Consider the following 72,089-nt stretch of genomic DNA (forward strand, 5'->3'; position numbering starts at 1 on the left):
AGCCGTTGATGATCTTTAAAAAATTTTATTATTTTAATTCTGTTTTCTCACACAATGGGTACACACAGACAATATTAAATCTCTAGCTGAATGAGAAGAGCATATATTTTGTTTCCCTCTTTTTCTAAATTTATCACTGAATTGATGACTAGATGTTTATAATATAATTCATAACTCCTACCCTGCTCATCAGGAGTTTGAGCAGGTTGCTGTATTTGACACTCGATCCTTTTATTTATCTGATATTTTAGAAGGATATATATGTGTTTTATACAAATCTAGCTTCATCTTTGAAAACCTCTATACTTCAGTTCATTTTATTGTCTAGTGTTATGAATTTAACTTATAAAACACTTTGACAGGAACAACAGTCATTATTTTATCACAATCAACAGTTTCAGATAATAGAATACAGTAAGTCAATCCTTATTTTTTAAAACAAGATTAATCCAGTCCCCATAGCAGATACTTTCTGATAGCAAAACATTGCAAGTTCAAGTAAAATTAGTAAGGTTTCAGGAAGCATGCCATTTTCAGGATGTCAAACTGTTAAAAAAATTTTAAATACTATAATATGCAAAAAACTTGAATAATTCATTACGTATAGTGAAAGAAACAAAGCTAAAACTTATAGAACCTATATTTTGATATTATAACTTCTAAAAGGGAATACGTATAGCGGAAAAGTTAGAAAAAAAATAACGGGAAGGGATCACTCTGGGTGGGAGATGTGTGATGAAAGTAGGTAAAGGACCAATCACGATGGCCTCTCAGTATCTGTATTGCAAACCGTAATACCCAAAAGTGGAGAAAAAGAAATATGCCTGCCACAGAAGCAGGTTTGTGGAGGATGGCTACTGGGGACATTGTTGGTGGGAAATGTGTACTGGTGGAGGGACATTATATGACTGAAACCTGATCATGGTTTCATCATCATCTTTGTCATTGTCTATCTCATGGTGATTCGATTAAAAAACTCATAAAGAAAAGCAATAACTGAAAGGTGATTTTCCATCAAATACTATGTGATGGGAATCAACAGTTATATCTGGATAGTTTCACTGTGAAAAGCTTCACTGAAGAGTAGTGTTTGAGGAGATAAACATGCGTAAACATAAGATATACTTTAAATATACATAAAATAGATATTTTAATATAGGTCAACTGTAAAAAGTAAATAAAGTAATATGAGTTATTTTGTATATAATTATCCATAATTAAGTATGGCATTTCAGTTTGAAGGAACGTCATAAGTAACTTTACCAACAAAAACTGAAATGTTGGTGCATATGTGAGACACCATGCATTCATTTAGATAGTAGCCTAGAAAGAATGATTTCTCAAATAATTTTGGAAAGATTTGTAGGTGTATAGCACAGCACACGAGGATCCAAATATTGACTTTATAGACACAGGAAAAATGCTATGGTTGAGGGAAACTGATGAACGACAGTGTATAGGTGACTTGCTTGCGAGTGGAATTGGAAGCAGGGAGACATAGGAAAAAGCCTCCTAATATATAACACCAGAAAGTTTAAAGTAGGGATTGGAATTTGGCAGCAGCAATAGAAAACAAACAAAACAGAGGAAAATATCAACGGAAACGGTTTGGAAGATGAGCTCAAAGAAATGATTCAAAGATGCCTCCGAAGTGACGAATAGATATAAATGGAAGGACAAACCTTGACACTGAACTACAGAAATGAGAATGCAAGGATGAATGTGGGTGGGGTGAAGGAGGGAAAGAGAGGAAGAGTGGAGTGATGTTAACATATGCCTTGGGCATCTTGATACAAAGGTAAGAGAACTGTATACGTAATGGCTTTAAAGGTCAAGGGCAGGAGTGACAGAACAATGGTTAGGGTATGTGCCTTGTCTGCAGCCAACCCAGGTTTGATCCTAGCACCCTGTCTTGTCCCCCAAGCCCTCCAGGAGAGATCTCTGAGCACACAGAGCCAGGATTAAAGCTTGAGCACTGCCAGTGGTGCCCACCCCACCCCCAGCAAAAAAAAATAATAAAGTAAAACATACGTAAGAATCAATACTATGCTAAACATTTGTCCCAGACTATAATTAAATTGTTATTGTTTGTTTCTTCTTATATGTACCTGTTTTGTTTGGGGAGCCACACCTGGCGATGCCCAGGACTTACTCTTGGCTCTGTGATCATCTTGGCTCTGAGATCATTCCTGGTGGGCTTAGAGAACCATATGGGGTGGCCCCATGCCAAGCAAGCATTCTACCTAACTTGGGTTGGCCCCATGCAAAGCAAGCATTCTACCTGCTATACTATCACTCCCCTACAATTAAATTGTTAAAAAGAGTTTGATAAAGAGGTGGGGGCCAGAGGCGCGCAGAAAAGCCTTGGGGCACTGATGCAGGGCCCAAACAACTGGTGGTTGTTTCAGAGTTGCAACATTTGAATATCTAAAACTCTCTTATTAACAGCATTACTTTTATGTAAGTCACAGTACTTAGAGAAACTTGTTAAAAAATAATTTAAAGGAATGTATTTAAAAACAGACTGGGAAACAATGTTAGCCAGGAAGCGAGGTGTAGTCATTTGTAAAGTGTAGTGAAGAGATGCTTTTTAACATTCTATATTAAGAGCATTAAATATCCTTCAAAATATTAATATTTTTATGATTAATAAGCTGTCTCATCTTAGAGAATTAGACCAGGCCTTACAGTCTTCTGTGGTTAAGGGGAGCTGATTGATCAGAAAGAGATAACCACTAAAATTAAGGAGAAGAGAAAGCTACTAAAAACAACTCTGGGAAATAACAGAAGTTAAAGTGCAGAAACTATTTAAATAATAAAACAGTGAAGAGTAACTTCAGGAAGAGAGAATTTTAGAGTTAAGTAGCTGATCAGCTATATCAAGTTGAAGGAATGTTGCTGCATAAGGGATATGTATGATAAAGGTTACAGGTGAGGCACACTTGAAAGTTTTGTAATGCTAGGTAGAATGTTACTTCAAAATATTAAAAAGGGGGCCTGAGAAATTTTATTTTATGGATTACAACATCGAAACTCTGTGAAGTGACATAATCTTCCAAAGATCACACAGACGATAGAGCTGAAATCAAAGTTAACAGAAATTTGGGCTTAAGTTGTTTCTGATTTTGCTGTTTCCAAGTTTTTAATAAATGCTTTTCATTTAGTTTCTTATTAGTCTTGCTTTAAATAAATTAATTTCTAATAGATTTCTGGAGTTTGATTCAATGGTTCAAAATTGACACTAGTCTCTTCAAAGGAACACTCTGGAGAGTGCTGGGGGCTGGCTGGAAAACAGAAACCAGGTGAGTTAACTGGGGACTCTAGAAAATCACCTTCACGGTCAGCTGTGTCTGAAAAATTTCGTATTTAATAAAGGTAACTGTGTCTGCTAACTAAAAGCCTTATCACAGGTGTCCACACGCTAATATTTCATTGATTTTGAGAGAAGGTACATTATAGATCATTCCCACACATTCTCGATGACATTTCTTCATAGCATTACATGGAAATAGTTTTTCACAAGTAGATTGAAAAATGTCCCTTTAATCACATGCAAATTGCTCTGGAGAGAAATCTATCTTCTATTCAGTAATTTTACCTCCTTCCCGAACTCCTTAATCGAAGTGGGAAACAGGAAATGGAGGGGCATGGTAGACTTCCTTGGGGGAATATGGGTTCTTGTCTTATGCTGCATAAGATTTGTGCACCATTAAAATGATATAGGGCATGACATAAATACCACTTTACAAAAATGGTTAAAAATTAGAACCAACAAGAAAAGGAAACTTGAAATTTAAAAATTCTCAGGGATAAGTAAATTTGTGTAATTCCCCATGGTGGAAGACAAAACTGAAAAGAAGAAAGAAATTTGTCTGAAATTGTAACGAGATGGAAGCAGTAAGATGTATTGATAAATATATGAAAATTGTACATGAATATTCAAATTTTCATAGATATTTTACAGTTAAAACTGTTGTTTCCTCTTGAGATAAATAGAAGTTAAAGGCCTACCTGATAGATGATAAAATCTTAACTGCTGGATGCATAGCTTTCTGTTTTGTTTTAGAGACATGCCTTTCTTGGCTGTGAACTCAGGGATTGCTCCCAGGTTCCAAGGACGTATGTTTGCCAGGGATAGAACACACGACAGCTGTGCTCAAAGAAATCATGCTACACGTGGTACTGTCACTCCGGCCCATTTGTGCAAATCTTGAATGAAAATGAATTATGAATTGAGTACAGTGTAGTAGTGCATAGCCTAAGACAAAGTAATAAGGTTTTTAAACAAATTTATCGCAAGGAATTTATCAGAGATACAATTATTAAAAGCAAAAGCAATAGGAATAAGATCAAAGGCCATCTATTTAAAAAGATTTAAAATAAAAAAATATAAACAATTTGGGCTGGAGTGATAGCATAGCGGTAGGGCGTTTGCCTTGCACGCAGCCAGACCAGCTGAGCCGGGTTCGATTCCTCCGCCCCTCTCGAGAGCCCAGCAAGCTACCGAGAGTATCTCGCTCGCACGGCAAAGCCTGGCAAGCTACCCGTGATGTATTCAATATGCCAAACACAGTAACAACAAGTCTCAAAATGAAGACGTTACTGGGCCCAATCGAGCAAATGATGAACAACAGGAGGACAGTGAGAGTGACAAACAATTTGGATTTAAGATGACATTAATTTAAATTCAGCTTTATAACTTTTTATCTGTGTGATCTTTGGAATGTTTTATTACTTTTCAGACCATCAAGTTTTGATCCACATAATGAGGTATTTGATATCACAAGGCTTTGTGAGTGCTAAGAATAATAAATATTATATATATAATATATACATATATATATGTGGCACTCATCTCAAAATTTCACGCATAACAGCCAGTCAATATAAATTAGCTAAATATGATAATGGATTACCTATGTATGATATAAGATAATAGAATATTTTTTAGTCACATGAAGGCAATATAGAAAACAAAGTTGGGTTTAATGCTAGGTGAAATTTGCAAACAATACATAAAAGTTTCGGAATAAATATTATGTAAAATATTGGCTGGATTCAATTATGTTTATTTATTGTTACCTTATTTCGCGTACTATATTGACCTACATGATTTTACTTTGGAATCTAGGCAGAGTTATGAGGTTCTTATATGAAGATTATTTGTGAGAATATTGTAAAAATTAATTTACCAGTGATTAGTGAACTAATAAGAGAGCAAACAATATTTATCAAGGACATTGCAAAAGTTTCACACATTGACAATGATCTATTTACAATATCTTTCTGCATGCTTTTAAATTAATATGTTAACACTGTTTACATTGAACAGTTATTTTAGAAGTGAGTGACCCATGATCAGGGGCTCTTGTTTTTTGCTGAAAATTCTGTGGAATGTTAAGATTTTGCTACAAATTTCATTTTCTTCCAATACCTTTCTAAGCTACTTCTTCTAAAGAGCTTTAAAATGCTAAGATTGCTTATAAAACTTTTGTTTTTGTCTAGGTTGTGATTTGTTCCATGATCACTTCACCTGTATCACTCGTTATCCTGTCGTTCATCTATTTGCTGGAGTGGGCACCAGTAGTGTCTCCATTCATCCCTGTTGAGTGCCAGAGTAGCCCAATAACATATTGGGGGGCTTTTTCAGGGTCAGGCGAATGAGACCTATTATCGTTACTGTTCATGAAATATTGAATACATCACGGGTAGCTTGTCAGGATCTGCCGTGTGGGCAAGATACTCTCAGTAGCTTGCCGGGCTCTCTGAGAGGGAGAAACTGCATCATTCTCTTCTGGGAACTTTGTTTTATAGTCTCTGGATCTTGACCATTGATGAGATTACATGGCTCCAGGGGCAGTTTGTGGGTGTGACTGCCAAGCTACTGGAATACGGGGTATCTGGGGGGAGGGGACCCAGTCTCGATTCAAACAGGCCTGGAGATCTCAGCCACGGATCCCACATACCTGGGTTCCTCTGCCAGTTCCTTTATGCAGGCACCTCCGAGGGGCCCCAGTGAAGACAGCCTGGGGATCTGGCTTCCATAATATATAAATATATTGTATCCAAGCACAAATAAGTAAACGGTATTGGCCCTTCATGTTTTTATAAATGGGATTTTTAATTCACTATTTTTTAGCCTTGTTAGGTTTTAAAATGTGACCCCCCAAAAGGTTATGAAAACACAGAGCCCTAAGTTAAAGAATGCCTTGCAGAACTACAGCAGAAGCAAAGGTCCGTTACAAATTCCAAGAGAACCTGCCACCACAAAACTTCCTTCTAATATTTGCCTAGATTTATGATTTGGAAATTTGTTTGCCCACTGCAATTATTTCAGAAAATCAGTTTTTCATGTAATGATGATTATTTATTCTTCCAAAACTTCTCATTTAATTAGAGCTTCTCGAATAGTTCCTTGAAGTTACACAGTAACATGAAGAACATCATTTAGCTGATGAATTTTCCCCATGATTGATTAGAATAGTTTAGGGCAGAAAGATTTCCGGACTTCAATACAGTGTGACTCCATAAACCAGAATCTTCTTACATCTGGTGCTAATCTTCTGAACTTTTTGCTTACCTGTGGTGTGTGGCAACCTGTCTTCCTATGGTTTCACGGCCACTGGCAGTTTTTCTGATCCTAAGCCAAAGTTGTATACCACAAAATTATCATGCTTCCCTACCGTTTTAAAAGATGCTGTTTTCTCTATTGCAGGCCATTTTTCCCTAACTTAAAAGTTTTCTTTTTAATTGGACTTTAATGGTTCCATGTTCATACCCTCAGGGAATTTCTTCAGGTTTAAAAGACCCCATTTCCCTGAGAGTGACTTGAATCCTTTTAACTCTATAAATCTGGGTGTCGCACACATGTCTAGATTGTTCTTCACTTCTTGACACAGATGGTCAAAGGATAGACCTATTAACTAATGTTATGCCAACAAGATTTAATCAGAAATGCAGTTAGAACCAAGTTAGTTTAATTTCTTTGAAACTAGTTAATACGACTTAAATTTAAAAGCTGAAGCTAGAATAGTGTGATGGCCATAGTTTTCAGACAGGTAAAGACAGTCAGTTTTGGTTTGCATATTAAAGAAATGAAGATGTTCAAAGAACCACATCAAAGACTAGAGGGAAGGGGGAAAGAGAGAAAAAGAGAGAGGAAGGGAGGGAGATAAACACAGAGATCTTTTTTTTTTTTTTTGAGTGCTTAGGAGGTGGAGAGTGTCTCTGAAATAGTACTTAGGAACGCTGAAGGCAGTCATCCTTATACTCGGCCAACCAGATCAGCGCTTCAGTAGTAGGACTCCGGAGTGTGTCCTAACTGAATCTTGTGCTGCTGAGACCACCCCAGCTGCTTCCTGGTCCTCTCATATACACCTGGTGATGCTAGGGTGGAGGGACGGATGTGTTACCAGGCAACCAATTGGAATTGAGTGCATGCAGGCCAGGAAAGTCACTTCATCCGATTTAATTCCATAAATCTGGTTATTGAACACATACGCTACCTCCCTGATAACCAGAGGACAGAATTTGTTTTAAAAAAAATCTATGTATGTCTCTGATATTTTTTCTTTGTAGGGTCCCCACTCTCTGATACATATTTTTTTTGCCTTCAGAGATATCTCAACTCCTGAACAATACATGAATTTAGCAATTTGAAGAATGTTTTCCTTTTAAAACCAGAATACCCTCAATTAAGACAGAACCACAATGAAGCAACACCCCACGGTCTTTTCTTATTAGGAAAGGTCTGATGAGGATACAGCACCCCGTCTCTAGACAGAGACTTGGGGGTTGGCAATGCCCGCACTGTGGCAGTCAGTGGGAGGGCCTGCTGAGGCCTTTCACAAACACTGTGTGGGCAGCTGCCTTTTCCATTGCCACGTAAATCTGGCTCAGGATGATATAGACTCAGAAATAATCAGTTTCCTGGCTGCCGAAGAAAAGTGGGGTGAATATTCCCAAATAAACTTTCCCAGAGTTCAGGTTTCATATGTCAGCCTAAATGACTTCATATCCCTCCTATTACATTCCATCCTTCTTTGTCTGCTTAGAGTCCCTGAAATTATGATTTCATCCCAGGAGGCTGATTTTCCTTTGTAGTTCTTATGGTGATTAGATTAAGGACTACAACTCATTGTTGAGGCAATGGTTAGGCAAGAGATGACACCAGCACTTCAGGAGACATGCGATTCCAGGGAACAATGAGTCAAAGGAAACCTTCCACTTTGGCAGGAGTAGATGAGTTAACTCATAAATTAGGCACTTGCATCTCAAGTCTTCCACTCGTTTGTGCTGGGTATTACAAAAGGCTTGTGGCTATAGCTGGTCCTGTTAATGCCACAGTTATAGTCATGTAGGACACATTATGGTCTTGTCTTTTTTTTATTAAATCTTAGAAATTAAGACATCAGTCACCTTTAGTTTATCTTATGCATTGATATTTAGCTCCCAGTATTGACAATGATTCCAAATATTTTCTTGGAATCAAAACATCCTACAAGGCAGTGTAGTCATTGATTTCATGCTCAGAGATATAATCAGATAAGGGTTTTTTCCAAGTTCACTCATCATAATATTATTAAAACAGTATAAATTGTAATAAATTAATTCATGGAAGCTGTAATTATACTACTTTCATAATTATTGCTCTTTCTTCCAATAACACACACACATACACACACAAACACATGCACACACACAGAGAGAGTTTTTCTCTTCTCAACTCTAGCTATGATGGAAAGATCACCCTTGCCAAAGACAGTTTAAAATAGATACAGACACATGACTGTACAAGGATAATTGTGCACCTTCCACTTCTCCTGTGTATGAATTCAGACTCAATTTTGGAGTCCTTATCTTTATTTTTGTTTTTTCTTGATATTACAGGCCTGGAACAATAGCACAGTGGTAGGACGTTTGCCTTGCACGCGACTGACCCGGCCGACCCGGGTTCGATTCCTCCACCCTTCTTGGTGAGCCCGGCAGCTACCGAGAGTATCTCGCCTGCATGGCAGAGCCTGGCAAGCTACCCGTGACGTATTCGATATGCCAAACACAGTAACAACAAGTCTCACAATGGTGACGTTACTGGGCCCGTTCGGGCAAATCAATGAACAACGGGAGGACAATTATAGTGACTTGATATTACATATTGTTTGGGGTTTTTTTCTTATATAAATCAAGGATCTTCCTAGCATCTACTTTTTTAATTTGGTTTGGTTTTGGTCTGGGGTTCTGAGACACAGCTGGCAATTCTCCTCCTATGGTACTCAAGAGTTAATCCTAGTGGTGCTAGGGATTGGAGCATCTTTGCAGCGTACAAAAGATGCACTCAGCCTGCTGGTTTGTCTCTAGTCCTCTCTTCCTCAGGTTTCTTATGGGATCCTTCTTAATACTAAGCACCAAGCTCATGAATAAGTGAATGAGTAATTAAAGCATCATATATTAAGTATGATATTTTTCTTTGAAATATAAGCATAAAAGAAGAGAAACAAGGAGAGTAGAAGAGAGTCTGTATTTGGTTTGGTACCATGTCATTCTGAATCATCACACTTCTGCCCTGTTTTCCTACTGCAATCACAGAATCACTTATTGCTTCTTAGCCAGGTGTCATAGAGAGAAACTAGATAAACATTCATTTCAAATGCAGAGGATTTGCACTATTTAGTTTGGTAGTCAGTTGCATGGAAACAGGGCAAAACTCTGGAATAAACCCCAAACATCAACAGATTCAGCGCTGTGCTTGAGGAAATGCATGCTAAGAGGGGAAAAGTTCAGAGAAGGAATGTGGCTTGCTGATTAAATACCTTGACACTTCTTATATGCGACAAATTTCAAACAGAACTGGGCATGTCAGAAATAAATAACAGTTATAAGTATAATAAAGCCATGATTGAATGTTTGGGTTCTTCAAGACTATCTCAACTGAATTTTATATCCAAGGGTATCAAAAAATCTGCTGAAGAAAGAGCAAATCAAACAAAAACTTGGAAATAACAAATTTTTCTTCAATAGAACAATATGAATATTGAAAGGAAAGCTGCAAACAGGAATGCATTATAGAAACAACAAATTTACAGCATATGATAGGTGGAATGCTTTGTTATTTTATATTTTAGAATAGAAAGTTACTTATCAATCCTTCTTTTTATGGTTGAGCAAGCCCATTACACTAAAGTAGAGAAAAATATTTTTTTAACTAGACTAAATTCAATTACTCAATTTCCCTTTTGATTTTCTTTAACCCATTTTGGAATTCTTTGGATATTTTCATCAAATGTATGGCTATGAATATCTAAGTTAACCATGTTAGATTAAATGTGGCGGGACCAGTGTGGTTGACAGGGCATGTGTCTTTCACACAGCTGGCCTGGGTTTGATTCCTGGCACCCCATATATGGACCTCTGGGCACTGCCAGGGGTGATTCCTGAGCAGAAAGCCAGACATAAGCCCTGAGTTCTGCCAACTGTATCCCTGTGTCCCTAAAACTAATAAAATAAAGGTGTAAAGAGGAAGAGTAAGCAGAAAATAAATTGCTCCAAAGGGTGATAATGCTATCTTGTGTGTCAGCATCATGTGCAAATTTGAGGTAAGAATGCAAGAATGCAACGTAAGAAACTGCACAATTGAGAGTTAAAAACCCTACCAATTGTAGAGTGCTGCAATGAGCAAACAAGTGCAGATGTCACTTCGACTATACTTTTTTGCCTCTCTGGGGTATATTCCCAGAGTGGTATTGCTGGGTCAAATGGGAGATCAAATTCTAATTTTTTGAGAATCGTCCACACTGTTTTCCAAAAGGGTTGGACCAACCGGCATTCCCACCAGCAGTGAAGGAGGGTCCCTTTCTCACCACATCCACGCCAGCACCAGTTGCTTTTGTTCTTGTGGATGTGGGCCAGTCTCTGTAGTGTGAAATGATATCTCATTGTTGTTTTGATCTGCATCTCTCTGATGATTAGTGATTGCTCAAGAACAGATAACTGGTTAAAGAAACTTTGGTACATTTACACAATGGAGTACTATGTAGCTGTTAGAAAAGATGAAGTCATGAAATTTACATACAAGTGGTACTACATGGAAAGTATCATGTTAAGCGAAATGAGTTAGAAAGAGCGGGATAGACACAGAAGGATTGCATTCATCTGGGGAACATAAAGCAACAAAATGGGAGACTAACACCCAGGAATGGCTGAGATTAGTACCAGGAAGTTTGCTCCAAGACTAGGAGGCCAGCCACACATGCTAGGGGAAAAGGAAGCTCAGATAGAGAAGAGAGCACAAAATAAAGGGTGTTTTGAGGATCCTCCCAGGGTGGGAGAAGCATGCTGAAAGTAGACTATAGACCAAACATGATTGCCACTCAATGCCTCTCTTGCAAAACACAGTACCCAAAAGAAGAGAGAGAGAACAAGGGGGAATGCCCTGCCACAGAGGCAGGGTGGGATGGGAGGGAATGGAGAGTGGGAGGAATGCTGGGACCCGTGGGATGGATACTTGATCATTGTATAACTGAAATCCAAGCACAAAAATTTGTAAGTCTAAAAAAAAAATCCTACCAATTGGGAGAATTAAAAAATCCTGGCACTTCAAGGGATGGTAAAGATACACCAGTGACTACTGCCCGAGATGTGCTGAATTTGATTCAATGTCTGAAGATTTTGAAGTTTTTCTGCATGTGGATGACACTCGCCATGATGAAGATACTCCAGTCCATCCTCAGCTCAGCAGCCCTTCCCGTGGGGTCAGATCCAGATGTTTCCTTCAATCTGTCCTCTGAAAACTTTTAAGTTTATTATTCCTGAACAAGCCTGGCTCTCTGATTTTTGGTTGAGTTGATTATGGCTTAGAAAGAGCAGATATTTTTTCCAAGATTATCCAGCTGGATAATAATTAAGAGAGTATTCCAGATACTAAATTTTTATGTTTAATATGTGCACATAATATTTGTGTAGATGGATATATATATGTGTGTTATATGTATATATACATTATGGTTTACCATATTGAAATTTCTGAAAGTAAAAAGATCTTTAAAAATTTATTTAGAGGAAAAAACCATCATAGTGCTACTGATACAGGTTTTGGGAAATATTTATTTTCCCTTGCCACATATGTGTATAATTTTGAAAGGGAGAGAGATTGATATTATATAATCTTCAAAAGCAGATCAAAATGCAAGAATACAAAAGTTATCTAAATAGCCCTATCTTCATCTTTCTCTTTCCCTTACTATTTTTGTTTTTCATTTGATATCATTCTTTGTGGTTGTGGAAAAAAACGTTCTACCACATACAAAGCATGTGGTAGCTGCAATTTATTTTTTACAAGATCACTGTCGGTGATTTTTTTTAATTTTTATTAGTGAGACACCATTAGGTACAATTGTAGACTTACAAATTTTTGTGCTTGGGTTTCAGTTATACAATGATCAAATACCCATCCCTCCACCAGTGTCCATTTCCCAGCACCACGTAGCTGCAATTTTAAGTCAACTGCAGTTCACTTCTTCTCCTTCTTTCTCACCAGCTTTTTGATACCACTGCTGCAAATCCTTTGTTGGAAACTTTCTAACTCCTTTGTGTAGAATCTCATTCATCTACCATAATTTCTCAGAACAAAGTTCCATTCTAAAAAGTTATTTTGTTGATTTTTGTCAAGTATGAGTCCACACTAATAAAATTAAGTGGGCAATAATACAACAGAATAATAATCAAATCCTCATACTTTATTCTGAGCTAACAGCTTTTCTCTTCTCCAGGTTGGGGTGTGGCAAGTTGGGAGAATTGAATTATTTTCTTTTATCTTTTATCAGTATTTACTCTCCACCTTTGCTGACTGTGGTGCCTCTTAAGTTAAGGAGATAGTGAATACAAAGACAGGACTAAAGGTTGAGAGAGACTGAGAGAGACAGAGACAGAGACAGAGAGTAAGGGAAGAAGGGAGGGAGGGAGAGAGGAAAGGAGGGAGGGATCATCTGCCAACGCTTAGGGGTTTTTTCTGGCTCTGTGATCAGGAGTGACTACTGGCTACTGGTGGTGCTTACAGTGCCATTCATAGTGTCAGGGAGAGAATTAGGGTCAGTTTCCTGCAAATCCAGTGCCTTAATCTCTTCACTATCTCTCCAGCCCTGTAGCTCATATTAAAATCTATATTTCATTTAGCAGAAAATTAAGAAACAAATAAATAAGTTAAAGTTAGTTTTTTTCAAAATCTTGAGCATGATTTCAGCACCTGCTGTATCTTACAACTTCTACTATATTCTAGATTTAGTGAAAACTTCACCTGTTCTTTACCTCTGTTAACTTAAGATGTTGATACTTTCATTTCAATCTAAAACTATAATGACTTGATCAATCTTCGTAAATTTTTGTAAGGGTCTATCCCACAGTAATTCAATAAAAGAAAAGCAAAGAATATAAATGATTTTATAATTTAGGGTCTCTAGTTAACACACTATCCTTTCCAAAGTGCCAATATTCCTTCTCTGGGAGTCATGAAATTTAAATGAACTACAATAGTCTGTTGAATATATTGGAAAGCAGCAACAAACACAGGTCAAAATAAAGCTGTGGGGTGAGATGTGGATATGAAGGTTTTTGTGTTTCTGTGGGGGTCGGTGGGACTGAGCCTGAGTCCCACCGGGTGACAGGGGAAAGGAAAAGCAACAGAGAGAGCCGACTCCAGAAATTGCTGCTACCTGTCCTCTCTCAGTGGCTCCTGGGGCAGCAAGAGACCTGAAGCAGGGGCGCCGTGGTCTTATGTGAGGGAGAGAATTGGCCCTAGAGAAACTTCCTTGATCACAGGGAATCACGCCTTGAATTACTGTACTTACAGATCTTAAATGCAGGTTAGCGAAAGGGTCCTTTCACTGATGGCCAGAATCAGGACGGTGATTCCGTGGAGGAATGGCAATTTTTCACGTGAAATTACATCTGAGGGCTCTTCTGCTGGCCCCACTGAAAAAGAAAAAAAAGTCAGCATTGATAATTAAATCAGTGCGTGTGTCTGATCTATTATGTGCCATGCTATCATGAAACATTCATTGCCGTCTATAGCCTAGTCAATGATAGATTTCAATTTCAGATTATGGATATTTGGAGGAGGTGAAAGAGACTGTGACAGTGAATATCAAGTTATTAATCTTTTTCTTTTATAGCAATTAATTATGCATGATATGCACATTTCCCAGGAACCAGGAGGAAAGTGCTATCTGATATTTGACAGAAACAGTTTTCAATTAAAAACTTAATGCACCTGTTACCCTTCGGGTGAAAACTTTAGTGAAAGGTGCTATTGAGGTTTAGCAAAATTGGTCATCGAGATTTTTATGAAAACAGTGGATAGTTTTCTATAGATAGAAAATAAGAATAGTTTTCCTTTCTAACTAATTTCTCAAGACGCAGTACTTCAAGACATTCATTAGAGTCTTTAGAGACATACTTTGGAGTTCAAAATAAATAAAAAGTCGATGTCATTACAATGCTGATTATTTTATCAGCATTGCTATAAATTCTTGCCTCTTGAGGAGGATTAAAACGTTCATTCCAGATTGCTTTCTTAGGAATTCATATCAGATGCTCCCCATGGAGATGATGAAAGATGTCAAACCTCACGAAAACATCCTGGTCTTTAAAACAAAGAATCCCACACATATTTTCCTAGTAGCATGTTATATATCAAATGCTGTACCATTTTGACTGTATTTCTTTCCCATTGCTCTTCTCGTTGTTCCTAAGTCGTAAGGCCTTTTTAAAGGAAACAAGTGGTAAAGTGCGATTAAAAATTGTTTGCAACTGCAAAAAAATAAGTAAATAGATAAATAAATTAAATTAAATTAATTGTTTGCAGAAGACCACAACACCCAAACCGAGAGAGAGAACACAGGGGATTGCCCTGCCACAGAGGCAGGGGGGGATGGGGGGATGGGGGTGGGAGGGATATTATCCATGGTGGTGAAAAACGGGCACTGGTGGAGGGATGGGTATCTGATCATTGTATAATTGAAACCCAAGCACAAAAAAAATTGTAAATCTACAACTGTAAAAAAATAAATAAATAAATAAATAAATAATTGTTTGCAGAAACACCACTAGTAATGAAAATTTCATGCAGATTGTAGAAAGGGGAATTTAATGTTCACTCACTGTTTCCCAGAGTGAAGCAGGAGGACATGTCATTGCCCCGGGCTGGCTGGGGAGGCTGGAGTGAGCTGACTCCTTTCACTCTGCTGAGATCCATTTCCTGGTGTTCTCTGGACAGGCAGAGTGTGGGAAGAAGCCTAAGCAGGATGGAAAGGCCCCTCACCCGGTCACTTCACTCAAGCAGAACAAATCCCCTTCCGCTGTGCTCAGTTAGACACTGAGTATATTGATTCAATCAATTTATTCACTGGTGGTAGGAGACACTTTTGGTGCAGGAATACCACTGAGTGTCAGAGATTCTTCCTTCTAGAACTGAAATGTTCTCTATAATGTGTTTCCTTCTTTTCTGGTTCACAAAAAAAGACTACGCAAAACTCTCCTTCTCAAACTGTTTGAAAACTGCTGTTATGCAATCATTAGGTTTTATCTGTCTTTAAGCTAAATTAACGACTTTATTCAAACTTCTTTTTTTTATATAATATATGGGTTGCTGAGTCTCCTTACTTACCTGGTTTTTGTTGTTGTTTTGTTTTGTTTTCAGTTCTTCCTCTTTAATTGATCAGTGTTTCATCTTAATGATAGTTCTCTTTCCCTTATCACTAAAAACATGTCAGTGCTGGAATTATAAAGTGCCTACTATGTGAACAGACAGATATACAAATATATGTGATTTTCTAATGACTCCAAATGGGAACTTTTGACTAAGTAAATAAATCTCTATATTGATGCATAGTGTATTTCTAAGAAAAAGATTCCAGCTCCTAATGGGCCAAAATTTACACTCACCTTCAATATGCTAGAATATACACTGAACTATAATTTAAAATACACTGCATTGAATTAAAAAGTAAGCACAAATTTTCTTGTGTGATGTAAGTTCCTTTTAGAATCACACACAAGATATTCTGTGATTCAATCGTTTCAATTTGAAAGTGTTCTTTCTATGATATAATGTTCTTTATGTTCGTTTTGATTTTTGTAGGGGAGGCCAGATCTGGCGATGCTTAGTGCTGACTCCTGACTCGGTGCCCAAGGGTGACTGCGAAGGTGCTGAGGAGATTAAACGTGGTGTGAGAGATAAAGCCCCAGTCAGACATGCAAAGTAAGCTCCCTGGCCACCACACTAGCTCTTCAACTGATATAATGCTCCTGGTTTAAGCTAGATTGCAGAGCACAAGTGTGCTTGGTCCTTGCGTCATCCGTTCGGTTGCTGGCTGTTGCTCAATGATTATCACTTCTTTAAGACATCATGTTTCAACTGCAACTATCCCAATGCCTCCCATTCAATACAAATATTTTGTAAAAATCCTCATTTTTATCTAAAATCAAAACACACTCTTGTTTCATAATCACGATCACGATCACGACCACCCTGTTGTTCGTCGATTGCCTCGAGCAGATGCCAGTAACGTCTTCTTGGTCCTAGCCCTGAGATTTTTTTTATAAGTGCCATATTCAAGGCTTTTTCAGGGTTAGGAGAATGAGACCCATCATTGTTACTGGTATTTGGCATATTGGGTATACCACGGGGAGTTTGCCAGACTCTGCCGTGTGGGCAGGTTACATTTGGTAGCCTGCCAGTTTGTCCAAAGTAGGAATGAGATGATAAGATGTCACGTGCGGCCCCGCGCTTCCAGGAGCTGAGTGTGATAATCTCTGGATCCTGGCTGTTGTTGGAGTTATACGGCAGTTGGTGGGTGTAACTGTCTAGTTACTGGCAGGTCCAGTCCCAAACTGTACAAGCTTGGAGATCTCAGCCCCGGGTCCCACACACCTGGGTTCCTCTGCCAGTTCTTTTATGCGTGAGGCTCATCCAAGTGTGTGGAGAGTGGTTCCAGCATGGCCTTGGCTGGGCCCCGGTGGTCTTCAGCTGTTGGGCCCTGGTGGAGACAGTCAGGCATAGGGTAGGAGACTCTGCCTTGTTCTCTCCCAGGAGCTGAGTGTGATAATCTCTGGATCCTGGCCGTTGTTGGAGTTATACGGCAGTTGGTGGGTATAACTGTCTAGTTACTGGCAGGTCCAGTCCCAAACCGTGCAGGCTTGGAGATCTCAGCCCCGGGTCCCACACACCTGGGTTCCTCTGCCAGTTCTTTTATGCGTGAGGCTCATCCAAGTGTGTGGAGAGTGGTCCCAGCATGGCCTTGGCTGGGCCCCGGAGGTCTTCAGCTGTTGGGCCCTGGTGGAGACAGTCAGGCACAGGGTAGGAGACTCTGCCTTGTTCTCTCCCGGGAGCTGAGTGTTTCATAATACTCTATTTAAATATAATACTTATTTTATAATACTCTGGTTTTAGTACAAAGAAGAAGTTAAAATGATGACAGCTTGATATCAAATGATGTGCTTCAATATGCAAATAATTAACATAATGACACTAGGCATGTAATTAGATTCTTTAGGTGGTATTTTTTCTCATATAGTGAATATGTTCATATTTAAGAGAAGTGCTAAAACCAGGAAATGTTTCTCCACACAATATGTATAGGAATAATGAAAAGTTTTCTTTTGTATGAAGTTTATAACAAAATTAATTGTTAGGATTAGTGATGATAGACTGATGGATTAAATTGCATCATTTCAAGTAAATATAACTCTCTACGGGAATCTTCATATGAACCTGTGAATGTGGTGTTCCAGCACATTTTCAAAGGTGACTACTCTGCTTACAATACACAACATCTTTCCCTTCCTCTCAACTTCATCAACAACATGAATTTGTTTCTCTGTGATTATTAGAATAATTGAAAATGTGCTTCTCACTTCTAAAATGTATCTTCTGAGCTATTCTGCTTTTGTTATAATTTATTGGTTTAAATGAGCCAAGGCCAAATCTGTCCTCAGGGAGTCTTCAATCAAACAACTTGATAGAAAAACCTGTTGGCATAAAGAATTTATGGGTGTATATGAATCCCAACTAACAGGTTCATCTATATGGTTTTGATTTTTACCTTTGACTTCTATGTAAGAGAAAATTCAGTTGAAGATTTGTAATGAGACACAATGATAAAACAAGAGGTCCATTCGCTTATTTCATATTTATCCATTAATAAGTCACTATTAATATTTTCTCTTCCATTTCTTTCCCAAACACAAAATATCTTCTTAAAGGTTTATACGTGATATTCATATTTAATAATAGGAAACATGGAAATAAGCAAGAACCACAAAGAAAAGTTTGTGTGAGGATTAGCAGGAGATACAGATTCTATGTTTGATCAATTCGACAACTACTGCTGGATCTTAATCAATACTCAATATTGCCATACTCAGTTTTCCCAGGTAAAAATGGAAATGGTGGAATCACATGTTCCCTTATATTATTGTCAAAGGTCTATGGGGAGGTAAATATCAAAGGTTTATGGGGAAGCTGATATCTTTAAGGTGGTATAATATTAGAAATATATTCAGACCAAGTCATAATGCACTAATCAAAATGAAGTGGAATATAGAATTTTTAGTTTGAAGGAACTTTAAAATGTATTTTTATAATTCTCATCTAGAATGCAATGCATATGACTCTACACACACAAACACACACACATATATATATATATTTGCTGTTAGTGATTGAGTCTTAAATATTTACCACAAAGGAGCTAGATTGATAAAACAGCAAGACAAAGTCACTTGTCTTGCATGCAGGTAACACTGATTGAGACTTGTGTCTACAAAACACCACCAGGAGTGATCTCTGAGTCAGGTTTGACTTGAAGGAATGAGACCATGTGTTTTGAGAAGTCACAAACAGATTTTAGAATATTAAGATATTAGTAATCATGATCACTAATCATAGATTAAAGAAATAAGACAAAATAAATTTATTTGATGTGAAAATATCTATGGAGAATTTTAAATGGAACCATTAAATATATAATTCTGTAACATTCAAGAAAGAATATGAAAAAAAACACAAAATAACATAATAAGATAGTGTTATGTGTACCAGATGTATGCCAAATACCTGCTCGGTTACTATATAGGGGGGAGTAAGCAGTAATTTAAAAATAAACACTCATTCAAGTTGCTTGTATATCTCATGTTGTCCAAGTCATCACTCCTAGCAACATTATTATTCTAATATCATAAATTAATAGGTAGTGTCAAAACCTGTGTAATTGAAATTGGGTGGGAATGTCACATTAGGATAGCAGCTCTGGATGCCAAATGCATCATCAGTCAATGCTGTGGAAGCAAAAAGGTTGACACTGTCTTCAGATAATTGCATCAATTGTTAATATCAACCTAATTAGAAGTAAACAAGATGGAAGGCAATCAAGAGATGCTGAATGACTGGGGTGCCGAAGTGAAGAATGGTAAAACCCCATAAGCACAAATTGGCATATATTACATCTACAATGTGATTAGTTAAAATATGCAAATTATAGAGAAGCCACAGCAAGCAATAAATTATAGAAACAATTTGGGTCGCTGGATGAAGAAAATAATAATGATCCCTACTGTGTGTGTACTCACCTTTGGGATGTGCTTGCCATCTTAGAAAGAACACTGATTTTACATAGTCACTGGTTAGGAATATTGATATCTCCACATACTACTTGGGTGATCTTGGAAAACTGATCTACCATAGTAAGGCACTCTTTCTTAAGTTTGCTAGTGGTTGTAATTGTAACTACTTTTTATAGTGATTCCAATGAATAATGGCATATGTCAAAGCACTTTGTCATCTATAAGGTGACACTCAGATGGAGGTTAACTTCTTAATAACAAGTGTTTCGTGTGATTCACTCATCGAGTGCTTTACTTTACCTTAACCAGAGTAAATATTTGTTAGGGCTATGACGAGTTAACAGAATTGATCTTGTCAAGTGTTACTGCAATACATGCTCATGAATTTAGCCATTATGAAACATTCATGCCGACTGCTTTGTCTTCCTTACACCCAGAAGAGATTCTGAAAATTATAAATTATTCTTTACAAAATACCGAATGACCTATATAATATAAAAATTAAGTAGCTGCCACCCCAATATGGAGACAATCTATAGGTCAGTCAATTCTGTGTTCATAAGTATTATGCCTTGTACAAACAGAATACCATAGCAGGGAGTTATTTTGGAAGTGTCTTTCATTTATATGTCTTCATTTCTCTTATGGTTTTGGATTAATCCATTCAAAATCAAGACTAAATAAGTAATAGATGGCTTAAAAAACATGTTTTGTTTTTTCCAAGAATACATTTTTAAAATTTCCACAAAAACCTGTGTTCTAATACTGTCATTACCTTATTTTGTTACTCCACTTTTTTTAAAAAAAAAGAATAATAATTTACTTGTATTCTTATTTTATTCATTGTTTAATTATATAGGTGTTATAATTATTTATGCAAGAATAATTCCTTTGGTATTCTAACAAATAACATGTCTTAAGTGAATTTTCTTGCTATAAGAATTATAATATTACTACACTTGAGAATTTTACTTTTATAAGTTATGAGAGATACAGTCTGGTTCCAAATTGTAAAACACTTTACCTCAAGAAGCATGCCACAAAAATATTATAAAACTTTAGTATATTATTAATAACATATCTCCTTTGCAATTTGCTTGATGCTCTTCAAAATGTTCTTGTGAATATGATTATTTCATCTGATCATTATAGAAAGTGGGTGTTTGCTACCTGGCAAGATACAATTCAGAAGAAGACATTTTCCCTAATGCAATGATACTGACAAGTAGTGGTCTGAATTGCAGGAAGGGATAAAAAAATGTGGCTCCTGTTAAAAAAATTTAGAAGTTAGGTGAAATAGTTTGTGGGAGGATTAATTTGTATTGGCATGGGGGGGGGGGGATAACAGGGACGCTCAATAACAGTCACCTTAGAATATATAATAGGAAACCCAGCAGGCTATAATATCCAATTATAAGATAGGAAGAAGAGAAAAGAACTGAAGAGGAATAGACAAATAGAAACAAACAATAGCAATATTGTATTTATAATTTTTCAATTTGAAAGCAGTTTATTAACTGATGAGGTTACAAAACTATGGTAGTTCATTAGTTCCTTTTTCCAATCACATGTTTGATAGGGTCTTCCCCGTTGCTGCATCTCCACCTTCCACAAATGGGTGGTCTTATTCTTCATCCCACCCTACTAAGGAGATCATTTGAGGGACCAGAGGAAGTTGATTGCCTCTTTGAAAGGTTTTCCAGCGGTAGAGAGGTCATGAATAAGAGCCTCCGTGCAGACCATGACGCATTTATTGACCAAGAGTTTGAACAAGCAATCTGTTCAGGAAGTATGTTTCTTGTGGATTTAGTTATCACTATAACTGTACTCAGTTCATTCAAATCTTCAGTTTTGAATACCCCCTGCCCTAGAGGCTTCCACAACACCCCCATGCCAATCAAAGCCTTGCTGAGTGGGACCATTCAAGATCTGGTGAAGGCAGACAAACTGCAGCACGGTTCGGATCATGGGGTTCAGGTCATTGATCCCTCTGACCCTGGTGACAAAAGCCAATTCGGGTTCTGCAGGACTCTTGTTCTTCCTTTCTATGCCCCCCAGGGTTCAAGTGGAGGCAGAAATTCAGCAGTTATTTTTAATCTAATTTATAAAATTTTGGGTGGAGTGATAGCACAGCGGTAGGGCGTTTGCCTTGCACGCAGCCAACATGGCCGACCCGAGTTTGATTCCTCCTCCCCTCCTGGAGAGCCCGGCAAGCTACCGAGAGTATCTCGCCTGCACGGCAGGGCCTGGCAAACTCCCCATGATGTATTCGATATGCCAAACACAGTAACAACAAAGTCTCCAATGGAGACGTTACTGGGCCTGCTCGAGCAAATCGATGATCAACGGGAGGGCCTTTACTTTACTTACTTTTACTTTATAAAATTTTAGTTTATATGATAGTAAATAGTTTTGGGGGGTACAATTTTGCACCTATTCAAATTATGTTGCCTCACCATAACCAGCACCCTGATACCCTCAGCTCTTGACATCATTTTAGAGCAAAAATTGAGTCTAATTCCATTGAGAATTTTATGCTCTAAAAAGACCCAAAGTTAATATTCCCCCCCAAAAGGGTTATAAAAATAAAAACTCTCAAGACAAACTAAGAACACACACCAAAGTAGTTTTCAGTTTTTCTAAGGCTGGAAGATGGCTGCTCTGAATGCCTTTAAGTCATAACTTAGCATGAGATATTATTAAAAGTACCTGTTAATGAATGTCGTTGGCTAACATATCTCCATTACCTTTGAATTCCATCTGAGCTATAAAATTAGTCCTGATATCAAAACCTGTTTTTACTTAAAACCAGTTTTTATTATGAAATTACATGGCTCTCCAGGGAAGTCAGAGGAACCAAGAAGAGTAAAAATATAATCTCTAGAGAGAATGCACAGAAAAGATGCTGAGTTCCTAACATCTAGGAGCAAAGGAAAGTTTACTTTGACATCTTCCATTCCCTTGTCACGCTATTCTATATATCACAGATTAGTGGGAATACCAGGGGACACAGCTACAATAATCCAACTTAAAAATGTATCTGTGTCAGAGACAGGTGGTGAGGTAGGACAGAACCTGAGGACAGCTATTGGCAGAGGGATTTGGATACTAGTGGTGAGATGGAAATTTAAATTGGAACATTTTATGCCTGAGACTATATAGTTAATAGATCACAGTGCCTAAATAAAATAAGAATACAATAAAAAGAATTGGCATTTCAAGAAACAAGGGGAAAGGTGAAAAAGAACAGGAAAAAGGAGAAAGAGTAAGGGGGAAGGATGGACGGAGGGAGAGAGAGAGAGAGAGAGAGAGAGAGAGAGAGAGAGAGAGAGAGAGAAAGAGGAGAGAGAGAGAGAGAAGGAGAGACAGTGAGTGAGAGTGAGAGCAAGCTTGCAAGCAGTAAACACAGAACAGTGCAGTGTCTCAAATGTAAGAGATACTGAGATATAATGCAGTCAGGAAGGTACATGCCTCTCAGCCAGCTTTCCTGCCTTCAACGCCCACCATTGTCTATGCTCTTTCGAACCCCACCAAGAGTGATCCCTGAGTGTAGAGCCAGGGGTAAGCCAGGTGTGTTTGTAAAACAAACAACAAAGGAGCCAATAAGAAATATATATGACTAAGCATTCCATAGGACAACTCAGAAATAGCTAAGGGATTTATGTTCTTTTTTGACATTTTCCACTTTAATATCTTTCCTCTGAAAATGTTGAATTACATAAAGAATATTTAAATTATTTGAGGTATTTTATACCCTCTTTTTAGAATTAGCTTTGTATTCAAAACTAGATGAGCCATCTTTTTAATGGCTTACAGGATACAGGGAAAATGTTCATCATGTTCAATAACTGAAGTATTATTGCTTCATGAGCAAACTTATGAAGCTCATTTCTAGAGTAGGAAGATTTTTTATTTGTATTTAGCTTAGATTATTTCGCCTCTTCAAAATAATGACTGTACAGAGCAAATACAGGTACCCAAAAAGCCTGATTTTTTTTTTCAATCTCAAAATAAAATTTAGAGTAGGAGAGGAAAGTTTATTGTTAACATCTCTAATTAAATTGAATTTACTATAGTGATTAAAGTTAATTTATTGCTACATTTTGAATTAGTGCCCTAATAAAGTCATTTTTAAAATATTTGATTTTCTGCAACATTAGCATCATAGAAATGCTAGCATTTTCTCAAGCATTGCTATATCTATCATTAATCTTTTTAAATTGTCACTGAATGTTTTATGAAAACCACATATATTTCATGTAAACTATATATATTACAGATATATTTATGTTTTAAATATGCCTTTTCCTATAACCCTGTACTAAGGCTTTTGTGTTTTTTAACTACCATTGAGTAGTCTATCCGGCCAGAAGAGAAGAGGGCGACTCGTAATTTTGTTAAGGTCCTTATTGTGGAAGAATCCAAAGCTTCTTCAAAAAATGGGGGGAAAGTTGCATTTCACTTGGTTTTGGAATCTAGAGAACTATTCACAATCTCAGTCATATCTTCTTTTGTAATTACTAACAGCACTTTTAGAGAAATAAAAGTCTATTCCTTTGATTTTAGGTCATTCAGTAATTGTCACACAGTACTTGAGAAAGAGACAGAGCACTTAAGAATGGCCTCTTTCCTATGGTGACTAGACAGCCACAGTGAGATCAGTTGCCTCTGTACCTGTCATCCTGGCTTCTTTAAAATTTTTGTAAGTAAACAAATTTTAAGTCTTATGGCTTACATTCTTGAAAAATAAATATTTTTTGCTATTGAAAACACAATATTCACAAAATTTACTTGATAATAACAATAAATGTGTTACGAAAAGGATGCTTTTTGAAGAAGCTGAGAAAACCCTGAAGAAATTTTGGAAGAATGACAATCTCCAGTTAACTATCAACTCAGTATTACCAAGTTTAATGGTCCCAAGAATGCAGGTTTATGATATCCTTTGAAAATCTAATCATATGTTATAAGTCCTTTAGGAAAAATCACTAATATTTAAAATTTTAGAATTAACTATTTTTGACTGTAGCTATTTTTTCTGATAATTTAGTGAATTATAGTACCCAGAGTACCTTGAATAGTGACTTGCATGTGATAAGCACTTTATTGTTATTTATTATTTATAAGTTCAAAATTAATGGTCTTGATCACTTGACTTCCCATTAATCATCGATTTGCTCGAGCAGATGCCAGTAACATCTCCATTTGTCCCTGTCATGTGCTAGTGTAGCCCAATGGCATCTGTTCGCTCTAGAAATATGAAGAGCCTCAAACCAATCACTCATGATCTTGATGAAGAAGTCTGACCATCTGGTAGGTGGGCGGCCACGCGGTCTTTTGACATCCTGTGGAATCCAGTCAGTAACAGCTCTAGTCCAGCAGTCATCTTTAAATCTCATTACGTGACCAGCCCATCTGATTTTTGACACCTTGGCAAATGAGACAGCGTCCCTGATTCTTGATCGTCGACGAATGTCGGAACTCCGGATTCTTTCTCTCATTTGAGTGAAACGTGATATTCCAAGCACAGCTCTTTCTATTCTTCTTTGGGAGACCTGAATAGCATTCTCATCCTGTTAGTGAAGGGACCAGGTCTCTGAGGCATATGTTAAAACAGGAAGAACAGTGGAATCAAAGAGATGTGCCCGGAGGTTCTTCATCCTCTTAGCTATTTCTAAGACACTCTTGAAGGTGTTCCAAGCCGCTCTCTTCCTCCTGCGCAGTTCGGGTGCCAGGTCATTTGTCATGTTAACTTCTCGACCTAGGTACACATAGCTGTTGCATTCAAAGATGGTTGTTCCATTGAGAGCAAATGGGGCGTCAGGAACGAGACTGTTTCTCATAAACATTGTCTTCATAAGATTCAGCTGTAGTCCTACCTTTCCACACTCACGGTTGAAGTCGACCAGCATTTGTGCCACTTGGCTGATGTTTGGCATTATTAAAACAATGTCATCAGCAAAGCAGAGGTGGTGTAGTTGCCGACCATCTATCTTCACTCCCATTCCTTCCCATTCCAGTCATCGCATGTTGTTCTTGAGGGTAGCACTGAAGAGTTTCAGTGAAATGGTATCACCCTGCCGCACCCCTCTCTTGACATCAACGATCACTTCTTTGTAGAATGGTGAGATCCTGGTAGTGAATCCGCAATACATCTCATGGACGATCTTGATGTATTGAGCTTGAATGCCCTGATTGGCTAGGGCTTCAATGACCGCTTCTGTCTCAACAGAATCAAAGGCCTTCTTTAAATCAATGAGCATTAGACAGAGCGGCATCTTGAACTCCCGAGAAACCTCAATGAGCTTGGTTATCGTGTGGATATGGTCGATGGTGCGGAATCCTTTGCGGAACCTGGCTTGCTCGCATGGTTGTCCTTCATCTAGTGTTCTGCCAATCCTATTTAGGATGACTCAAGTGAACAACTTGTAGATGACAGACAATAGACTGATCAGGCGATAGTTGCCAATGTCATGGATGTCTCCCTTCTTGAACAGTAGTACGGTCCTGCTGGTTTTCCATTGGGATGGAACCTTGCATTCAGACAGGTAGCGAGTGAAGGGCCGAGCCAGTGTATTGATGAGTACTGACGGCAGGTTCTTCAGGTGTTCAGGTCTGACCTTGTCTGGGCTGGGTGCTGTTTGTTTCTTTAGCGACGAAATGGCGTGTCGGATTTTGGAAGGGAGAACGTTGGGAACGACATACCCATCCTGTGGAATTTGGTATGTCGGCAACTGGACATGGCTATCGAAGAGATTTGAGTAGAAGTCATGGATAATCTTCTCCCTTGCCGTTCTGGAGGATGTGATGGGTCCATCAGGACATCGGAGGGCAGTCATCTTGGTTTTGTAGTTGACAAAGGACAGGCGGGCGTTACGAATACTTTTCCCAGCTTCTGCCGCATCTACCAGTACTTCTGCTCTTCTCTCTTTGAGGTCTCCCTTGATTGCATCTCAGCACTGCTTTGCGAGCTCGGACGTTAGCTTGCGGTTGCCTGAGGCATGCGCCAAACCACGCTGGCGAATTAGCTCAAGAGTTTTCGAAGACAGGCATTTTTTTGTGGCTATCTCTCTTTTGGCATTCCTCGCACATTCATGGAGGTGCTAAACCAGTCGATCGTATTCCTCGTCAATGTTGTCAACAATGGCATATTCCCATGTTGCTGCAATAGTGCCAAAGAATTCCCAGTTGGTGGTCGTTCTGGGAGTTCTCTTTTTGGACTTTGCAGCCCTTTCTCCCCGCTCTGTGAAGTAGAATTTTGCATGAAGGAGACGGTGGTTCAATCCCGTTCGAAATTTTGGGACAACAGCGACATCAGTCAGGCAAAACCGTCGATTGATTATGATGTGGTCTATTTCATTGTGGAATCGTCCACCGGGAGACTTCCATGTCCAACGTTTAGATTCTGCCTTCTGGAACTGTAAGTTACCATGGATGGTCCCAGTCGACATGATGAACTCAAGATAGTCTCTCACCCTGTTCGTTCCATTCTAGGCCATGGGTCCCGATGTGAAGTTCTTCAGCTGATCTTCTCGGTCCTATCTTGGCATTAAAATCACCCACAATGATCTTGTAGAAGGTGTGGTCTTCTCATTATGATGAAAAACAAATGCTTCATATTGAGATATATGATTTGGACCCAAATAAGGTCATATTTTCTTAGACACTTTTCATTCATAAGCCTTGCATTGCAGTTTAAAAAACATAAATTGGCGATTATTTTAATAAGAGTATTAATGAGTCCCATTTTACTTAATTTTGAATTGTTTATGAAATTGTTGAAGTCACATTTAAGGTCTAAGACAGCTTACTTGCATATAAAATAAGCTTATTGAATTAGATTAGATTAACTGTGATATCTCTCAGATCTACATTAGCTATGATATGTTTAATTTAGTAAAGAGAGGTTGCTAAAATATCAGTGCTGGGACAAATGGAGACATTACTGGTGCCTGCTCAAGTAAATCAATGAACAACGGGATGACAGTGATACAGTGATGTTTTGTTTCATAATTTCAGGGAGAGTTTTCTAGTGAAAACTGAAAGATAAAGAAACTTCCATTCTAAGGAAACTTCAGATGTACATGTGTATCATTGTAAACTTCCTATAAGCTAATATTCCCTCAGGTGTATCCTGAGCCTTTGATTTATAGAGATTTCATTTTCTGATGTCATCCAAGATCAGGCACCTGCCCAAAAGGTAAGTAATTTTGGGTATTACCCAAAGATGCCCCTTTTCTCTGAGTTTTGAGTCTCTGTGGTATTTATACCATCCCTAGTGACTTTGAATTTCTCTGGACATAAATAGACTTTTGATAGGTGCTGGTGACATATTCAAGGGGACCTTAATGATAAATACAAGCTGGTAGCTTCCCCAATTCAGAGTTTCTCCCAACATTTTCAGCACACTCATAGTTGCAGTTAAAGAAAATTCTATTTTCCATTATGATCCCACCTAATGTGTCTGTGCAAGAGTTTCAATGTGGTGATGAAAATTACAACTGAGAATTATGAGGAGATAAAAGTGAGAAATCCTGTTGTAAAATTCATTTAAAAAATTTTTTGAAAGCAGTAGGACATTTGCCTTGCAAGCCGCCTGCCTGGCCGAGCTGGGTTCGATTCCTCCGCTCCTCTCAGAGAGCTCGGCAAGCTACCGAGAGTATTTTGCCTACAGGGCAAAGCCTGGCAAGCTACCTGTGAGGTATTCGATATGCCAAACACAGTAGCAAGTCTCACAATGGAGACATTACGGGGCCCACTTGAGAAAATCGATAAACAATGGGAGGACAGTGACAGTGACAGTGAATCACTTTGGAAGTTTATCAGAAAAACAAATGTATAATGTAAATCCTATGTATCTTCTTTTCGGGGAGTGGGGACACATCCAATGATGTTCATGGCTTATTCTTGTCTCTGTGCTCACGGATAAGTCCTGGAAGGACTTGGGGAATCAGTTGCAGTGCCAGGGATTAAGCCTAAAATTTGCCGCCTTCAAGGCCTATCTTCTATACCAGTTCTTAGGTACCAGTCGTATGCATTTCCAATTTTGCAGGGATACTTTATATCTTAATTCTAAGTCTAGCAATAAATTCAACATAGAATAACTTGTTAGTTAAGGGATGGAGAGTATCATGCTGAGTGAAATGAGTCAGAGGAAGAGAAACAGACATGAAATGATTGGACGCATTTGTGACATATATTTAAAAAAGATCGTATAAGACTAAAACCCAAGGACAGTTGAAACAAGGGCCAGGAGGAATGTTCCATGGTCGAAATCTTACCACAAGTTGTGGTTGGGGGAGGGCAATTAGGAAATTAGGATAGAGAAGAGACCACTATGACAATGTTAGTTGGAAATGATCACTCTAAACAAAACCTAAGAGTTGAAAGTAGGTAAAGTGACAAACATGATAACCTTTCAATACCTGTATTGAAAATCATAATGTGCAAAAGGAAAAAGAGACAGAGAGAGAGAGAGAGAGAGAGAGAGAGAGAGAGAGAGAGAGAGAAGAAAAGTGCCTGTCATGGACAAAGCTTGGGAGAGGAAGGCAGAAGGGAAACTAGGGACATTGGTGGTGGGAATTGTGCACTGGTAAAAGAACAGGTGATGGAACATTGTATGACTGAAAACCAATCATAAACAACTTTGGAACTGTATATCATATGGCAATTAACAAAAAAATAAATATTTTTAAGAGACGTGGGGTCAAGAGTAGCTTTTGGGTACAGTTTGATTTACACATGACCTACTGGATCCTGACCTCAGCATGACTCCAGCACCAATATGTTTCTCCAAACCCTGCTCGGCGTCATCTGTGAGAGCATAGTTCAGGAATAATAGTGACTCACACATGCTAAGCCTTTCCCCCTCGAAATACAAACCAGTAGCCTCTTGATCAAATATTGCTTGTGACATAACTTAGTAAACAGTGTTTATTTAATAAATCAACACTGTACAGCACTATGTCCATCTTTGAGTTGTCTGTTAAGTACTGTATTACCCAAAGACCTGAAATATTTACTCTCTGGTTCTTCATAAAAAGTATTTGCTGAGCTGGCTTAGAATTTAGTATTAAAGACATGAGTGTGAAGATTTAGAGTTATCGGCATTAGATAGATAACAAATCCCCAGAACTGTATATCTTTCAGGACTGTTAAAACTATTCAGCCCTATGTTGAACTAGTTTAACTGCCAGTGAAATCAACATGTTTTCTATTTTTATTTGTAGTTTTTACATAAGATATAACCCATGCTCGATTTATTTTTTAGGAGGGGAGGCATACTTAGCTGTCCTGGAGTTGGGGGGAATTCCCACCCACCTCTGTACTTGAGGAGGGTATCACCCCTCTTGGTACTCAGGGGACCATGTGGTTCCCAGGATCAAACTCTAACTTATCACATTTATTTTACAAAAAATAAAATAAGAATGTTACCTTACACTTGAGAAATTGCTATCATCCAAAAGATAAGAAGGACATTTTGGATAAGTTGTGGAGAGAAAGGATTGTAAGTTGGTGAGGCCAATATCGATATTTCAGAGATACCTCAGAAATTAAAATAGAAATTATATAGAATTCAGTTATTTCAATTTTAGTAATTGGATATAATATGAAAAATTATCTCTTTAAAATATATGTGACTCAATATTTATCATAACTTTATTTGCAAGAGCCAAGAATCAGCTATGAAGCATACAATAGATAAAAATTGCAAAGGGCTTATGTACAAAGTATTTTACCTATAAAAAGAAGTATTACATTTGAAATAATATTAGTGGACTTAGAAAATATCATGCTAAGTGAAATTGAAAGTCACAGAAAGACAAAGAGATTAGTTCACTCATATGTGCTACATGACAAAAAAAAGTAAACAAATTAAATAGAGAACCAAAATGAAAAAAAAATCAACTATGATTTGGTGGACTATAAAATTAATTAGTGTCTATCTGAGGGTAGCTAGTTAAGTTTTTAGACTATAAAACAAGTCAGTGGTTAGGAAATTGAACTGAGGAGTGGTAAAGAGAAAAAAGATGAAGACCGAATTAGACGTTTGGTGGTAAATTGAATGTAATATTTATACAGGAACACTTTCGTATGATGTACATGTGAAATATATATTGTCACTAAGTAGTGGAACATATAATTACATCTCTGTATATTCTCTCTATATATATTTTGTTTAGTCAAAATTGTATCCTGAAAAACCACAGGATAGATTAAAAATTCCCACCATGCAAAATACTTTTCTCTTTTATTTTCCATTTTTCTTCCAGGGCATTCATTCAATAATTGTGTTCTCATTCATCTAAGATCTTCTCTAAACTAAATTTTTACTTGTCCTTTGGTTTCTGACATAAAGGCATACTTCTCTTCCTTGGCAAGAGAAAAACATCAACTCCTATCTTGTTCACTCTCCTTTACCCTTATCTTCTACATTATAATATAATTCCCTCTAAATTATGACTTTGAATTTCCTCCATATGATATTCATCACCCTGTCACTGCTATCACTCTGATTAATTTTACAAAAATACTTCAATATCATAAATAGTAATTAATTCTTAGGCTTGTTCCATGCTTAATTGTTTTCTTCTAAACTGCCAATTTTCTTTATAATATGAAGATCTATGGATTCTATCATCTATGTGGAAGTCTCCAATGGTTCCACATTGATTTTTTTTAAATTTTATAGTTAAGGTTTTATTTGTTTATTTATTTTTATTTTTATTAGTGAGACACCATGAAGTACAGTTGTAGACCTACAAATTTTTGTGCTTGGGTTTCAGTTAAACAATGATCAAATACCCATCCCTCCACCAGTGCCCACTTCTTACCACCACAGATCCCAGTATCCCTCCCACCCCCATCCCCCTATCCCACCCTGCCTCTGTGTCAGGGCACACTCTTTTGTTGTCTCTCTCCTTTTGGGTGTTGTGGTTTGCAAAAGAGCCATTGAGTAGACTATAGTCCGCATTGATCTGAGGACAAGAGTCTCAGTCTTTAGCGTGTTAGTAAGGACTTAAGTTAGCATGTTAAACTATTTTTACACTTGAAGATCTGCATGTGACCTGTGTGCCATTCCACAGACTGCCTGTTAGAACCAAGGTGGAAAATGAGTGGCTTTCAACATTTTTATTCCTGCAGACTAACATTGGTCAGTGGACCAATGGTTGAAGGGCACTGACTTACGTCATTGTATTTCTGCTGAATATGCTTTTTTCTTCCACTTCCGCTTTTTAGTGCCTTCTTCATTCTTTAAAGTCATGAATGAGGCATCAGTTTTCTCAAGGATTTGTTTCCTGGTTGATTGCCCTCATCCAAACCTAGGTTTGATGAGGCTGTTTGTGAAACATGCCATTTCGCTTATGCAACCCATGGCTCTGAGAAGATGATAGCCAAGTAGGTACCATGGAGAAGACAGAGGAAAACAAAGATCTGTCAACAACAGAGTGTATTTCAGGGTGACAGTGAGATACTACTTATACTGGAGAGGATGGCCTCTCAGAAAGGCCAAACACAACCTAGGATTGGTTGGGCATCTAGGAAAGAGTATGTATTCTTATTTAAGCAATTAAAAATTACAGTTGTATTGAATTTTGTTACTTGTTTTTACACCTGCACAATGGAGGAACCTAGGGATATTCAGATTATGTTTCTACACTCTACCTCATACCTTGCATGCTAATTAATAGATACATTTAAATTATAAATCTGTTTGAAAACTTTTTCAACCTTCCTCCCCTGTCATTTCTCTCTTGGCTCCTGACATTCGCCAAAAGATATCTAGAATCATTGTCTTAAAATATACAATTTCAACCCTGTTTTTTGGTATATTTTACCTCTCCTCTCAGAATTGTAGTCACTATAAAATTTAACTAACTCAGATGTCATTTGTTCTCTTCATTCTCAAAGGAAAAGGCCTCTATCTATGAATTTATTGCTCAAACCTTATCCTCTCTCATATAAATCATCAAGAGGTATTTTAAATCTTCTCTCTATCACTGTATGATGATGTGTCTTTTAATGCCCCACTGTCTGGCATGGTACTTGATATATAATAGAAGTCCAATAAATAATGTGTTTGTTATGTTGTTGAACTAAACTGACATAAAGTGTGTATTATAAATTGTTCTTTATACCTTTATGGATAATGTTATTTTTCCCTACAACTTCAAGTCATTGCTGAGTTTTTTAAGTGGCAAGAGATTATAAATTTTAAAAAAAGAGATTATGAATTTACTCTGGGTTTTGAAAATATGCTTCTCAATTATCTTTTGCAACTTTTCTATACATAATCATACAAATTATTCTCTTTATAGCAACCCTGACAGGTGGTCTTGAGTGACACAGATTACATGGTCGTGTGTAAGTATTCTTGGGGAATTCTTAGTGTTAGTTTATTACTGACACTAAATCCAGTTAAAGATACTGAAAAATTTCAGTCGCTGGTTTGTTTTCAAGTGAGTTATTGTCCTTTTAGAAACATTTATTATGAACTCCAACACTATGATATAGACTATTTATGGTTTATTTATGTTTTTTTTATAAACGGTTTGTTTGTACCTACACATGGAGAAATGATTCTGATAGTTAATTAATTTTAAATCCTCAGTGCAAAGAATAGCTTCACAGGTCCAGCAATGAACTGAACATGATCTTACCAGACATACTCTCTCTATAGACTTATGGCATAGAAATTGAACTGGTACCTAAACACAGCTGGTTCTTCTAATGATTTATTGTTGTGAGGAATGGTGCCGCTTAAAGGGTGAAATGACTTTCTCTACATAGCGACTGCAAATGATCATCCAGTGAAATGCAAGACAGACTGACAATATCAGCTTTTAATTCTCTTGCTTTCTTGTATCTCCAAGGTGATCTTTGACATTTGTTTGATCGCCTTATTAAATATGGACCTTCATTTGAACATTTTCCACTCCCAAAATTAAGTTCATGCAAATCTGTCAAAATGAGTATTTTTGAAGCTTCTCTTAACAGCTGCAAGTAGCAGCTGGACTCATAGATAGTTTAGAATATGACAAGTCATCTTATTTCTCTTTTTGGCATTGAAGATTGGCTTGGGTTTAAAATGTTCAACTGCTACAATCAAAGTTAAAAAGACAAAGATTGAGTTGACTTTCTAAATGCACAATTTTTCTATTCTTTTATTTAGTACATCTACAAGACAGGATGATATCAAATGCAACTATAAACAATATGGTATTATGATAAATAAATTGTTATAGTTTTGGACTGTTAGCAAAGTAAGTTCATTGAGATGTAGAATCGTAAAAACAAATCAATTTTATTCATTCAAAAGGTAAATAATCAAACATTTCCATTATACCATATAGTTACTAGTCAAGAAAAATTCACACTTGAGTGAAATATATCCTTTGTATATGTATACATATGTTATATGTATATATGATGGTCTGGAGAGATAACACAGCGGGCAGGGCGTTTGCCTTACATGCAGCCAACATGGCTGATCCAACTTCGATTCCTCCGCCCCTCTCAGAGAGCAAGGCAAGCTACCAAGAGTATCTCTCCTGCACGGCAAAGCCTGGCAAGCTCCCCGTGACGTATTCGATATGCCAAACACAGTTAACAAGTCTCACAATGTTACTGGGCCCGCTTGAGCAAATTGATGAACAACGGGAGGACTGTATATATGATATATGTATATCTATATGTATATATACATATATACATATATACACACCATGTGTCATGTACTTTAGCTTTACTATTAATGTATTCACTATTTTATTTAAGCTACATAAATACTCAAGACATTGTTTCTCTATATAAAGGATACTTTTACATTATCCATGCATTAAAGTTGCTGTTATTTAATTTTTAGGAGACAAACCCTGGTGGTACTGGGAAAACAGCATGTGGTGTTAGTGATTAAACCCAGGTCAATTGGGAAATTTGGAATCCTAGTTTTGAGCTCAGAGATCACTTCTTGTGGTTCTTGGGAGTCCACATATATTACTGGGCATTGAACCCGGCTGGTTCTAGACAAGGCATACATATTACCAACAAAACATGTCTCCATCCCCAGGAAATTATTTCTTCATAATGTATTCCAAAATTTTTTAGGATGTTCAGTAATTTGAGTTAAATTGTTTATGTTGATGAAAAATATTTGTCCTTACAATTGATTAAGAGTGATCATATTTAGAATTAATGAAGAATGGTTTTTGCCTAGTCCAAGTATGAAAGTTGACAGTATCATTTTAACAGGCATAGCAGTATTACAAATAATTTGTTGAAAAAGTCATGCAATTTCATTAAGAGACTTATTATGTTTTTTAATTTCACCCATCCATCACGATCACGATCACGATCATCCTGTTGTTTGTTGATTGCCTCGAGCAGGCACCAGTAACGCCTCCTTCATCCTAGCCCTAAGATTTTGAAATGCCATACTCAAGGCCCTTTCAGGGTTAGGAGAATGAGACCCATCATTGTTACTGGTATTTGGCATATTGGGTACACAACGGGGAGTTTGTCAGACTCTGCCATGTGGGCAGGTTACTAACATTCGGTAGCCTGCCAGGTTGTCCAAAGTAAGAATGAGATAATAAGATGTCGTGCGGCCACAAATGAGGCCACACGCTTCTGGGAGCTAGGTTTTATAATCCCTGGGTCTTGACCATTGATGGGATTACATGGCGCCGGGAGGCGGGGGCATTTGGTGGGTGTGACCCCTGCCTACCGGAAGATGGAGGATCTGGGTGGAGAATGCTCAGCCCCGATCAGAGCAGCTTGGAGATCTCAGACCCGGGACCCGCATGTCTTTGTTCTTCTACTGGTACCTTCATGCATGTGGACAGTGGTCTCAGCATGGTTGTCACCGGTTCTGGAGGTCTTCGGCTGCTGAAGCTCAAACTCAACTCATCCATGAGCAATATTATTCATTGCTTTATAGTTTGGGGTAAGATTATTATTTTTAAATGAAAGCTAAGCACACTAAAATACAAAGTATTTTTATAACTTTTCTAGAAGTTATAAAATAAGCTAAGATGTATATTGCAGTGGACCCCATGCACCATTGGCCTGAGCAACACAGACAGCACTGGACTGAGATTGGCCAGGAGTGCATAGATTTACAGTTGCTGGACATGGCCCTTAGAGAAAGAGAGAGAAACAAAAAGAGAGACAGAGAGAGAGAGAGGCAGAGAGAGAGAGCAAAAGAGAGAGAGAGAGAAGAGGTGAGGTGAAAAGAAAGTTTTGTAGAAAGAAATAAGAGAAAACAAATACCATGTGAATCACTGTCACTGTCACTGTCTTCCCATTGTTCATCAATTTTCTCGATCAGGCCCAGTAACATCTCCAGTGTGAGACTTTGTTGTTACTGTGTTTGGCATATCAAATACGTCACGGAGAGCTTGCCAGGCCCTGCCATGCAGGTGAGATACTCTCAGTAGCTTGCCGGGCTCTCTGAGAGGGACGGAGGAATCGAACTCAGGTCAGCCATGTTGGCTGCGTGCAAGGCAAACACCCTACCTGCTGTGCTATCGCTCCAGCCACAATGGGAATATTTCAAACATAACACAATCTCCGGGCCAGAGTGGTAGCATAGTGCCTTGCACACAGCTGACCTGGGTTCGATTCCTCCACCTCTCTCAGAGAGCCTGGCAAGCTACCTAGAGTATTCTGCCCGCATGGCAAAGCCTAGCAAGCTACCCACAACGTATTCGATATGCCAAAATAAAACAGTAACAGCAAGTCTCACAATGAAGACGTTACTGGTGCCCGCACGAGAAAATCAATGAACAATGGTAGTACAGTGCTACAGTGCAACACAATCTCTGTTTTTTAAATCTTTATTTTATTTACATTGTCTTCTATCATAATGTTTTAATTTATTGAGTCATGAGTTACCAAGTGGGCAGGAGATTCTGCGCTGTTCTCTTCCGGGAGCTGGGTTTTATAGTCATTGATGGGATTACACAGTGTTGGGCAGGGGGCAGTTGGCAGAATCTCCTGCCCCTGCGCCTGGCTGTCCTCACAGGCGGCCCCTCGGAGGGGGGCGGGTTGTGTTTTCCTCCCCGTCCCAAGCAGAGCCCCGGCAGCTGAGGACCTCCAGAACCAACCGCAACCATGCTGTGACTACTGTCCACATGCATGAAGGTACCAGCAGAGGAACAAAGGCATGCGGGTCCCGGGCCTGAGATCTCCAAGCCTGCTCGGATTGGGGCTGAGTATCCTCCACCCAGATCCTCCATCTTCCAGTAGGCAGGGGTCACACCCACCAACTGCCCCCTCCCCCCCCACCCCCCCACCCCCGGCACCGTGTAATCCCATCAACGGCCAAGACCCAGAGACTATAAAACCTAGCTCCCGGAAGCACATGGACACATTTGCAGCCGCACAAAATCTTATTATCTTATTCTTACTTTGGACAACCTGGCAGGCTACTGAATGTTTGTAACCTGCCCACACAGCAGAGTCTGGCAAGCTCCCTGTGGCGTACCCAATATGTCAAATCCCAGTAACAATGATGGGTCTCATTCTCCTAACCCTGAAAGAGTCTTGAATATGGCACTTTTTAAAATCTCAGGGCTAGGACGAATGTAAGACATTACTAGTGCCTGCTCGAGGCAATTGACAAACAATAGGATGATCCTGATTCTGATCGTGATCATGAGTTACCAAGTTATACAGCTATTCAGAATAGAGTTTTGGGCATACACTGTTTCAACACCAGTTCTTCACCTGTGTTCACTTCTCTCCACCAGTGTCCCTACTTTTCCTCCCACCAATTTGCATGCTTCTATGGCAATTTTCCTTTTTCACTTTTTTCTTTAAAGCACTGTAATTATTTCTGAAACATGATTTAGAAGATGAAAATCTAAGTAGATTAATAATAATAAATCACAGTGACTATCGTCACTGCCATGTGAGATAAGTAGAGAAAATTTTAGATAAGTGATAAGGAAGGGAAATTAGGAAACAGAAATTGTTTGGACAAAAACCTAAAGTTGACAAGTGAAATTGAGATGTCTGCCAATCAGGAAAATTCAGGCTTGACTTGAGGAATTGTGGTCATCTGAAACAGACAAAAGAACGGCAGCGGCTTGGTAGCATAGCATCAAACTTAAGAAACTAGTGGTAGATTTTGGACAAGGTTGACTAGAATAGTGTGAATACAGATTAGAAGAGAAAATGCATACCGTGTAAAATCGAAGAGATGTAAGCAAACACACACACACACACACACACAAAGAAAGAAAAGACACACAAAGAAAACCATTTTAGAACACCATTGTATAGGTTTCATGTTGTTTTGATTTGGAGAATTTGGACTATACCATTATATGAGACAAGGATCTGAGTCCCTAACCTTCAGACTCCTCAGTTATATAATTTAAGCACTAGTTAAGATTTTGACTATGATAGAGAGGGACTAGAAAGAATGAAGAAAATTTCAGGGGAACCAACTGTGATGAATTAAAGAGTTATTTCAGGGGCAGGGAGATAGTATAGCACTAAGGGCAAATGTTTGATTGTTTGATTTCCAGTACTACCTGGTCCTCTGAGCATCACTGTATGAATCCAGGAGACCATCACAACTGACTGGCTCTGTGGCCAGGGATTACCCATGGCGGTGATCAGTAACAATATGGAATGCATGCAAGGCAAATGCCCCACCTGTTGAAACAGAGTTCTCACCTCTGAACAAGACTCTTAAAAATGTTATTAATATTTAAAAATGAACAATTTAAACAACTATTTATTTCAATGACACTTTAGTTATGTAAGACATCCCGTGTACTGAATGTTTCTGAAAAAGATATTAATTGGGCATAAGTCTAAATGGATGACTATACTTTCACTTTCAAGTCATGTTGATACTGAAAACATGAAACATCACTAACTCTGTTATTAGTCATGACATTCCATTTTAATCATAGCAATGATAAAAAGAGAATGAGATGTTCAGATTTAGTAAAAAATATATTAACTCAATTGCAAGTAGAATCACATAGATGCTAATTTTGCTAATATCAAGCTGAAGTCATTTTATTCCTTCTCCTATTACCTCTTCTTTTTGAGAAATGCTCATTCATTTCTGTTTCTTTTATAAAGGGACCTATTTTATAAAGAGAACTCCTTATAGCAAAAATACTCAGAAACATGTAGTCCCATAAAACATAAATGGAGGAACATAGTGAGCATAGATTTACTCTATGATTTTGTTGGCAAGAAAGACGAGTATATAAATAAAAAAGCAACTTTGGAAAAAAACAAGGGAATCAAATAAAAATTGGAAAAAATAGAAGTGAAGGGATAGAATAACATTTTAGGTACTTACCTTACATACAGATGACCTATATAGTTGGTCCATAGCACCCAACACGGACCCAACTAGGAGTAATCCCTGAGTGAATAGCCAGGAATAAGCCCTGAGCACAGCTAGCACAGCTGAATGTGGACAAACAAAAAAACCCAAAAAACAAAAAGAGGACAAAACATGGAATGTTTACATAGGTATACAATATTTGAATATACACATACATTTGAATTTGATGAATATAATACCAGCAATAAATTGCGTCAAAAAGGACAGAACCAGTAGTAGACTAGTCTTTAAAAAAATTGCATTACATTACATAAAGTATTTATGTATGAGTAATCAGTATAATAATCAAAATGAATAGTAATTACTAGAACTTAAATATTCAATATTTTAACTTCAAAATCATGGACTTAAAAAAACATATATTCTAGAATATGCATATAAATCCATATAGTACACATATTTTGCATTTGGCTAAGCAATCGTGAAAATTAAAATCCACTCACGATCACGATCACGACCACCCTGTTGTTCGTCGATTGCCTCGAGCAGGTGCCAGTAACGTCTTCTTCGTCCTAGCCCTGAGATTTTTTTTTTTAAAGTGCCATATTCAAGGCTTTTTTTTACATTTTACCAAATGTAACCTGCCCACACGGCAGAGTCTGGCAAACTCCCCGTGGTATACCCAATATGCCAAATACCAGTAACAATGATGGGTCTCATTCTCCTAACCCTGAAAAAAATAATCCACTGGTAGATTTAATTAATATTAGCTACCACAAAGTTAATTGGAGTTTTGATGACAAAGAATTTGATGGATGGACACCTAAACAAATATTGTAGTATAATTTAACACTCTTGAAGAGATACAACCAAGGCCAGAAAGATGGTACAATAGGTAGAGTACTTGTCTGCATGCAGCTTACGTGGATTCTACCCCTGGCACTGCATATGGTCTCACAGAACCACCAGAAGTGATCCCTGAGGGCTGAGCTAGGGGAGGAGCAAGCCCTGAGAATCACCAAGTGCCATACCACACAAAACCAAAACAAATTAAAAGAGAACTACAAAGCACTATTTTTAGAAAGGGAACCTTTCTGAAAGATACGCTGGAAATGGGCAGGGGAGTGGATGGGGGTGCCAGGGAGGACAGTAATATCTAAAAGCCCACAGGAAAGATAAAAGAAAAATTTTGTGAAAATGATCTTGTGGACAAGAACAACAAATACAGAAATGGTTAATTATGAAGTAAATATAACATCAATTGCTCACTGAAATGTGTGAAAAGAAGCTACTGTGTCAAGCCATTAGGGGGCGTTAATGTTTTGGTGGCATTGAGGACACTATCCAGAGTTGTCCAGAGCTGGGAGAGAATGAGAGATGGCTGAATGAAAGACAAAGAAATGATATTTCAAGGGCAGAAAAATAAGCCCTTTTGTAAAATCAGCAATGTTGGGATTTTTTCAGGCTATGTAAACTTTAGAAGAAATGTCCAATAGAAAGAGAATAACACAAGAATAGGAGGCAATAGAAAGAATAAAAGATAAATGATGGAAGAACGCAGAGGCTAAAAGTAGCAGTGTTCGTGTTCTTTGGAGAAGAAAGGGTGGGGTGTGAAAACGGGGCGGAAGGGCACAGTCGGAAAATATTGCTGATCCTTTTTTGGTTTCCTTTTAGAAAAAAAATTGGTCAGTTACTCTAGTAAATTTAAGCTACTAGAATTTATGATTTGGTTGGGTTTGAAAAAGACAACTACAGAGTAAGACTGGACAAAGAACTCTAGAGAGTTAAGAAAAGGGTTGTAAAGTAGCTTGGACCTCCGGGTAAGACTGTTGGCTCTTCATTTAATCCTGGGGTTCCAGGAACTGGCAGGCACCTTTTTCTACACAAAATAGCTCAGGGAAGATAATGATCTTGTGGCTTCTCCTCTGCACACAGATCACAATAAACATAAAATAACATTTGAGAGTGGTGCAGAAATTACAGAGCAGCTGAGAACATAAATTGACTAAAAGGAAGAGAAGTTGGGAGAAGCAGGAGCTTGTGTATGGAGGATAGGGAAGGGGTTCTGCCAGTCTTATTAGGACAAAGGAATTGATAGAGTAAGACTTTCATGGACTTGGCTATTTCGCTGGTCCTGTCTGTGGCCATTTTTCTTCTCTTTCCCTACTCCCACGATTTAACTTTAACTCCACTAGATCCCAAGGGATATGGACCATTGAGTAGTTCAAATAGTCTTTTAGACATTTGCAATTTTTTTAAAAAGAGGTGTAAGTTCTTGGGAGCCATAGAGATTGCATAGCAGGAAAGGTGCTTCAATTCCGGACACAACATATGGTTTGCACAAGCCTTGCCAGGAGTGAGCCTGAAGCACAGAACCAGGAGTAATCCCAGAGCATATCCAGGGGTGGCTCCAAATCAACAAAAAACAAAGTTATAAGTTCTGAACAAGTAGTAGTGCTGACTACATCTGCGTATAATATATGTGCAAACATATTTACATAGCTGAATTATTTTGTAATTTTTTCACTGTAGGAAATATTCAAAAGATTAATATGAATTTCTTTCACTTTCTAAACAAAACAACCTTTTTTGAACATTTAATCATATTAATATTGGTATTTTTCTAAAGTAGCACTGTAGCACTGTCCTCCCATTGTTCATCGATTTGCTCAAGTGGGCACCAATAACGTCTCACAAGAAATTATGAGACTTGTTACTTTTTTTTGGCATATTGAATACATCATAGGGAAATTGCCAGGCTTTGCCGTGTGGGCCTATTAAATCATCAAAATTATATGTACATATATGTAAGCCTCAGAAAGGCTTTTAGAATCTAATGCAAAGTAACAAAATTGTCTTTATTTCTCTTTAAATATGTTCTCCACACAGTTCTTGAATGTTCTGGCATCTCTGTGGCAGATAATTATTCTTGTGATACTGCATCAATCTTTTTCTGTGGGTTTCCTTAGTGAATACTAGAGGACATTCTCCCCCTTTCTGATCTCAAAGACAAAGCAGCTCTTCTGAACTGTCTGGGTGAATCTGTGATTCCATCAGATGTAGGCAGGGCAGGAATTTCCTTTTCTCAACTCAGAATTAGTGAGACAGCTGTGGAACCTGTTAGGCCTGTCTATGGTCTCATTCTAGGGTGTGCCCGTCACGGTTCCACCCTCTTTCTCAAACCCTCATCTGAAAAAGCAAGAGTATACTGAAGGGCTTTTCAGCAGCACTAAAGCTTTTACTAAATGCTCAGGAAAACAAGTCCTTGACATATCTAACAAACAAACCAGAACTTCAGAAATATTCTTGAATAGAGCCTCAGCTTGACACATCAGGTGCCATCACATAGAAAGTTCTCCATACCTTGTAGGAGCACTTTAGGGGAACTTGGAATGACTGCAGGATGATACAAACAGGACCAATCAGTGACAGAACAATAGAGACTTTTCTTTCTTATAACCATAGCTTCAAACATTGGAAGGACATACATGTACAAGTCTTTGGAAGAAGAAGCTGATGAATGCTCTGTGAAAGATTGCTTTAGCTGCAGAAGTCTGAATAAAGTTGGTGTTGTTTATTTTATGTTTACATCTAGATTATCGTCTAGGTAAATATGTTCTTCAAACTGTGCTCAAGTGTTACTCTCTGTTGAAAGTTTAAATGCTTTTATAAAAAGGTTCTCTGACCAATTTATGTTTGGATAACACTACAAGTCATGTTCTCTTTTTCAGACATATGGTGCGCGTCAGCAGACCATGCCCTTGGTTAAAAATGCCGACGCTTGGCCAAATGTTTCTAACCACAGAAATGGTTTTTATTCTGGAATTGTTTACAAGGTTTTAGAAGGAAGTTTTTGTTTTGTTTTCCTTTGTTCTCTGAAATGTTCTGGTTGACTTGTTAAGGACACCGGTCACATAATGCAGATGCTTTTGGATGGTAACTGGACCTCATTATATCTATTTTCTAGGAAATATGCTAAATCTCAGTCAGTGGTCAGAAATCTTTCTTTTTTTAATATTTTGATTTTATAAGTTAGTTCGCAATATTTAATTACATTTAATATTCAAGCACCAATACCACCACCATTACACCTTCCCACCACAAAATTCAGGATGTTTCCATCCCAAGCCCTAATCCCTAACCCAAAACACAACTGAAAGAATATATTTTGTATTGTCTGTTATGAAGAACTGCTGAACATGCTTACAGAAAAGTGTCCAGATTGTTCTATTTTGGCAGGAGCCATTAAGACGTTCTATAGGGTATCACTAACATGTTGTTAAAGTTTAGTATATATGGAATATATATGTGTGTGTGTGTGTGTGTGTGTGTGTGTGTGTGTATTTCCCTCTGATTTGTTGCCTACTGTCTGAACCCCATCAAATATGGTGTGGTAATTATGGACAATGGTTAGGAAGTATCTTATGATGTGTTGTGGCCGCACAGTTCAGGAAGATGTTCACTCATATCTGAGACTTGGCCTGAGTGAGTGGGAAGCAGCCTGGAGCATGGTGGCAGTTGGGTAGTGGAGATCGGCTGCTGGACTGGGTCCCTTGGGGCGAGGAGGGCTCTCACCTGCCCCCCTCTGTGGCGCCCCAGTGAAAACAGCCTGGCACAGAGTCCAGTGGCATGGCTCTGGAGTGGTCAGAAATCTTAAGGACAGTTTTTATACTGTTCATGTGTTACAAAAATATATGAATGCACCACGACTTCCTTTTAGAATAAGTTGGTTATTCTCTTAGCTATGATACATAATTCAGAATTCTTTACCATTAAGTCAGTAACTTTCTGAGAATTTTCATGTGGCTCAACGGAATTCTTTGCTTAGAGGGAGGATATTGATGCCTTCCTTGAATGATTGCACTGGAGGAAGGAGAAGTCATTGACTTTAGGTAACCACAGGCCCTTTTACTGTAAATGCTACTCATGAATGATCACCAGAGTCATTTTAGTCATCAAGTGGAGATAATGGTTAACTTTTTTTAAGCACCCTATTATGATGTAAATTTCACTAATCTGCTACTACCTTAAGATTAAAAACAAAAACAAAGTTATTAAACAGATTAACAACTTTTGTGAAGACTTAAAAAAAGAAGGTTAAATCCCAGTTAAAGTCTGTAGTTTATTTAATAATAGTTTGGCAATGTTACCAAATAAAATAACATTTTTATTAGATAAGAATTTAATAATAGAGAAAAAATTAAAGAACATATATGAACCCTCGTATTTCATTATCTTTTATTATTGCAGCAAATTTTCTGTAAAAATTAATAAAAATAGTTGTAAAAGTCCAATATAAAGGAATAATTACCTTAACTTGCTGATTTGGGGAATTATGTTTTCTACTTTTCTGTAGATTAAAAATGACCAAACATTATAAAAAGAGGGGCTGAGCGATAATACATCAGGTTCAAGCCATTATCCAATATGGTCCCCTGTGTATCACCAGCAGTAATTCCTGAGGGCAGAGGCAAGAATGACCCCTGGGCAACATGAGAGTGGCACAAAAAACAAAACAAACAAAAAATTATAAAAAGAAATCCACAAAACCCTCCATGACATTGAAGCTAATGGTATCTTCAAAGATGCCACGCCACTGGCCGAGCAAGTGAAAACAGATAGATAAATGGGACTATCTTAAACTAAGAAGCTTCTGCACCTCCAAAGAAACAGTGACCAAAATACAAAGACAGTCTACAGAATGGGAAAGGATATTCACCGAATACACATCTGACAAGGGGTTGATATCCAGGATATACAAAATACTGGTTAAACTCCACAAGAAGAAAACATCCAACCCCATCCAAAAATGGGGCAATGAAATGAACAGAAACTTTCTCAAAGAAGAAATCCGAATGGCAAAAAAGCACATGAGAAAATGCTCTACATCATTAATCATCAGGGAGATGCAGATCAAAACCACAATGAGATACCATCTCACACCTCAGAGACTGGCCCACATTCAAAAGAACAAAAGCAACCGATGCTGGCGTGGATGTGGCGAGAAAGGGACACTCCTTCACTGTTGGTGGGAATGTCCACTGGTTCAGCCCTTCTGGAAAACAGTATGGACGATTCTCAAAAAATTAGAAATTGAGCTCCCATTTGACCCAGCAATACCACTCCTGGGAATATATCCCAGAGAGGCAAAAATGTATAGTCGAAGTGACATCTGCACTTGTTTGTTCATTGCAGCACTCTTTACAATAGCCAGAAACTGGAAGAAACCTGAATGCCCAAGAACAGATGACTGGTTAAAGAAACTTTGGTACATCTACACATTGGAGTACTATGTAGCTGTTAGAAAAGATGAAGTCATGAAATTTACATACAAGTGGTACTACATGCAAAGTATCATGCTAAGCGAAATGAGTCAGAAAGAGAGGGATAGACATAGAAAGATTGCATTCATCTGGGGGATATAAAGTAACAAAGTATGAGATTAATACCCAAGAATAGCTGAGATCAGCACCAGGAGGATTACTCCATAACTTAGAGGCCAGCCGGGTATCCTAGAGGAAAGGGCTGTTCAGGTAGAGAAGGGAGCACCAAATAAAGGATGTTTGGAGGATCCTCCCAGGAGGGGAGATGCATGTCGAAAGTAGACTATGGACTGAACATGTTTGCCACTCAATGCCTCTTTTGCAGACCACAACACCCAAACGGAGAGAGAGAACACAGGGGATTGCCCTGCCACAGAGACAGGGGGGATGGGGGAATGGGGGTAGGAGGGATATTATCCATGGTGGTGGAAAATGGGCACTGGTGGAGGGATGGGTATCTGATCATTGTATAATTGAAACCAAAGCACAAAAAATTGTAAATCTACAACTTTAAAAAAAATAAAATAAAATAAAGGGAAAAAAAAATTCTAAGGAAACCCAAGCACAAAAATTTGTAAGTCTACAACTGCACCTCATGGTGTTTCACTAATAAAAAAAATAAATTTATTAAAAAAATTTAAAAAAAAAGAAATCCACAAACAACAGAAATGATCAAAATAAAGTCCCACTGCTTACATATTAACATGTAGAAGGCAAGAGATCATTTTATTATTAGGTAAGAATTCCTTTTTTAGATATAATTATTTTTTTTTGTTTGAGATTACATTCTTTGTGAGAAAGTGTCCTAAGAAACTAAATACCCGTTGAAAGAGATTGCATTCTTGTTTATTCAGGGGCAGGGAAAAACAGAAAAATAGAGAGAAGGGAAATAAAAGGTCTAGTGTATAGTGTGAGCAAAAGAAATACTCAGGAACCAGCAGGGAAAAATGCTCCACAACAAATACCAGAGCCTCCAAGCCAATAATATCAGAGATTTAAAATAGCCCATTTCCTTACCCCACAAATTTCTCCTTTCTCTTTTTAATGGGCTATGGTTAGTAGTCTGTATGTTTGAAAAATTTGGTATTTATTGATGAAGGTACAGTTTGGGAGATGGGAAATTATTATAAAGACAATTCCTTTGTACTTGAAATGACTTAAATTAGTGCCAAGATTGATAGTACAGTTACACGTTCTGTAATTTCTGAAAGCTGGAACGTTTCAGAACTTTGCTCAAGGGTGACCTGATGGATCATTTAAAAAAAAACACGTATTTTATTTACAATTTTATTCATAGCTGAGTTTCAGCCATACAGTCAATGTCCCAACAACAATCCTATCGCCAATGTTCTCAAGCCTGGCTACTTAGAAGGCACATTTTCCCACTTTATTTACATGCCACGGCTTATGAAGTTTTCATGATGCGTTTGTTACAGGTATTCTCTCTTCCAACCCCAATCCCATCACTGTGACCTTCCCATCACGATTGTCCCCATTTTCCCAGCCAGCCTTCAAGCCAGCCCCGTAGCATGACCAAAATAATTTATTTTATATTGTTTATTATCACTAAATGGCTAACGGAATTATCACAAAGCACTTCATTAAAAGAAACTCTGTGAAAATTGTTCTATCTCATCATGGGGACGTTAGGTCCTTGTCTTTAACAGACAAACTCTATGATTGCTCTTTTGAAGCGCGTGGCTCTCAGTTTCACCTTTAGTTAATACTCCATGAGCCTAGATTTAAGATATTTAGCGTGTTGTTGGCTATATGAAAGTTAGGAGAATGTTTTACTGCTTCCATTGGATTACTTCATTGAATTTCTCAATACTTAAACCTGGTTTTCTGTTTAAGAATAAATTCAAAAATAATGCAGAAAAATACTCAGCTTTTAGTATTTTATACAGAGTGGCCCTTTTAATTATAAGAAATGTAGGAGTCAGAGATATATAAAGCTGGTAAGGTCTTTTTCGTGCACACGACCAGCCAGGGTTCCATCCCTGCCATCCCATTTTGTCCCCCGAGTACCTGCAGGAATAATTCCTGAGTGCCGGGTGGGAAGTAAGCCCTGAACAGCACCAGGTGTGGGTCCAAAACAAACAAAACTGAAACAAACAAAAAAGATATAAATATCAACATTTAAATTTAAGCAAAGTTATATAGTAGACGGATTTTCCTCCATCTAAAGTGCATTTTTGCCCATTTATTGAAAAATGTGATTAAGGCAGAAATTATCTGTCTACCTTATATATTGTCCCCTACATTTTCCTATTATTTTTTAGTTAGCATAATTATATATACCGTACTCCTGTTTACTAGCTGGTACAGAACTAACTGGCTTTAAAGGTCTTTGGCCTCAAATGCCACCACCCCATGTGCAGTGATCAATAAAGGCTTGCTGATGAGCCTACCTTGCACAATAGGCTTCTGGGAATGCGTTAAACCAGATTTCTGTTTTAAAGCCCACTGGCCCCAAATCAACTGAGAGTGCATTCTTCCTTGGACTGACACATATTGATGACCCCAATTTTGTTTTCAATTTCTAAAGAGTGAATTCGACTTCAGGCCTTGCCTGAGGCTAGTAATGGACAGGGGATTAGTTCCTTTGCAGTTTAGAAACAGAAATAGGTAAAGTGGGAGACCCAATTTCAACCCTAACACATCTACAGTGATTTCCAAAAATAGTTATTAAGAAGGAAAGAATGACTTTGACCTGTTTGTTTAGGAGATAGCATGCTAAATGAAGTCCCAGCAATTTCTGACAGGTGTTTAGAACAACCACTTACTGCTCTGTAGACAAGTAAGGGCAAGGCCAGCCAGCCCTGGTCATGGAGTATGTGTGGAAACATGTCACCATGCTCTGCCAATGACAAAATGGCACAACTGAAGGAAAACACAATAACCTTTAACCGAAAGAAACTGATTGTCTTCTAGTTTCACACATTGGGCCATTATGTGACGTTGGCTTACTAAATTACCCTTTCTACTTTTAGCTTCTTTATTATAACACAGAATTGAAACTTGGCTAATTAATACATGTCTTTAATCAGAACCCAGGTTTTTGCCTTTAAATAATACATCCTGCTATCAATCCAAAGAGGTGTAACTTTATATAGTAAGCTTCAGCTAGACAGAAACGGAATTCCTGATTTTTGAATTTGAAATGGAGACAGAATTGAGTATTTAAATTTACTCATTCCTATGCTGTTTAATGGCCATCAGTATTCCTTGAAACCTCCTTAGAAACCTGGAATCTAAGGGCTCATGCCAACACCTATGGAATTAGAATCTGCATTCTAACAATGCTTCTATGTAATATAAGTAAAGTATATTATATAAGATTAGAGGGCTAGTGTGTGGCTGGAGCGATAGCACTGTGGTGGGGCGTTTGCCTTGCGTGCAGCCAGCTTGGCCAAGCTGGGTTCGATTCCTCCGCCTCTCTTGGAGAACCCAGCAAGCTACCGAGAGTATCTCACCTGCATGGCAAAGCCTGGCAAGCTACCCGTGATGTATTCGATATGCCAAACACAGTAACAAGTCTCAAAATGGATATGTTACTGGGCCCTGCTCGAGCAAATCGATGAACAACGGGAGGTCAGTGTTTGACAGTTTTTGACAGTTTTTGACAGAGGGCTAGTATAGTGGGTAGGGCGTTTGCTATACATGTGGTCAACCAGGTGTCAATCCTTAACAACCCATATGGTCTTCCCAGACCTTACCAGAAGTGACCCCTGAGTGCAGAACCAGGACAAAGCCCTGAGTACTGACAGGTGTGCCCCCCAAGAGAAAAACAACAATGAGAAAGTATGAGAACCAGTGCTCTTAAATCAGTCTATATTTCTCATATATCTCACTTAAATTTTTTATATTTGGGGGGGTGGCAGGAAAGGAGTAGGGGAAAGCATTCTATGGGCAATGCTCAAGGCTTTCTCCTGGATTGTTCTTAGGGATTACTCCCTGTGGTGCTTGAGACCTTATGCAGGGCTGGGCCCTAACCAGGGTTGGGTGCGTGAAAGGCAAGAACCTGGACCTCTGTGCTATGTCCCTGACCCTTCCTTATCACTCTTGTTTTCAGAGCCTGGAACGTTGCAGGACAGCTGAGCAGAGAACAGTCATGTGATATTTCTGAAAACATACCTTTCTATTTTAGCTTTCCTTTCTTTACAGAAAGAGTGTTTCTGGCTTCTGTCTGGCTTTACACCTATTTCCCCTGGGCTATCTTGCTCATTAATTCTGAAAGAAAGACTTGAGATATTTAATGTTCTCCTTTCTTTGGGGGCATTAACTGTCATCAGAAAGCATGCAATCCCCCTCTCCCTCACTGCCCTACAGGGATTCTCCATGACTCTTGGCAAGTGTGTGCACTGATCTGCTTGTCCTGCACCCAGGGATGGCAGCTGGATTCTGCCTAATCCTGGCATGAGTATATGATTGAGGTGTGCATATGGCTCTGAGAAAGCCAGATTCTCTAACTCACCCACCCTTAGAAATAAAGGCAGTTGTTCTTTGTTTTGTTTTACACTTTGCTCAGAAACTGAGAGCGGGAAAGGTGAAGCTATTATTCAGACTCAGTCTGTAATCCCAACAGCTTTCAACAGGCCTGCGTCTTGGTTCAGGTGTTGACTCCTGATTAAACCTTTTCATTTTCTGGAATGCAATTTCCTCCTCTTGTAAAGTGAGAGATTGGATGAAATGAGGCTTCCAAACTGGAAGACCAGAGGAACCCTTAGAATGGCCCATGGGGCTGAGAGGATCTGCATAGAGACCCTTGGCGCTGAGGTCTGTAAACCCGTATCATGCAAGGTGACTCGTGAGATGCAAATCCAGAGTCTGGCTTTTGTATCTTCCATTCTTGTGACCCCACCTGGGACCCCTTGATTAAGTTAGTACTCTCGGTGACTGCCGAACTGATACAGCAGAGCAGCGGAGGGTATTGAGAGGGACAGGTCACTTGAAATCCTGCCCTTGGAACAGGGAGCAAATCAGAAGGTAGAATGGCATGGCTCGGGTGGGATTTTGCTACAGATAAGGGTGCCCCGGAGGGCCAACCCACCCCTTCTCCCATTCTGAACACACGTTCCCTAGACCCCTCCTCTCTCTACGAGACCCAAACCTCTCTGTGGAACCCAGTCTTCTGCCTATGGGACTCACACCCTCCACCTCCACAGGACTCACCCCTGTCTCTGTGGGACCCACCCCCTCTCTATGGACCCACCTCTCTCTGTGGGACCCATTCCCCTCTCGAAGGATACACTCCTCTCTCTAGGGGACCCACCCCTCTCTACGAGAACTACCCTTCTCTCTAGGATCCCCCTCCTCCCTCTAGGAGACCCACTCCTCTCTCTAGGGGACCCACCCCTCTCTACGAGAACTACCCTCCTCTCTAGGATTCCCCTCCTCCCTCTAGGAGACCCACTCCTCTCTCTAGGGGACCCACCTCTCACTACGTGACCCAGCCCCGCTATCTTTGGAACCCCCGGGACTCAGCCCCTTCTGTCTGTAGACCCCCTCCTCTCTCTTCGGGACCCCCAGCTCAGATAGGGTTTTTTGAGCCTGGACATGCCCAGACAGAGGTGGGAAGCCAGATGAACGCCCACAGGGGAGACGGTGCTGAGTTTGGAATGACCCAGGTGCGGAGCTGGAGAGTGGGAGACCCGGGACTAGACGACAGAAGCTGCTGGGGTACAGCTGGGAGTCCCAGCGAGGTCCGGCACAGGGAGCCTGTCCGTGTGGGCAGCTGTGACCAGAGACTGTGGAGGTGTGCTTGGGACAGAGAGCAGTGTGGGACAGGACCTGTACATTGTCCAGGAGAGTAGACAGTATAGGACGGGACCGGTCATTGTGCAGGCAAGTGGACAGCATGGGGCAGGACCCAGCCATTGTCCAGGTGAGTAGACAGAGTGGGATGGGACCTGGTAATTCTACAGGCTAGTGGGCAGCATGCGGCGGAACCCAGTCATTATCTGTGGGAGTGGACAGCGTGGGATGGCACCCAATCATTGTCCAGGTGAGAAGACAGCGTGGGGCAGGACAGAGAAGCAGTTCACGGGACCGGGCAGGGTCAGAGACTTGACATGGTCATCGTTCATGGGTAAAGGAGAGGCCTGGACATCTGGGGAGGGGCCTGAGCACCTTTTCTGAACAATAAACTAATTTTCAATCTTCGAGTTTTGTACGCAAATCTTTCATGCAATTTTAAGATTTGTATTTCCCACCACTGCGGGAAAATCTGCTTTCACACTAACAGCAAGATATATAGAAACTTTGATAAGAGAATCAACTGGCAGAGTCCTCATCACAGACAGAAAATTGTTTCCCTTCTTTCTTTTCTGCTTTTTGTATGTATATGACAATTTAGATGTTAGTTGAATCTACTGTGGTAATCACTTTACAGTTTATGGAGATCAAACCATCATTCTGTACACTTAAAATTTATTCAATAATCTATGTAAATTATTTCTCACTAAAGCTGTGGGGAATTGTGGTCTGTTTCCTAGCAGCATGGGCAGTATTCTTGCTAGAAATGCAGAAAATTGACCCTGCTCCAAAACTACTGAATCACGATCTGCATTTGAACAAGATTGACAGTTGTTGTTGCTGGTTTTGTGTGCATTAAAGACTGAGAAGCTGGCTCTGGACTGTATCATCTCAATACTTATTCCCAAGCTGTGGCTGCTGTAATTCTTTCTTTTCCATTGCACTATTCCTGATTCCTGGCATACAGCAAGGTGCTCAATAAATATTTATTGAACAAATTAATCCATTCTCTGTTCTATTCAGTGGACTGTAACAACAGATTAAACACTTGGTCATGATCCTACACATTTATCCATCAATAAACACAGCAGTTAGGAGTACCAATCTTTTTTTTATTTTATGTCACTGATACTGATAGAACAAACTGGATTTAAAATCGGGTTTATTATATGTTCCTTACTGCCCCCCCCCCTTTTTGGGAATCAGATAATGATGAGAAAAAAATCTTCTAGGAAGTGATGTTGTTCACTTTATAATTAGTTCCTTTCTTGTTCGCTTGCCAAATTCAAAGGATTTCTCTCAGATTTATATTCTACGGATTTCTCTCAGATTTATATTCTGTGACCTCATTCTGATGTTTGAAATAATTTATTACTCTCTCCTGGAAGCCCTCTTTACTTGGCTTTCATGACATAAGAATTCTTAGTTCTTTGGATTTTGATCATTTCTCCAGTATTTTTTAAATCCCCTCTACTTAAACTACATTTTTAAATAACCTATCCTTTATGGTACAGCTCAGTTATCACAGCCAGTGTGGAATTATAAGTCCCTATTGTCTCTAATTAAAGACCAGCCTTCATTTATTTTTTATCTATTTATTTTATATGTGTTAGAAAAAGAGTAAAATGAAAGCAAGCATCTTGGGCGAGGAATGTAGATTCCCTTGAAGCACATTTCCTGAGTTTAGTACCTGGATCCTCAGGGTGTGGCCCTCAGTACTGCTGGTACAGCCTGTGAAGTGCTTGGTCCAAACATTGAACTGTCAGGATTACACGTCTACCAGGGTAGAATAGAGTAGGATGGGTTCCTAACATAGCAAAAGACTCTGAGTCTGAGGGACCTGGAGCAAATTCACAAAGACAATGGTTTGTGTTCTGTTGGAAAAGGAATTGTTGATTAGAAGTGGTCAGGTCAGAGACAGCCCCTTGTCTGTTAAAGAAATTCCCATTTCCTATGGCCTGTGCCTTCTATCAGTAATTAATCATTCAAGATTCCTGAGATAGGAACACTAAAATTTCCCAGGTGATTTTAAAGCATAGTCATGGTTAGTGTCCTTGCAGATGAACAAATTTGTGGATAAGGGTATTGTTTCAGGGCAGATTTAATAGAAACGGTTCTTAAAGATTTCCCATTCATCTTACCAGCCAAACATTTTTGCCATCAAACATAGTATCTGAAAAAATTTCAAAGCAGAGGAAAACTGAAAGAACTACGAAGCTGACACAATTGGGGTTATATACAAGTATGGTCTACAACATTGCTTGGACTGATAAAGAAATTATGATTATAATGGGGGCCTAGTCCGAAGTAAATGAGTTGTGTACCTACCATATTCTAAGATCACTATTATACTTTTACTATGTAAAATGTATCATGAATAAAAATAGGATTTACTTCTATATAAAAGAAAAAGAAAGTTCCATACAACTAATTGCAAATGGAATCTTCTTGTGTTAATTAGTTGAGTTATTAGCCATTATTCCTGTCAGGCCATGGAATTACTCACTAGATGATGGAAAGCACTACAAAATATTGCTCATGTGAGATTAGTAGAACTTCAACCTCCTGTCCCTATTTCTCTGCAGATTCCAGTGAATTTATGGGGTTCAATGGGCGTTATAATTCACGACAGGTGTTTTCAACATTCCTTTGGAAAAATTGTTATTGAAGTGGATATCTTTGTCTTGTGGAATTTTTTATTTTAATAGCAGATACTATTGTTTCTCATATCAGAATAACTAAGTACTTAGCATATGCGGAGTATGAAATGTTTTACATTTGCTGCAGGACAAGTTCTACCTCTTTGTTGAAAGTGACCTGAGGCATTTCTGCACTAGGCCAGTGTTTGTTGACTGCCTGGCCTGCAGTCTGTTTTTCAGCAGATCACCAGTGAGCCTTCTGGTAAGAAATTATGCCTTCCTCTGTTCTCTGCTCCTGGTGATCTACATGGATTACACTTCTACACTTAATTCAGTATTCTGTTGGTCAACCCTCTTTGGGAAAACACCAGCAATAAAAGCCTTGGCTACTTCTCTGATTCTTCAGCTGACTCTACTATTGTGGTTAAAAGATGAAGAATTGACCTTTCTTGGCTCTGCACAAGCACACCAGTTGCCACTGCACCCAGCAGGATCTTCCAGAGTGTGAGCGGGCACCAGTATCTTCAATTTCTTGAGAACTTGTTAGCTATGTTCAGATAAGTAGCAGATTTGTTAGTCTGACACTAGACATGGTGTGTCACAACTCTGGGACTGAAGCCCAGACCTCAGCAGTTTGTAGTTGAACAAGACTTGCAGGTGATTCAGATAAACCTTCAAATGTGTGAACCACTGACAGGAAAGCATTTATTAGCTCATATTTTGCTCATGTATTAATAACAATGTATTAATTCATGTTATGAGCCAAGCGCTGCCAGGAACATCAAATCACTGAAGGCAGAAAAGAAGTAAAATATTGTTTCTAGGACACTGAGCTAAAACACTGATTCCAACAAAGCCGCCTAAATCATTGAGAGTAATTGATGGCTTGATTGGCTCAACATCATATTTTCTATTATAAGGTTGTATCAAAACTATGACAAAGTTTCTTCCTAACTTTTAGTAGAAAGTAATATCTAAGAACCCATGTGTAGTACTGCATTGCACATTGTTTTGACAAAGAGAAAGAATGGTATTTTATAAGGTCTGTCTTGCACTTCGCAACACTTTAAATATCATAGCCTCTAGTATTTGTTGGTAAGGCCCAGGCACAGGACAAATAAGGGGCAGGCTATTTTGCACTTGAGATTGAGCCAGTGACTGGCCAGGATCTAGAAAAGAGTCACTGGGAATTATTCCCAGCTTAGTTTTCTTCAGAGAGTTTACCTTTCAGTCATAGTATCCACCCCCCTGCACATCTACAGGAAATAAATGATTGTTTGCCACTGAAACCAAAATGTTTAGTAGCCAAGGAACTTATACCAGTTTTTATGGATGTGGTTCCCAAGGTAATATTTTGTCTGGTAGGATTTTGTTCTTCTATTCAAAAGTTTAAAAATCACATTACCATGTGTTCTTGATTAGCGAAGATTCTCCTTTTGCCCAGTTTTCAATTAATTTTGGTTTTGAGCTATAAAATCTGATCAGAATCCATTTATGAAGGCATGTGTTTAAAATGTAGTCTAAAGAAGAGACACGTTATTTTGTCATTCCCTTTCGGTATTCTTTATCTCTCAGTACTCTGAAAGCTTGGAAGTCTTCTGGAGCTCTGTTCTCTCCACTCTCAGCTTCTCTGTGGGTGACTCCTCCCTTATGGAAGCTTGATGCCCTTACAGAGGATGATCGGCCATTGACTGAACTCTCAGAGGAGGTGGGAACCAGTTCCTTCATTTTCCATGATTAGGTGTTAGTTAAACAGGTGACCTGGCAATTTCTAGATTTTCTTTTGAGTCTGACCTGAACCCTGAGAAGGGGTGAATATGCTTTACCTTTACAGGAAATATCATCTTACTTGGAATCACTTATTCTGTGCTTCTTTCAAATGCCATTAGTGCAGTTCTTAAATCACAATTACCTTTAAAAATATCTTGGGGAGTTGGGAGGGGAGGGGGCTTTGTGTGCTCAAAGCACTGAGTCTTTCTGTGAAGATACAATTTCTATTAGCACTATTCTAGTCAGAATTTTGTGCACTTATAAAAGAAAATGGTGGGCCTGAGCCAAACTACAACAGACAGGACATTTGATTTGCATACATCTGGAACTGGGTTCGATCCCCAACATATAATATGGTGCCCCAAGCACCACTGGAAATAATTATTGAGAGTAGAGCCAGGAATAACCCATGAGTAATGCTGGTGTGGAAACAAACAAACAAACAAACAAATAAACAAAAGAATGTCAGGTGGCATATTTTCTATTTTGACTAGACTGAGAGGAGTCATTCATTATTTGTTATATTAATATTTTACCATGTTTAATAATGAGGCCTTCAAATTCCACACTGTACTAAATAATGCTATTGCTAAATATACAGCATGAAAAACAACAAAATAATTCAAAGTAGGTGGTCAGTATTGCAATACAAGAGTTGTTATCAAACTTATGGTGAAACCTAAAAGCAATCTTACAGTTTATTGCAAAATAGTGGAAATATTGCTGTTTGAGGATCTTTATTGTCACTGTCACTGTCCTTCTGTTGTTCATCAATTTGTTTGAGTGGACCCAGTAACGTCTCCATCATGAGACTTGTTGTTACTGTGTTTGGCATATCTAGTACATCACGGGGAGCTTGCCAGGCTCTGCCATGCGGGCGAGATACTCTCCGTAGCTTGCCGGGCTCTCCGACAGGGGTGGAGGAATCGAACTTGGGTTGGCCATGTTGGCTGCATGCAAGGCAAACGCCTTACCCGCTGTGCTATCGCTCCAACCCAAGGGTGTTTATTAAAATGCAAAAATACTGTTTTCTGACAGATATTGCTCTAAATGAAACCTAACAGCTATATAGGGTTAACAGCAATTATTATTAACTTTTGCTTCCTATTTAGGCAACAGAGGTCATGATGCAAATGAAAGTACAGCAGCATCTCTCTTGCTTCCAACTTAAATCCCGGGCTCTCTGGACACTATCTCCAGTCTTCTACTTCTACTGCTTAATTTTTCATAGGAGCTGGTCCATTTGACTAGAGGTTGATTTTTTTTTCTTTGCTTATTGGATCACACCTGGCAATGCACAGGGATTATTCCTGGCTCTGCATTCAGGAATTACACCTGGCAATGCTCAGGGGACCATATGGGATGCTGGGAATAGAACCCGGGTTGGCCGCGTGCAAGGCAAACGCCCTACCTGCTGTGCTATTGCTCCAGCTCCTAAAGGTTGATTTTAAGGCATATTCTGCAACTTGTCTTTTTTTCATATTTTTTAACCAATTAATATATGAAAAGGATAAAATTGAGAAAAAAACATATGCTGCGTATAACAGATAGGTCTATTACATTGATAAATCATTTGGTATTTTTGGCTATTTCTACTTATAATGAACTATTTGGTAGTAGATGAATAAAACAAAAATGAAAAAAATTAAATCTCGAATGTATTTCATAGAATTAGAAGCACCATGTTCATGTTTGTTATAGAATATTGACATGTGTGGTAAAAGCATGTCAGCTCTGTACTTAACTATGTAGAGAAGAGAACAAAATAAGGCCTGCCAATAGTGTTTTGCAAGTCCAGCTTCTCTTATAATGCATTTGATGGTAATACAAAAGGCATTGTGACTATGTTTCTTTCAATCAGGTTACCAATTCATCTCTCAGGAGTAATTGATACACTAAGTCAGGATTACTGGATTTCAGCAAACAGATCAATTTAAGCTTTAAGACCCAGTAGTAAGACCAGCAAGGGTCTGCTGAGACAGACTTCACTAGCAGAGTAGGCTGAGGTAGTTTGTTTGACCAGCACTGGGTTTATTGTTGCTGCTGTTTGGGTTAAAGAACTCTTCTGTATTCAGCCAACATCACGATCATGATCACGACCATCCTGTTATTTATCGATTGCCTCGAGCAGACCCCAGTAATGTCTCCTTCATCCTAGCCCTGAGATTTTTTTTTAAAAAGTGCCATATTCAAGGCTCTTTCAGAGTTAGGAGAATAAGACCCATCATTGTTACTGGTATTTGGCATATTGGGTATGTCACGGGGAGTTTGCCAGACTCTGCCGTGTGGGCAGGTTACATTCGGAAACCTTCCAGGTTGTCCAAAGTAGGAATGAGATAAGAAGATGTTGTGCGGCTGCAAATGCGGCCGCGCGCTTCCGGGAGCTGGGTTTTATAGTCTCTGAGTCTTGGCTGTTGATGGGATTACACGGTGCTGGGGGGCCAATGGTGGGTGTGACCCGAGCCTACTGGAATTCGGAGGATCTGGGTGGAGGATGCTCAGACCTGATCTGAGCAGGCTTGGAGATCTCAGCCCTGGGACCCGCGTGCCTTTGTTCCTCTGCCGGTACCTTCATGTGTGCAGAGAGTGGTCTCAGCATGGTGGTGGCTGGTTCTGGAGGTTCAGCCAACATGAGTACTTTTAATAGGGTGTGAACCCCTAAGAGATATATTTCCCCTCTGTTTCCAGCATCATTATTCCAGCCACTTCACATAATTGTATAATCTAACTCTGACATTGGAGTTTTTCATCCTGAAGCATTATTCAAGGCTTAATAAGAAATACGTATTTGCTTGAAAATAGCAGTCACTTAAAAGTGCATACTAAAGATGCAAATTAAAATTCCTAAGATTTGGGGACTGGAATAAGAGCTTATGGCTGGTAAGGAAGTTGTCTTGCAAGTGCTGACTGCTTTTGAGTCACACCAGCCCATATGGTGCCACAAGCCCTGCCAGGAGTAACCTGACCCCAAAGCATAAAAAAAAAAAACATCCTAATATTCTTGTAAATATTCTGTTTCTAATCATCATGAAGTATTAAACATTAAAAATTATGGTAAATTTTAGACACCACATTTTTTGTGAACTACCTAGTTAAACAAACAATTGAGGAGCTAGCTAAGCCTCTACCTGCGGATAATTAACCAGAGTTAATTGACTATTATTTCTATAAAAGCCTTGCTGTTCTTTCTCCAAATCATCAAAGCTTTCCTTTGTGCCTTTTTTTTGAGTTATTGTGGTGCCTCTCTCTACACTGAAAGCTTCACCATCTCTGGCTATTTTGGGCTTGCCCTTGCCCCACTGTCTATGTGCACTCAAGACATGCATGAGCTCAAGACATGCTCAAGATGCGCGCACGTACACACACACACACACACACACACACACACACACACACACACACACACTCTGCTTTTCCAGCCACTGTCCATCCATCCCTGAGTTCACTAACTTCAGATGCAGCCTTGTTAGTGGACTGGGAGTGAGATTCACCTTTATCACCACAGACTGCATTGGAGAAGCTACTTACACATCATGCTAGCTAAAAAGCCATAATTCCTTTGTTTCAGTCTTCCCTCTATCCTCCCAGAAATATAAAACACACTGCTATGTTCAATCCACAAAGTTTTTTATGTGGCTAAGGAGAATATAAGAGTAAATATAATACCAGGGGAAAAACCACATATGGTACCTGTGAGGAGTATTGTATATCATGCTCCAAAACTCCTTACCAAATGAAGGGTTAGAATATTTCTAGTTCTATAGATCTAGTAAACTTAAGGTACTCTTGCAGAAAGATATAGAGCGTTGTTGTATGTAACCTTAAGCTAAAATCTCATTACAGTCCTCATGGGTTTGCTCAGGGTTTACCTGATTCTTCTCAGGAGCATGTGATGCTCTAGTACCTGTGCTGTCATAACTGCAGTATAATATTCCAATGCCAGGTGGCATTACTGGTAATTTATAGCTATTTAGTCTTGGATCGTGCACGTACCGTTAAGAAATTCAGAAACTGGGACCAGAACGATAGTACAGAGAGTTTTTCATTCATGCAACTGATCCAGATTTGATTCCTGAGATCCTGTAGGGTCCCTCAAGCACCATCAGGAGTGATTCCTGAGTGCAGAACCAGGAGTAGCCCCTGAGCATCGTCATGTGTGACCCCCCCAAAAAATCATTCCAAGAAATTCAGAAATCTTCATCACTCTTCCTCACTGGTCTTATTTTTCAATAACAAAATGAACAAGTTCATAATTTTTATATGGCATAATCAATCAACAACTAAAATTGAAATACCTGTTCACAAAAAGCACCATTTACCAACTACATTTATTAATTACTTATCATGTTACTTTTCACCAATAACATCTCCATAATTTCCTCTAAAACTTACCTTTCTTATTCATGTCTTTTGACAGCTTCCCTACTTCCCTTCATTTATGTTTCTGTTTTTTTCTTTTTTTTAATTTTATTGAATCACAGTGAGAAAGTTACAAGCTTTCATATTTGGGTTACAATCACACAATGATCAAAAACCCATACCTCCACCAGTACCCTCCAGTACACATTCCCCACCACCAATATCCTCCATATACCCCTCATTTCCCACCATCCCCCTTCCTCCATGGCAGACATTATTCCCCATAATCTCTTTAATTTTGGACATTATGGTTTGCAATACAGACACTGAGAGCTTATCATGTTTGGTCCTTTATCTACTTTCTGCACACATCTCCCATCCTGACTGATTCCCCCAGCCATCTTTTTCTTAGCGATCCCTTCTCTATCCCAGCTGCCTTCTCCCCTTTGCTCATGAGGTGTGCTTCCAGCTATGGAGCAATCTATCTGTCCCATGTATCTACTATCCTTACATGTCAGCCTCATGTTATGTTTTTTCATACTCCACAAATGAGTGTAGTCCTTCTATGTCTGTTCCTCTCTTTCTGACTCATTTCACTTAGCATGATACTCTCCATGTCTATCCATTAATAAGCAAAGTTCATGAATTCATCTCTCCTGAGAGCTGCATAGTATGCCATTGTGTAGATGTACCAAAGTTTCTTTAACCAGTCATCTGTTCTAGGGCACTTGGGTTGTTTCCAGATTTTGGCTATTGTGAACAGTGCTGCAATGAACATACAGGTACAGATGTCATTTCTACTGTGCTTTTTTGCATCCTCAGGATATATTCCCAGAAGTGGTAGAGTGGGGTCATATAGAAACTCAATTTCTAGTTTTTGAAGGACTGTCCATATTGTTTTCCAGAAAGGCTGGACAAGTCAACTTTCCCACCAACAGTGAAGGAGCATCCCTTTTCCCCCACATCCACATGAGCACTAGTTACTTTTGTTCTTTAGAATGTATGCCAGTCTCTGTGGTGTGAGATGATATCTCACTGTTGCTTTGATTTGCATCTCTCTGATGGCTAGCGATGTGGTTCAATTTTTCATGTGCCTTTTGGCCATTTGTAGTTTTTTTTTTGTGAGGAAACTTCTGTTCATTTCTTCTCCCCATTTTTTGATGGGATTGGAGTTTTTTCCTTGTACAATTCTACTAGTGTCTTGTATATCCTGGATATTAATCCCTTATCAGATGGGATTGGGTAAATATTATTTCCCATTCTGTGGGCTCTTTCTGTCTTTTGGTCACTGTTTCTTTTGAAGTGCAGAAGCTACTTCATTTTATGTAGTCCCATTTGTGTATGTATGATTCCACTTGCATGATCAATAATGCTTCATCCTTAAAGATGATTTTAGCTCCAATGTCATGGAGGGTTCTGCCTACATTTTCCTCTGTGTACCTTATGGATTCATGTCTGATATTGATGTCTTTCATCCACTTTGATCTGACTTTTGTGCCTGGCATTAAACAGAGGTCAGAGTTAATTTTTTGCAGGTAGCTATCCAGTTTTCCCAGAACCACTTGTTGAAGAGGCTTTCCATGTTCCACTTCACATTTCTTGCTCCTTTGTCAAAAATTAAGTGGCCATAAATTTGAGTGTCTGTGACAGAATATTGAACTCTTTTTCATTGGTCTGCAGTTCTGTTACTAGCCCAAAGTCATGCTGTTTTAATTACTACTGCTTTGTAGTAGAGTTTAAAATTGGTGAAGGTGATGACACCCATCTTCTTTTTCCAAGGATTTCTTTAGCTATTTGTGGGGGTTTATTGTTCCATATGAAGTTCAGGAGTGCTTTGCCTATTTCTTTGAAAACTGCCGTGGGTATCCCGATAGGGAAAGCATTATATTTGTATAATGCTTTGGGCAATATTGCAATTTTGTTCATGTTATTCCTCCCTATCCATGAGCAGGGTATGTGTCTCGATTTCCTGGTGTCCTCTTTTATTTCTTGAAGAAGTGTTTTGTAATTTTCCTTGTATAGGTCCTTTACCTCTTTGGTTGGGCTGATTCTAAGGTACTTGTTTTTTGAGGTACTATTGTGAATGGGGTTGTTTTTTTAAAGTTCCTTTCTTCTTTTTCGTTATTTTTATATAAGAAAGCCATGAACTTTTGGGTGTTCATTTTGTAGCCTGTCACTTTTCTTTATCAACCTATTGTTTCTAGGAGTTTTTCTGTAGAGTCTTTAGGGTTTTCTTAGTATCATATCATCTGCAAATAGTGATACCTTGACCATTTACTTTCCTATCTTTCACTTGATCACTTGACTTCTCGTTAATTGTCTATTTGCTCGAGCGGGTGCCAGTAACGTCTCCATTTGTCCCTGTCGTGTGTTAGTGTAGCCCAATGGCGTCTGTTTGCTCTAGGAACATGAAAAGCCTTAAACCGATCATTCATGATCTTGATGAAGAAGTCTGACTATCTGGTAGGTGGGCGGCCACGCGGTCTTTTGACATCCCGTGGAATCCAGTTGGTAACAGCTCTACTCCAGCAGTCGTCTTTAAATCTCATTACGTGACCAGCCCATCTGATTACGTGACCAGTAATTACAGTAATTCCTATCTTTATGTCCTTAGTATCTTTTTCTAAGCTAACTGCTATGGCCAGATATGGCCAGGACTTCCAGTAATATATTGAATAGGAGTAGCGAAAGTGGGCAATCTTGTCTTGTGCCCTATCTTAGACGGAAGGCTTTTAGTTATTCCCCACTGAGAACGATACTTTCCATGGGCTTGTGGTAGATGGCTTTGACTATATTGAGGAAAGTTCCTTCGATGTCCATTTGGCTGAGAGTTTTCATCATAATCGGGTGCTGGATCCTGTCAAGTGCTTTTATCTACATCTATTGATATGATCATATAGTTTTTATCTTTTCTTTTATTGATATGATGAATTATGTTGCTTGACTTGGTAATATTGAACCATCCTTGCATCCCTGGAATTAATCCTACCTTGTCATGGTATATGATATTTTTCATGAGTTGTTGGAATCTATTTGCTAATATTTTGTTGAAGATCTTTGCATCTGTGTTCATCAGGGATATCAGCTTGTAATTCTCTTTGTGGCATCTCTATCTGCTTTTGGTATCAGGGTGATATTTACTTCATAGAAACTGTTGGGAAGTGTTTTTGATACTTTAATTTCATGGAAAAGCTTAAAGAGCATGAGAACTAAGTCCTCTTTAAAGATTTTGAAAAATTTACCAGTGAATCCATCTGGGCCAGGACTTTTGTTCTTGGGGAGATTTTTTATGACCGTTTCAATTTCCTTGGTGGTGATAGGTCTGTTCAGGTATTCCAGATCTGTTTGGCTCAGCCTTGGGAGGCTATAGGAATGTAGGAATTTTTCCATTTCCTAAGGTTTTCTTGTTTCATGGCATAAAGCTTCTCAAAGTAATATCTGAGGATCCTTTGAATTTCTGTTTTCTGTTGTAATGTCCCCCTCTTCATTTCTGATTCAGTTTATTAGTGTTTTCTTTCTCCCTGTTTTGGTAAGTGATGCTAGAGGTTTATCAATCTTGTTTATTTTCCCAAAGAACCAGCTCTTGCATTCTTTGATCTTTGGATTGTTTTTTGGGTCACTATCTTGTTTATTTCTGCTATGAGTTTTATTTCCTTACCCCTGCTGGGTTGGGCTCCTTTTGTTGGTCCTTCTCTAAGCTCTTGAGCTGTGAGGTTAGGTTATTTATGTGGGCTTGCTCTTCCTTCTTGAGGAATGCTTGTAGAGCTATAAACTTTCCTCTCAACACAGCTTTTGTCATGTCCCATAAGTTTTGGTAATTCGTGTCCTCATTTTCATTTGTTTCCAGGAATCTTTTGATTTCCTTTCTAAGCCACTTGCTGTTCAGTAGTGAGTAATTTCCAGGTGTTTGATTTGATTTTCTGTTTGTGTGTGTGATTTATTTCTATTTTAAGAACATCATGGTCTGAGAAGATCATTGATACGATCTCTATCTACTTAATATTATGGAGGTACGTTTTATGGCTCAGCATGTGGTCTACCTTGGAGAATGTCCCATGCACACTTGAGAAGAATGTGTATTCAGCTTTTTGAGGATGGAGTTTCTGTCTATATCTACTAAGATATATAGTCCTGGTCTTCCATTTCTTCTTTCAGATAAAGTATATCCTTGCTACGCTTGAGTCTGGTTGATCTATCGAGACATGATAAAGCAGTGTTGAAATTTCCCTCTAGTATTGTGTTGCTAACCAATGTCTTCCTTCAAGTCTATAAGTAGTTGCTTTAAGTACTTTGCTGCTCCCTCATTAAGTGAATATATATTTAGGAGTGTAAGTTCTTTCTGCTGTACATTCCCTTGATCAATGAGAAATGACCTTCACTGTTTCTGGTGACCTTCTTCAGTCTGAAATCAATGTGGTCTGATACCAGAATGCCCCCACCCCCAGCTTTTTTATTGGGGTTGTTCACCTGTAGAATTGTTTTTCAGACTTTGACTCTGAGTTTGCCTTTGCTCTGACTGTTGAGATGGGTTTTTTGCAGGCAGGAGAATGTTGGGTTCAATTTTCTGATCCATCGTCCCACTCTGTGTCTTTTAATTGGTGCATTCATTTCATTGATTTTGAGAGAGATTATTGTTATAGGGTTTTTTCCATCTTTCTGCCAAAGTTTGGTATATTTGAGGGGCATAACGTGTCTTAAAGCAGTCTGTTTAGTTGTTCTTGTAGCCATGGTTTTGAGTCTATGAAGTCCCTGAGCTATTGTTTGTCTGTGAAACTGTGTGTTGTTCCTTCTGATATGAATGAGAGTCTAGCTGGGTAAAGAATGTTTGATAAGGCATTTATTTAGTTGAGTTTTTTCACTATATCCCACCACTGTTTTGGGGCCCTGAGGGTTTCATTAGGCAAGCCGGCTGTGAATCTTTTATTTCTTATTGTGAGATATCTCTTTATGCCTGTTTGTAGAACTGTTTATTAAAAATAGAGTAAATTGTAGCTGGAGAGAGAGTACAGTGGGTCATGCGCTTGCCTTGCATTTTGACTCTATTTGATCCCTGTTCTCCACATATCCTCCATTGATAACCATGAATGGTAATTTCTGATTCTTACAAAGATCCAGTTGCAAACCCCTAAACAGAGATAAGTTTGATCTCACTATCACTATCATTATCACTATCATCCTGTTGTTCATCGATTGCCTTGAGCAGGCCCCAGTAACATCTCCTTTGTCCTAGCCCTAAGATTTTAAAAAGTGCTACATTCGAGGCTCTTCCAAGGTCAGGAGAATGAGACCCATCATTGTTACTGGTTTTTGGCATATTGAATATGCCCGGGGAGTTTGCCAGACTCTACCTTGTGGGCAGAATACTTTTGGTAACTGCGAGGTTCTCCAGAATAAGAACTAGATAATGAGTCGCGTGCTTCTGGGAGCAGGATTTTATAGTCTCTGAGTCTTGGCTGTTGATGGGATTGCATGGCGCCGGAGGCAGTTGGTGGCTGTAACGCCTACATACTGGAAGATGGGGTATCTGGGTGGAGGAGGCCCCAGTCCCAATCCGAGCAGGCTTGGAGATCTATGCCCTGGGTCCTGCACATCTGGGTTCCTCTGCCGGTTCTTTCATGTGTGAGGCACGTTCAAACGTGTGGAGAGGAGTCTTAAGCATGGCTCTGGCTAGAACCAGAGGTTTTCAGCTGCCGGGGCTCTGCTCGGGGTGGGGAGGGAAACTCAACCCACCCTACTCCAAGTTTGATCTCAGAACAAACGAATGGAAATCACAAACACAAAAACAGAAAGGACATGACAAATGCTGCCAGGAGCATCCAGAGTGATAGTTCAGCAGGTAGAGCTCTTGCCTTGCACACAACCAACCTTGGTTCAATTTCTGGCACCATATATGGTTCCCCCAGCCAATCAGAGTGGTCCCAGAGTAAAGAACCAGGAGTAAGTCCTGATTACCTCCGGATGTGGCCCCCAAACAACAACAAAAACAAATGCTGGTATGAATACTGAAGGGTATATAGCTTGGCAGAAGAATACGTGGCTTGTCCCTGGTACCACAAATTAAGAAAACTGACAATATGGAGGCAAAAATTCCTTCCGCATTGCTAATAAGAAATAAATTAATTAAGTCACTAGGGAAAAACAGTATAAAGTTTCCTCAAAAAATAAAAATAAATAAAAATATAGAAGAATCAGTAATTCCATTTCTGGATATAAATCCAAAGTCAACTAAAACACTAACTTGAAAAGATATTCACCCCTTTTTTTCTTCAGCACTGATATACATAAGAAAATAGCCAAGAGGAATGATTCAATAAATAAAATGTGGGAAATAGGTACAATCGAATGTTTTTGCTATAACCAGAAAAAACTCCTGCCATTTGTAATTCTATACATAAATTTCGGATCGGCTGTGAATCTAAAGGATGCTCCCATATAGGTCATTTCTTTCTTTGATCTTGCTGTTGTCAGAATTTTTTCTCTGTCTAAGGTTTTTATCATTTTGATAAGGATGTGTCTTGGGGTATTTTTATTTGGGTTTCTTCCAGCTGGTACCCTTCAGTCTTCCTGGATGTGCTGCATGTGTTTTTCAGCTCTGGGAACGTTGTAGCAATGATGTCTTTGACAGTTTCCTCTTCCTCGGGGTTTTCTTTCTGTCCTTCTGGGACTCCAATAATTCTTATTTTATTCCTCTTGACTTCATCCCAGTTGTAGTTAGGATTCAGCACCATCGACCATATCCACACGATAACCAAACTCATTGAGGATCCTCCGTGAGCTGTATTGCGGATTCACTACCAGGATCTCACCATTCTACAAAGAAGTGATCGTTGATGTCAAGAGAGGGGTGCGGCAGGGTGATACCATTTCACCAAAACTCTTCAGTGCCACCCTCGAGAACATCATGCGACGACTGGAATGGGAAGGAATGGGAGTGAAGATAGATGGTCGGCAACTACACCACCTCCGCTTTGCTGATGACATTGTTTTAATAACACCAAACATCAGCCAAGCGGCACAAATGCTGGCCGACTTTGACCGTGAGTGTGGAAAGGTAGGACTACAGCTGAATCTTACGAAGACAATGTTTATGAGAAATAGCCTTGTTCCTGACGCCCCATTCGCTCTCAATGGAACGACCATCTCCGAATGCAACAGCTATGTGTACCTAGGTCGAGAAGTCAACATGACAAATGACCTGGCACCCGAGCTGCGCAGGAGGAAGAGAGCGGCTTGGAACGCCTTCAAGAACGTCGAAGAAATAGCTAAGAGGATGAAGAACCTCCGGCTCTGAGCACATCTCTTCGATTCCACTGTTCTTCCTGCATTAACATATGCCTCAGAGACCTGGGCCCTACGCAAACAAGATGAGAACGCCATTCAGGTCTCCCAAAGAAGAATAGAAAGAGCTATGCTTGGAATATCACGTTTCACTCAAATGAGAGAACGAATCCGGAGTTCTGACATCCGTCGACGATCAAGGATCAGGGACGCTGTCTCATTTGCCAAGGTGTCGAAAATCAGATGGGCTGGTCACGTAATGAGATTTAAAGACGACCGTTGGACTAGAGCTGTTACTGATTGGATTCCACGGGATGTCAAGAGACCGCGTGGCCGCCCACCTACCAGATGGTCAGACTTCTTTGTCAAGGTCATGAACGATCGGTTTGAGGCCCTCCATGTTCCCGGAGCGAAGAGATGCCATTGGGCTACACTAGCACGCGACAGGGACAAATGGAGACGTTACTGGCGCCCGCTCGAGCAAATCGACGACTAACGGGAAGTTAAGTGAAGTGATTAAGTGACTTCATCCCTATCTCCTCTTGACATTTGTTCTCTGACTGTGAGTCTCACATTTTCTGCTCTTTTCTGGAGAGTTTCTGGACTTCATCTTCGAGCTCACTGATTTTGTCCTGAGCAGCTGGTACTCTGCTGCTGAGGCCTTTCACTGAGTTTTTCAATTCACTTACCAGATTTTTTATATCTGTCATTTCTGTTTGTAGGGTTTTTTTTTTGCACTTCCCCCATTTCTACTTTAAAATCCTCTTCTATTTTATTGGCGGTGTGTTCCATTGAATCTTTTAGCTCCCTATATGCATCCTCAGTAATTCCCTTCTAAATTCCTTGTCAGAGAGATTGTCTAGCATTTTAGTACTGTTGGGGTCATCTGTACTAGTCTCTTCACTAAGTAAGCTTGTTGGGCTTCTGTGTCGATTTACCATTGTGACCTGTGTGGCTTACACCTTCATGCTGTTACTACTGTGTTTTTGGCAACAATTTGTATTAATTGAGATATGGGTAATGAGTTATTAGTTTAATGTGTTTCTGTTGATTAAGATGCCCTACTGAAGGTTCCACCTAAGAGGCTAACTTATGGTTGTCATGAGATATTAAGGGGAAGAATAAATCATGGCCCCAAAAGGGCCCCCTATGCCAGGGAATACCTGGACTGGATGAGAGGAGGACAAAGGACGGTTCCCGCTGCCAGCTGCGTTCCTGTTTCCCATCCCTACAAGCTCTATGTTAGGAACCAGCTTCCGTTTATGTTTCTATATCTCTTTGTGTTTCTCTGCCAGGTATCCTGTATTATTGCACGGGAAAATACCAGAACATAAAGAGAGGTGTTTTTAAGTTTATTATCTTGAGCTCATAAACTTATGAATTCTATAAGTTTATAGGATTGAGCATTCTTCTGCCACTTCTTAAATTGGTTCAGACTTTTCAATGTTTTTCTCTTTTTAATCTGCCTTTTTCCCTTACCTTGGGTTGGAGCGATAGCAGAGCGGTAGGGTGTTTGCCTTGCACGCAGCCAACATGGCCGACCCGAGTTCGATTCCTCCGCCCCACTCCGAGAGCCCGGCAAGAGCCCGGCAAGCTACCGCGAGTATCTCGCCTGCAGGGCAGAGCCTAGCAAGCTACCTGTGACGTATTCTGTATGCCAAACACAGTAACAACAAAGTCTCCCATGGAGACGTTACTGGGCCCGCTCGAGCAAATTGATGAACAACGGGAGGGCCTTTACCTTTTTTACCTTTTCCCTTACCTTAATTCCACATTTAATGTTTAATTAAATTGGACAAAACTGATTATTAAACAATAAGTTCTTTCGTCTTTCTCTACTTGAATGACCCAATCAGCAGAAGATTGTTTAAGGTTCCCAACCAACATGGACAAGTGTAGACAGTTTAATGGTCTTATTGAGAGCACAATGACATAATCATTTTATAACTAACCACTGGGCAATCAAAATATAGCACTCAACTTGATTTTAGAGAAAACACTAGAATCTACTTCTTTTAAACTTCCTAAACATTGACCAATAACAAAAGACCTATATTTAAATAGTGCTGTGTCCAGGGCTTTGAGAAAAACACAATTTCTTAGGCCTCACATTCAGAAAAGAAATCGATGTCTATAGAGCAGTATAAAGAAGAGGCTCTTTAAATTCACGTCCCCTGACTAATACTATCGCCCCATCTGCCTATGGTCTGTCATCTACAAGTTGTTCACTCGAGTCATCCTAAATAGGATTGGTAGAACACTAGATGAAGGACAACCATGCGAGCAAGCAGGGTTCCACAAAGGATTCAGCACCATCGACCATATCCACACGATAACCAAGCTCATTGAGGTTTCTCGGGAGTTCAAGATGCCGCTCTGTCTAATGCTCATTGATTTAAAGAAGGCCTTTGATTCTGTTGAGACGGAAGCGGTCATTGAAGCCCTAGCCAATCAGGGCATTCAAGCCCAATACATCAGGATCCTCCGTGAGCTGTATTGCGGATTCACTACCAGGATCTCACCATTCTACAAAGAAGTGATCGTTGATGTCAAGAGAGGGGTGCGGCAGGGTGATACCATTTCACCGAAACTCTTCAGTGCCACCCTCGAGAACATCATGCGACGACTGGAATGGGAAGGAATGGGAGTGAAGATAGATGGTCGGCAACTACACCACCTCCGCTTTGCTGATGACATTGTTTTAATAACACCAAACATCAGCCAAGCGGCACAAATGCTGGCCGACTTCGACCGTGAGTGTGGAAAGTTGGGACTATAGCTGAATCTCACGAAGACAATGTTTATGAGAAACAGCCTCGTTCCTGACGCCCCATTTGCTCTCAACAGAACGATAATCTCTGAAAGCAACAGCTATATGTACCTAGGTTGAGAAGTCAACATGACAAATGACCTGGCACCCGAGCTGCGCAGGAGGAAGAGAGCGGCTTGGAACGCCTTCAAGAACGTCGAAGAAATAGCTAAGAGGACGAAGAACCTCCGGCTCCGGGCACATCTCTTTGATTCCACTGTTCTTCCTGCATTAACCTATGCCTCAGAGACCTGGGCCCTACAAAAACAGGATGAGAACGCTATTCAGGTCTCTCAAAGAAGAATTGAAAGAGCTATGCTTGGAATATCACGTTTCACTCAAACGAGAGAAAGAATCTGGAGTTCCGACCTCCATCGAAGATCAAGAATCAGGGACGCTATCTCGTTTGCCAAGATGTCGAAAATCAGATGGGTTGGTCACGTAATGAGATTTAAAGACGACCGCTGGACTAGAGCTGTTACCGACTAGATTCCACGGGATGTCAAAAGACCATGTGGCTGCACACCTACCAGATGGTCAGACTTCTTCATCAAGATCATGAACAATTGGTTTGAGGCTCTTCGTGTTCCTAGAGAGAACAGATGCCATTGGGCTACACTAGCACGCGACAGGGAAAATGGAGATGTTACTGGCGCCCGTTCAAGCAAATAGACGATTATCAGGAAGTCAAGTGATTGTACCTGAATGTGGTTTGCTTTATGACGTGTTAACCATGATCCTGAAGTTACAGAAAACAAGCATGTATATCTATAGCTGAAGACACACATCAATTTTACATTTGTGGAAATCCTTAGTTGTTTCTTTTACACAGGTTGAATAATAAATTAAATAAAGTAAGTAAAGTAAAGGCTCTCCCGTTGATCATCGATTTGCTCAAGCGGGCCCAGTAACGTCTCCATTGGAGACTTTGGTGTTACTGTGTCTGGCATATCGAATACTCTCGGTAGCTTGCCAGGCTCTCCGAGAGGGGCGGAGGAATTGAACTCGGGTCGGCCATGTTGGCTGCGTGCAAGGCAGACGCCCTACCCGCTGTGCTATCGCTCCAGCCCAAATATAATAAATTAGTGATGTATTAAGCAACATTAGAGGGGTAGCTGTTTTGGGGGTACCTATGCCGAGCTGTGCTGAGGACTTACTTCTGACTCTGTACTTAGAAATCACTCTTGGAGGGCTCAGGCACCATACAAAGTGCAGAACATTGAAGCATGTCTTACACGTGTGTAGCAAGTGCCCTCCCTATTGTGTTCTCCTCCTGCCCTATGTACATTCTGTTATTCAAAGTTTTTAGGTCCTCTCTCCTTCTCCCTCTTCCTGCTCTTTCTCTCCACCCCTCTCTCATACATTTCTTTATTGTTAGACTAACCTCAAATATTTGTGATTAAAATGCTAGTTAGCCTTAAATAATATAGTAAGGGCATCAACAGAACTTCTCTTATTGAAATTCCCTTTGAAAGATTCAACCTCTCCAAGAAACTTTGATTTAATATATAGCTATTTTAGAAAAGATCTTGATACAAAATGCTTTCCTTCTCACTTTTTGCATTGATCTGAATTAAAAATCATATTTAGTATATGCCATTGTCTATGACTACTATTGCTATTTTATGTAAGCTACACACACATATATATATATACACATTAATATTTGCAAAATTCCAGTCTGTGAGCTTTCCACCTTTTGTCCTCTTGATGCATCTTCACTACATTTCTGCTTTGGTTGCTTGTGTTGAGAGCCTTTAACAATTAAGATTAGGTTGGGGGCTAGAAGGCAAGACTGTCTCAGGAGGGATGGGGGGATGACAGCTGAATAGTATTTTACTAAGTGGTATACAATTAAAGTGCCATTGATTCTGATGGGTGTCCAGAAACTGAATCCAATGAATCATGGTTAAAGAAATTGAGCAGAGTGAAACGACATAGTGCTAATATTCAACAGCTGAAAAATGGTAGAATTCCAGATCTGTGGCCTTGGTTTCCAGTCAAAATCTATGAACTGGGTGAGTTTGATGAACTCAAGAGCCCTGGTACCCTTCTTATCCTCAGTGATTCACTGTTCCTTGCATTGTCACCGGGGGATTTCCATATCTTGAGAAAAATCTCCACTACTGCTTAGAGCAGGATCCAAATGAAAATACACACGTAAATAATGGAAGTGGGGAAAATAATAAACTTGTCCATATCTTGCTGGATAACCAATGTTGGTG

The sequence above is a fragment of the Sorex fumeus genome, unplaced genomic scaffold, assembly GCF_029834395.1.
Source record: "Sorex fumeus unplaced genomic scaffold, SorFum_2.1 ptg000033l, whole genome shotgun sequence".
Lineage (NCBI taxonomy): Eukaryota > Metazoa > Chordata > Mammalia > Eulipotyphla > Soricidae > Sorex > Sorex fumeus.